Below are 72,089 nucleotides of genomic sequence, written 5' to 3' on the forward strand. Positions count from 1 at the left end.
GAAAAAGTTTTGAAGAGATGTATTGAAGCTAATATGTCCCTGAGAAATGAAAAGTGCTTTATGATGTTAAATGAAGGGATAGTATTGGGCCACTATATTTCTTCTCAAGGCATTAAAGTTGATCCATCAAAAATCCAGATTATTGTCAATTTGCCAATTCCGAAGACTCAAAAAGAGGTAAGAAGTTTTCTTAGGTATGCAAGCTATTACAGAAGGTTTATTGAACATTTTAGTAAAATAGCTTTGCCTCTGTTTAAGCTTCTAGCAAAAGATACACCTTTCAACTAGAATGAGAATTTTCAGCAAGCTTTTGAAACACTCAAGGAAAAATTATAAACCACACCAGTCTTAAAAGGACCTAACTGGACCCTACCATTTCACATCTTTACAGATGCATCTGATACTGCAGTAGGTGCCTCATTAGGCCAAAAAGAAGAGTCCTTCCATTATGCCATCTATTTCATTAGTAAAAATATAACACCTGAAGAATTAAACTACACAGTCACTGAAAAAGAAATGCTTGCAATCATACATGCTGTGAATAAATTCCGACATTATATAACTGGTTATGAGGTTTTGTACATACTTACCATTATACCATTAAGTATTTAATGAATAAACCAGTAACTAATGGCAGAGTTACCAGAGGGTTGTTATTATTATAGGAATTTCATATCACAGTGTTAGATAGACCAGGTAAGGAGAATCAGGTGGCAGATTTTCTTTCTAGACTGCAAAATCCAGGTGAGGTTGTTCCGGTTGAAGATTCTTTTCCAGATGAAAATTTATTTACAATTTCAATAGTGAATCCTTGGTATGCTGACTTGGCCAACTATTTGTCCACAGGAAGAATACCTCCATATTTTACTCCAAAGGAAAAGAAGAGGATGATCAAACAAAGTGCTAGATACTCATGGGTTAATGGATATTTATTTTACACTTGTTATGATATGATTATTAGACGATGTGTAATAAATGATGAAATAATTGATATTTTAAAATCTTGCCATGATGAACCGTGTGGTGGGCATTTTGCAGCTAAAAGAACAACATTCAAGATTCTTAGTCTTGGATACTACTGGCCATCTATTTTTAAGGATTCCAAGAAGTATGTGAAGAGTTGTGATAACTGTCAAAGAATGGGTAGGCCAACAACTACAGATGAAATGCCACTTCAGCCTCAAGTACACTTAGAGCCATTTGAAAAATGGGCTCTAGATTTCATAGGACCCATCAATCCAACTTCTAAAGGTAAAAAGTACATCTTAGTATGTACTGATTACGTGACAAAATGGGCTGAAGCCAAAGCACTAGTCCAGGAAACTGAAAAAATAGTGGTAAACTCCCTTTTTGAAGAAATTTTTGTAAGGAATGGAGTACCAAGGGAGATAGTGACCGATCAAGGTACTCAGTTTACCTCAAAGCTAGTCAAAGACATCACAGAAAAATATAAAATCAAGCACAGGAAAAGTACACCTTACCATCCACAGGCCAATGGCCAGGTGGAATCTACCAATAAAACATTGGAAGGAATTATCAATAATACAGTAGCAATGAACAGAAAGAATTGGGAAGAGAAGCTCAAAGATGCACTCTGGGCTTACAGAATCACGTGGAAAAACACTACAAGATTTACACCATATCAGTTGGTGTATGGCAAAGAGGTAATGCTTCCTATTGAATTTCAAATACACACTTATAAGATGGCTGCAGATTTAGGAATTGATCTCAATGAAGCCCAACAAGAGAGGATTCAACAATTGAACCAGCTAGATGAAATGAGGCAGCAAGCAGAGGAGACAACACTCCTAATGCATAAACAAAGGAAGCAGTGGCATGATGCACACATAAAAAAGAAACAGTTCAAAGAAGGAGACTGGGCTTTACTCTTTGACTCTAAATTCAGAGATCATAAAGCCACATTTACCACACATTGGATGGGCCCATATGAAATAGTTCAATTTTATGAAAATGGATCAGTCAAGCTTACTACCATCGATGGAGAAGGAAACCCCTTTCTTGTCAATGGCCATAGGTTGAAACTTTATCATAAGCCCATCAGCAAGGAGGATTTTCTTCAAACTGTATCTCAGCAAAGGGATGTTGAGATATTGCAGCGTTCAGCTGTGATTTCTCTACCTTAGTTCATTTCATTTCATTTTTACTAAAAAAAAAAAAAACAAAAATTAAAATATATATATATATATATATATATATATATATATATAATAATAATAATAATAATAATAATAATAATAATGGTTTAGATGTGAAAACCAGACTCTGGCACACTCTAACCCAGAATTCTTACTTGAAAACCAATCCTTTGGCTGGTAAGAATTCCTTGTTCTGTTTGTTTACTGTTTGGTTCATCGCTTCAATAATGACTTGAGGACAAGTCACAACTTTAGTGGGGGAGAAGCATCAACATTTTGTTTTCCTTATCTCATCTCCTCATTTGTAAATCTTCAACGAATTTGTTTCAGCATTTCAATATTTCAATAAAGGAGTTGTTTTTGTTTTTGTTCTAATCAGAGGGACCTGTTCAAGCAATATGCAGTGGGACCTGTTCAGAAGACTATGTTACCAGTACCAATATTAGAGGGACCTGTTCAACAAACATCAAAGGGACCTGTTAAAGATTTCATTCAAGATACATCAGGCTACTTCAACAAAGTTTCAACAGAGTTTCAAAGGTTGCTCATCATCAAGGCTACATCAACACCAAGGATCAAGGAAGCTGCACAAACATTCTTCAGATTTCAGAGGGACCTGTTATATCCAATTTCATCTCAAAGGGGACCTGTTATGGACAGTGAAGATCATTCCTACCTGTAATGAAGATCAGTCCTACCTATGCATGCCAAATCAACTTTTGGTCAACCAACAAGTGTAATGTATTGTTGTAATTTTTATTTTTAACATTTAAAATTCTTGAATTATTTTAGTGTTAAATATGATGATTATGATTGCTTGTTATCAATTTTTATTTTTAACATTTAAAATTCTTGAATTATTTTAGTGTTAAATATGATGATTATGATTGCTTGTTATCAATTTCACACACCCCTATACCCATCACCCTTGTAACATTCCTAACTACTCAACTCTGCTATCATTTCCCAACACACTTTAGCCTATTACCATATTCCTCCTATGATTTTTGAATTGGCCATCAAACCTTGTCATCGATCCATCATCTTTCCAATCGGCCAAGCACAAACAAGTAATGGAAAAGTGGTGAATCATTGGAAAGACAAGTGTTCAATGATTTCATTCATTTTTGAATCGGCCAAGTTATAAAACGATTGTTTGACCCAAGTCGACTCATGCAACATCTATCTGTTATCATCACTCTAGCACTCCTTACATGTATATGGCGTTCTCATGATTGTACCTATGAAAACCAGTACAGCTCCTCTGTCTTTATGATGTGAATGCGCTCTGCATTATCATTATAGTAATTTTGGTAAGGTCGGTTGTTAAGTTTCGTTTCATAAAACTCTCTGTTCGTAAAGGCCGTTACCATATTAGTGATTCAAACTCTGTGATTTCAAAGAAGGCCGAGATAGCATGCGCTACAAATGGAGAGCATAGTAAATAGGCTCACCACGAGTTTCTACCTCCGCCCATAATCCGAGGACGTGAATCCGGTTGCTGCCCAAGCAATTGAAGAAGGAGACCCCGAGAACAAAGGGTGCTACCAGGTTGGTTAAGTGGAGCGCAGAATAGAGGTAACAAATCGAGAGACCCTTGTTGAATTGTTGAGCATAAACAAAAAGGGTTAGAACAGGAGTTTCTTTTTCAAAATGACCAATAGAGCAGAGCCTGAGACATTTGATAGTTCCCAATATCATGATGACTGTATTACGATTTTAAGGGAAAAGCAATGGTTATCCTTCCTAGAGAAATTTAATGGGAACAATGAAGAAGTGACTAAGCAGTTTGCATTCACATTTAATGGAGAGAAAGCATTGATAGGCAACTTCTCTTTTAGGATTTCAGAGGATACCATAGCACAAACCTTGGGAATCAGTCCAGAAGGGGAAAAATATTTCAAAACAAAACAATTTAAGGAAAAATCATGGACTCAGTTTATGTCTAGGTCGAGGGTTTCCTCTGTCAACTGGAAAAAGGGTGTCCCTAGAAGCTGGCTGATGCACCCATGGGATGAAATGGTGTACATTATTCAGAAATTTGTTACGTGTGAAGGTCATTACAGCATAGTATATCTATATCACATCAAACTCCTGTTGCACTTAAAAGGGCAATGCACCATCAGTCTACCCTATTTCCTCTTACAGAGTTTGACTAAGATGTCAAAAACTATTTAGAAACAAAAGGGTAATGAAGATAAAAGTTTGTATCATTTTGGGTTGATTAAAATTCTAATTGAATTTGAAGTGCAGAGGAGGGGAAAAACATGGAAAGAATTTTTGGTTGTTAATCAAATAAAAGATGGAGAAGATGAATAGGAACAGCAAGAGCGCTCAGAGTCTATGCTTGATATTGATGAGGAAATCCCTGAGCGCAAGTCAAGAAATGTTCCTCCACACAGCAATAGTGTAAGGACAAGAAGGATGAGGCAAGAACCTGCCCAGAAAATTGAGCAAGACAAAATCTTCACTACATATACAAGAAGATCAAGGAGAATAAAAAAGACCCAAACACAAGATGATCAACCAGAGTCAAATGCAGATGCACCAATGGACATTGAGAGCGGTGCTCATTCACAGCCAGGACTGGAAGCAGAAATGCAAGTCGAGAGTAACAATGGACAAGGGAAAGAGCCAGCCCCTGCAAATAAGAAACAAATAAGGTTAGAAAAACAAATTGAAAAGCTAAAAGAGGAATTGATGGAGGCAAACATGCTAGAGAAGGTCATCAAGAAGGAGAATGAAATGTTGAGAGCTCAGAGCAAGAAGACTCAGCAGAAAAATGAGAAGCTGAAGGAGCAAATCAAAGAACTTAAGATTGAACAAACCGACATTTGCAAATGGGCAACCAAATGGTATACTCAAAAGAAAGCTCTCAAAGAAAAATACAAGAATATGAAACATGAGCTCCACGTCCAGAAGAATGCCCAAGCTCAGAAGAATATAGATGCATTGCTACAAGCGGCAGAGGCACAAGCAGGAACAGAGTATAAAGGGAGCACATCAGGATTAGCATGAGGACATGCTAAATCATTGAGCTTGGGGGAGATGTTGGTACCATTTCATTGCCATCCTTTTCTTCTAGAAATCCATCATTTGTCTATCTTTTTCTCCCATAAACCCCTCATAGTCCATTGAAATTGATTAATCAAAGCATTATAGTTGTTATTTTACATTAAATTTAATTTGTGAATTTTTATGTTAAAAATTAGAAATTTTCAACAAAATTACAGGATGTCATGACTTCCTGTAAATGGTTTATGATGTGACACGTGGCATGGCAGGAAAATCAAAACAAAGGATAGGAACATGATCTTGAATGTACATACATGGTGAAAGATCTATTCAACAGCGAATATAAAGCTCTTGGATACATGGTCAATACTGGTCAAACCCAGCCTTTTTGGTCACAAAAGCAACAAAAAGTGAGAGTTGCCTAAACTGATTTCATTTTTCTTTGGAAATCAGTTAAGATTAGAAAAGACAAAAATCACCTTTCTTGTAAAAGCAGAAACATCTGCATGATAATGTATGTACATCCAATTATAGACTAGAAGGGAAAGTTAGTGAACGAGGATAGGAGACAAGCAGATAAAAGGACTGTGTATTGTATTGTCCAGAACATTGTTGTTCTTGTGTATTGTTTCCAGAACATTGCTCTTGCATGTGATTTGATTTCCAGAACTTAATTACAGGCATCGTTTTACCATTACAGTGCTTATGCGTTAACGTTTTCATCACTTGAAGTTTCCTAAGTGTGCCATTGAAGCGTGGACGGGCCCTACGTGGAGATTGGTATACTTTTATTTTCATTTCCATAGCGTTTTCGAATCTGAATAGTGTTGAATAGCATTTAGTGTTATTTTCTTGCCTGTGAGTTTATTGATTCGATTAGAAGTTCTTGCAAGTATTATTCATGGTGATAGTTTGAGAATTTGAATGCTAGATCATTGAACAATATCTTGTAAAATATTTGATCAACCATTGAATTTCGAAGTATCTCTGTGGACTCTGTTTTCATGCATCTGAGTTTTAATGTGCTTAAAAGAGTTTTTGGTTTTCATGAATGCTTAGTGTGTTAGCTAGAAAGAGCTTTTGTGAATGATATCCTTGTAAGAGGGTTGAAAACTCAGACTAGTAACACACTGTTTCTTTAGAACAGTTAATTAAATTAGATGATCTGAGTGCTAAAGTGTGAGAGGAAACATATTTCAATCTCCTGTAAAGGAGTGTTGTAGCCTGTCACAGTAAACACTTAGTTAGGTAGATGAGATCCTTTTATTTCTATAGACTTTAGACACGTGCCTCTAAGTTTACCTACCTTGGTTGCTATTAAATCTAGTCTAATCTAGCACCCTAGATTGGCCACTACATCCTCTGTGTTGTCAACAACCTTCCTCTTGCATTCATTGCATGTAGGTGTGCTGCCTTCTACTACTGTTGATGGTGCTTTTTTCTCTAATGTTGCTTCCATATCATATTGTTGTCCTTGTCTATGAACAACTTGAGTTTTTCGTAAGTAGGTGAGCTCATAGACACTTGCTTGCCTGCAAACCCCGTTGGGCTCTCAACGGTGTCCTTTGACTCTACTCTCCTGAAGTCCGTTGTACTTGTGCTGTTGAGAGACAGATGAACACCTGTGATGCCTAGAGACATAGCAACACTCATGGTAAGAAATCTGTCAGTCAAAAACCAAAACAAACTTGAGGATTGACTTGCAACATACCTGTGTGATTGATCGTGAAGGTTGCACAATTTCCACCGGGAGGTCAGGAGACTGATTGTCAAAACTATGCAAGGCATAGTTCGGGTTTTCAGGAGGTTGAATGATTGTTGGAACTGTGTAATTCATAGTCCAACCTAGCCTGCTGAGGACTAAAACTGCACAATGCACAATTTCAGTCAGCAGTGACATGCAACCAACAAACTGCATTGCGCATTTTCTAGGGCCAGTAGGACACTGCCTCCAAGAATTTCACAATGCAAGTCTGGAGGTCAGTGTTGGGCCAGACTTGCACAATTTCTAGAGGGAAGGCAGAGCCTTCGCTTTTGGAAATGAATAGTGCTCACTAGTCAGGGCACGGTCTGGGCCAAGGCAGCCTAGGCCGGTCGACGGACGACTGTTACGGGGAAAAGTGTCTATGCAGAACTGCTAATCCCACTAAGGCTGGTAGCTACCTTAGAAACAAACAAAGTAAAACTACTTTCGTTTTCCTTTATGAAAGATAGATGAGAGAAGAATAAAGGAGACCAACCTCTATCTTGCGCTTGGTTCCTTGCTCGATTCCTCTCTCTTTTGATAGTCCTTTGCTACTTGCTTTCTTGTATACCCAGCTTCACAGAGTACCTGCAGAATCAAAGCAGCATAACACTATATGAGAACATGGATCTATTATCATAAACAATCTAGGATCAGATGTAAATTGACCATACAAATGCATAAAACATAAATCACACAAGAGTATGGAGGAAAACTTGAATAGCTTTATTGATAATCAAGAAAGAGCCAAGAGAGTTACAACCAATTGTTCTGACCCAGCATCATCCTCTCAGCAAGTAAGCCCTTCTTCACCTCATGAAAAGCTTAGATCACCCAACACTATGATGTTGCCTCAAGAAACTAACAACAATTCCTTACAAGATGCAAAATTCCAGCCTCCCACCTCTGGATCTCTGGGATGAGAGATCTATATATAGATATTTGCAGAGGTGTGAGTCATCTCTGGGTTTTTTATTAGTGTCTTCTCTCTGATAGTTCTTGATTCCACTTGGAGATCTCATTGATCTCTTACTCATCCTTGGGCGATTCTGAAAGGCAAGTGTCCGAGGAGAAGTTTCTAGAAGATTCCAAGATCATCCACTTAGCAAACTACTTCCGCCATTTGTCTACTCTCGTCCATCGCACCCCATAGAAGGGATTTTTGAAATGCATTGCACTTCCCGTGTGTACAAGGTGAGATGCATTGCACCCTGGCCATGGAGCAAGTGAGATGATCCAGTTTTGACCAGTTCTGAGTAGTTTTTCATGGAGAACTTCTAGGAGATGATGTAATCAGTTGACCTTGTTCCTTTAGGGTATGAAACAACACTTTTAGGGACTTAGGAGCCCTTGGTTTATGGACATGTTTGATTGGGGTTGCAGTGCCCAAAAATGTCTATAACAGTTGCCCCCTAAAGCATGAGGTCGTTAATCTTTTTGATGTCGGGTGAAATGCTTTATCATGAGGATCCGAAGTTCTTTCAAGCTGGAAGGAGACCTGTAATAAGATACAATATAATACATTATCTTCATAATACTTTCATGATCTAGCTGAGGCGGGCATTCCCATGCTCAGCTTTATAAATTCATTTTTCATGTACATGAGACAGACAATTGTCTGAGTGTAGACTGATGATTCTGGTAGAGCCATCATCCCTTAGATTGGATGATTATTTGTGTACATTTGATGTCTTTATTTTCCTGAATATATATCGCAGCCTGGATGGATGAAACTAGATCCAGGGTCTTCAATCTCGTTCGATCTTCACTCAAAGTACAAGTCGATCCATGTGAGAGATGTTTTGGAGTCGAACATGAAAAGACATCACCTGATTACCAGCCAATGATGTAAGCTGTTAACAGGCATGAGAGGAATCACCGATAATGATAATGATCCTCAAGGTACTGTAGTACAATTCACGTGGTGTGAATAAGGGACTTGGCATCGAACACCACGCAAAATCTTTCGTTCGAAGCCCATTGATGTAAACCTATCGCCGGAAGTGAGAAACTTGCCATTGAGGCATGCAAGCTTCAAAGTACTGAAGGGTTGTTCCTAGATCGACTTCTTGGATAATGAGCTGATGTCGACAAGAAGCGATCCGTCATAGGAGGGCCTTAATGAGTCCCACATCAATGACACGGAACGGAGCAAATGATTTTAATGGAGGTGAAAACGATCTGGTGATATAAGGTTCAGGGTGGCGGTCATGAAAGAATGGAGCGGAAATGTATTATAGTGGGTGAGACACAGGTGAATTCTCTGAGCGACTTCTCTTGAACATATCGGTGACACTGACATGATGGATTGATAGCATTAACCCCAAATGTGGATGGTGTGATGGAACCATGGTGATGTGACCAGTGAATGGAACAACCCAACCCGACTTGGACGCAGAGTGAAAGTGTCATGTTCAAGAGCGACTTGCTACCAACAAAGTTTCTTCAAGTTTTCTTCCCAATTTTCCCCAGTCATTTCTGACCAGTACCTCTTTATTTTCGTCAAGATTGAGGAGGATAACATATGCTTGTTCTATAATTTTCCCTTCGGGCAAACCCATCGCTATATTTTAACGAGCCTAGCGATAGTGAAACTTGTTCTTGTCTGTTATGGACAAGTTTGTCGCTATTAGGTTTTAACGAGTTTAATGACAAAGATAACTCGGTCCTTTTCAATTTTAGAGAGTCTGAAAAGGGACGTAAAGGAAACTCTAAAAATCCTTTTTCGTCATCTAATCCCTTAAGTCTGAAAAATTATAAAATAATACAGAAGGAATGAATTTTTGGTACTTTTAACGAGCCGAACAAAACAAGCGCTCGATCTTTTTGTGTAATAATCCCTTAGGTCCAAAAAGATTAAAATCTAAAGGAGGGATAGCACTTTCGGTCACTTTAACGAGCTGGAGAGGCCAATGGCTCGACAATCTTTTCATATTTTACGAGTCAGTTGAAAAGAGCTTAAAGGAGACTCGTCTTTGAGGAACGAGTGATAAATTTGGGTAGCAGCTGATTCCAGGTAAGGTTTGGAATTTTCCAATCACGACAGCGTTACAAGGATGGCTAACAGGATCACTCTTCGTAGCTGTTCCTCAAAAGGGGTAAACAACCAAATGGAGGTGAATGATCGGCCAATACAGGGTGGAGGTGATGATGAGAACACGACCAAGGCTTTAAAGGCTGAAGTAGTACATTCACGATGGTTATTTGCGAGAAATTGGTTCATTTTTTATTGAGCTTAAACACTGGGGGAAACATTTGCTCATTGCTTATGTTTATTTTTTAACGAGCATGAAGTCCGCATTAAAACTGCTCGATATAACGGTCATTTCTTGACTTTACCATTAATAGCTTTGTTCTTTCAAAGATTGTACTGCATGCTCAATTGCTTCATCAAACTAGTTATAAATGAACAATATATGTTTGAAAAATGAGTTAGGACACTAATATTTTACTCGAATTACGTAAAAGTAATTTAAAAGTGCTTTTACCTCTCATTTTACCATTTCATTTGAACTTTGGCTTGTTGGAGCTTTGGAGGTGCTTTCTCCCTTTGATTTTTCACCAATTGATTCCAGGAGATTTTGTGGACGATTTTCGGCGCCGTCTGGACCAGGTAGGAGCTAAACCTGAGCTCTTTCATTTCATCCTTTCCATTTTGCATTCTGAGCCTAATTTCTGGTTTTTCTGAGCCTCTAGGGTTTGAAAAACTCGCCCTGGCTCCATCGCACCCTTTATGCATCGAAAGGTGCATTGTATGTTAGCCTGTCCACTGGCCAATTGACATGCAACGCACCCAGAACACTACTGTAGGTGCGATGAGCGCAAGGAAGGAAATTTATGCACAGTTTTCAATGGAAATTTTTGCTTGTTTCTCACCAAATCAGGATCTAACTCTTCTCTTGTTTGTTTTCAGAGATTTATTGGAGCAAAATGACCATTACATGGTGAGAACATGAGCATGAAGAAGATGACATGCTTGCTTTACATGATCCGGTTACAGTAAATGCATTACGGAACTGTGGCCTGTTGAAGTTTTTCCGCATTTCTAGCATGAGACAACAAATCAACTTGCTGCAGTATTTGCTCGATGCTTGGGATCCTACCAGCCAGGTGTTCCAGATTAGGGGAAAATCCATCCCCTTGACTGTAGTGGACATCTATTTTTTGACCGGCTTATCGAGGCGGGGTGCCCCTATCTCTTTATCAGGTTCGGCTTGTGGAGGTGAATCTGTGAGAGATTATGTTCGCAGGTATTGCAGAGAGGGATCTCAGCTGAGTAAAGACGGCAAGATCATCATCCGAGCTGTCACTGATAGGTCTTTGAGGACCATTCTGTTCACTTTTGGTAGGATGGTTGGTGGTGCGGCTCTTCATGTGGCCAACCGATATATGCAGTACACCTTGGAATGTCTCGAACCGAAGGTGTTCAACTGGTGTGACGCAGTACTCCTTGTGATGAAAGAACAGTTGACCAAGGTGAAAAGCGGGAGATTGAAGAACTTTGGATACGGTTCTATTTTGACTGCCTTCGCCTTGGAAAAGATACCACTGATGCAGCCGCAGTATATTGCACTTGGTTTACCTCCACCGACTGAACCACGTATGCAGAGATGGGTCGACCATATGTCTAGGCATGCTAGTCAGTCTCAGATTTCCTTTTCTGATACCTTCTTCGGGTGGTTCGATCATCAGGAGATGGTTTATTCCGAGTATCCATATGTTGGTATGGACTTCTGGGGTGACCCGGATTTGGTACTGCCGGCTGGCGAACAGTGGGGTGCCATTGGTAAATTCTTGACCATATTTCTGTTTATCGTTTTTCCTTTTATAATGTCCTTGTGCTTTATTCTGTCAAGACTAATCAGAACTCATGTGCTCATGCAGATGTTGGTCCCGTTTGGCCAGTAGTACGCCTGAGAGTGCCAGCTGCCGCTCCAGCAGGAGAGGCTGTGGGAAGGGCTATCCTTCGCGACCTTGATGTGGCCGAGACTCTTTCAGCATTACAGGATCAGGTCGAGGGCCTCACTCTCGGTATTCCAGACGTGAGGACTGAAGAGCTGCCTTTGAGGTTGCAGTGACATACTACTGGCATACCAAGTCGATGGACTAGGCTTTTACGCATGATTGCACAGGCGGTGACTTGTTATCACCAGCATCATTAGACTAGGGTGCCCCCTAGCGTTTTGAGTTTTGGGTCATTTGACCAATTTTGTCTTGGTTACAGAATATTATGTGTAAACCATAAACAGTTATATATATATATATATATATATATATATTTTGATTTTCGGAGTTTTATTTTGGTTAAGTTACATGATCCTGATGCAAATATTGATGAGATGCTTCCTTTTATAAATGGTGCAAATGTCTATCTAACACATAATTTACCAATGAGTCGATTAATGTGTTTAAGCTTCTGGAAATATGCTGATATTGAATAAAATCAAATTGCCTTTCCAAAATCTTGACCCTTAGGAACATGCGATAGATAGCTAGATTTCGGACGGAGTAGATACCAGTGAGCTGTAGTATGACGAGCTATGAGTCTAGCCTGACGACCAGTCGACATATGCCATGTGTGATGGCATCAGAGAGAAGTTCTATCAACGCGCTATATTCAGCGATGTTATTCATTGATCGACCAATACATACCCCTCTAAAACTTACTAACTCACCGCTTGGATCGAAAATGGCCCAGGCCGCAGAAGATAGGTTCCGCGAACTACGACTTGCTTCGTCGGCATATCCAACAAAAGATTCCAATAGGTTCGACATCTGCGACAAATGTAAAAAGCGGACTTACTTGACCAAAACAAATACTTTAGCGAAAACAAAAATGTAACAAAAGCATATAGGTTACCACACTGAATCATGCATAGTAATGCTTAAGGTACAACCCATTACGAGGTTGTGCCAGTGGAATCCCGTCATAATCCATTAACTCGTAGGCTACTTTTGCTAACACTCACTTAACAATATAGGGGCCTATCCATAAAGACTTGAATTTACCTGCTCCCAATTTATCAGATTCTTGGTCATAAAGCAAGACCAAGTCACCTTCTGAGAAGACACGGGGTTTGACATTCTTGTCAAACTACGCCTTGACTCGTTTCTTATGGGCTTCCTTAGCCAAAGTGACATCACGATGGGTTTCATCCAATTGGATTAGTTCCAAGAAACGAGCCTCCTCTTCTGAATTTTCGGGGAGAAGGTCGATTGTGAGTTTGAGGGATGAGATTTCACACTGAACTGGTAAGATTGCTTCTAGGCCATACAGCAGTTGGAAAGGTGTAAACCTGGTCTCATTCCTTACCGATGTGCGGTATGCCCACAAGGCTAAGTACAGGATCAGGTGCCAACTCCTTTTGTGGACTCCAATCATCCTTTGCAACATGCGCTTCAGGACCTTGTTGATTGCTTCAACTTGTCCGTTGGCCTGCGGGTAGTATGGAGTGGAGTTGTGATGGGACAACCCTAATTTGGCAGCTAATTCGACCATCATGTGATTGCGAAAATGCGATCCATGATCTGTGACTATAGCCTGTGGAACGCCGAATCTGGCGACTACATGATTAAAAAAGAAAAGGGCAGTTGTTTCACTAGTGTTATCTAATGTAGGCATCGCCTCGGCCCATTCGGTAAAATAGTCCACTGCCACTATGATATACCCATGCCCCCTGGTCGAGGTGGGGTTACATGTCATGAAATCGATGCCCCATTTGGCAAATGGTCCAACAGCAACTATTGGCTGCGGAGGTGCGGGTGGTCTTCTGGTTTTGCTATCGAAAATTTGACAGGCATGGCAACTTTTGACTGTGGTTATGCAATCTTTGAACATTGTTGGCCACTGCTCGTAAAAAATTTTGCGTCGTAGCGTAACCGGATTGATGCCCCCCACACGCGCCTGAATGGCAATCATTCAGGACTTTTTCGGCCTCCTCATGGGTGAGGCACCTCCGTAGAACTGTATCGACACCACGACGGTAAAGTGTATCATCGACGATCATGTAGTCTTTTGATTGGTATTGAATACGTTTTACGGAGGTGCCTCACCCATGAGGAGGCCGAAAAAGTCCTGAATGATTGCCATTCAGGCGCATGTGGGGGGCATCAATCCGATTACGCTATGGCGCAAAATTTTTTATGAGCAGGATACTTCTGGCCAACAATGTTCAAAGATTGCATAACCGCAGTCAGAATTTGCCATGCCTGTCAAATTTTCGATAGCAAAACCAGAAGACCACCCGCACCTCTGCAGCCAATAGTTGCTGTTGGGCCATTTTCCAAATGGGGCATCGATTTCATGACATGTAACCCCACCTCGACCGGGGGGCATGGGTATATCATAGTCGCAGTGGACTATTTTACCAAATGGGCCGAGGCAATGCCTACATTAGATAACACCGGTGAAATAGCTGCCCTTTTCTTTTAGGGTATGAAACAACACTTTTAGGGACTTAGGAGCCCTTGGTTTATGGACATGTTTGATTGGGGTTGCAGTGCCCAAAAATGTCTATAACAATGACTAAAAACATGAGAAGCTTGGATGCATGGTGAGATGAGTGCAAACAAGAGTGAATGATCATTCATGAAAACAACAAGTGTAGGATTCAAAAAATGGGAAAGCATGCATGTGTGTAAAGAGAGTCGCTACAACGACAACCGTCCGTGCAAAATAGTGTCATGCATACGACAACAGTGAGATGAAAATGAAAACTAAAATATTGCTTCCACAAGCTAACATACATCAAAACGATAGAAAGAGCTCACTGAGATCAAGCAGACAACACTCACACGAAGCGAAACATAAAAAGTGACAAAAACGCAGCACGAGACAAGAAAAGCGGGCTTACCCCAAAACAATTGAGTTGAATGTGCCGACAACTCCTAGATGCAATGTGGGATGTTAGCGCTGCAAGGTCGATGTGAGGAATGAGATCTACAAAGTTTGGTTGATGAGTTTTGATAAAATCAAGGTTGTGATGAGCATGCCACAAATCTAGGAAAAACGACACTTGGCTGGAGGCTTCTGAAATGATCCTTGCATGTAACCTCCAACTACTAAAAAATAGATCCCTGAATCAAGGGATGTCTTTGCTTGCTGCCTTGGGAGAAACAGTCCATGCATGCAAATCAGCTTTGCTTAGTTCTGGAGGGGAATTGGTCAACCTGAAGGAACATGCAACAACTTGCTTGACTAATGGGAAAATTTTCACATTTTTGGGAGGGAGTTGGGCTAGTTGCCCAGAGGGATTGCACAATTTTTGGGTTGAGCAGCTGACTGCTGTGAAGAATTGTGCAATTTTTGGGCTGAGAAATCCTGCTGGGACAGATTGTGCAGTTTTTCCAGTGAAGCTTGATAGGAAGAATTGTGAAATTCTGGAACTTAGCAAGCTACCAGTCACGATTGCGCAAATTCTAGAGAGAAGTTTGGTTCCCCTCCAGAATTGCACAATTTCTTGAGGGAGCTGCTCAGCCTGCAACTGGATCATGTCCTGAGAAACAACCTGTGAGGGGGATGCCACAAGCTATCATGCACAGGCCGGCAATCTGCTAGAAAACCAGTGAAGCTCGTGTACTTGACAGTGCAAGACATGTGGCTGAGGATGGTTGGTAGGGAGGCTACAAAATGAAGCTAAGGAAAAATTTTGGAGGGTGGTTGTAGCCGCTATAGCACAACATATTTTTATTATAACATAACACAAGATATAGTTATATATTTGTGTATATTCAAAATAGGACAAGGGATGGAAAGGTAGATTAACATATTACATAAATAATAGGAAATAATTGTGCCTATAGAGTTCCCAAGTACCAACTTGATTTCCATATCAACTTTAGCAAACAAATACTCCTTTTTGGATAAAAACCCACAACCTTTTTGGATTGAAACCCACAACCCGTCATCAAGGAAAGGAAGAAGGAAGGAGTAATACCTCTACATGTAGTATAATAAATGTATATGAATAACATAACATCATCGCATGGAAACTAAATTTATGCAATATTACCTAAACTGCGATCCAGAGTAAGCTGTAATTGTTGGCAGTTGTCAATGATTTAGCACTATCATTGGATGTTATGACAACATCGTTGTAGAAATTTTCAAAAAAAACTACAACAAGACTCAATGAGATTAATAACAAGGGTAATAGGAGGGGCGTGCCCATGTCCATAATTATGGATTAATAGAAATAAAGGAGTGAATTAATAGAAATAGAGGAGCTTGAATTTGGGATCCAAGTGTATATTAATGTAGGGGAGGGATAAAAGGAATGGAAAAGAAGATGGATGTGTGAAAAGAAAGACTATTACCACCATGAATGAGTGAAATTGCTCAAACATATAGTAGGATGAAATAGATGTGGACAATATATGGTTTGGGAGTGATAGTTTAATGCAAGCATGCCAAAGGAGAGAGTAAGCCAATCCATTCAGATTTGAAGAAGAAGAAGAAAAGGCAGAGAGGTTGCAGTCTATTCATTAATTGTTGTGCAAGATGGCTTCTTACTCATTTCCGATCCTAATGGTAAAACTTACATTGTCAAAAATTTAATAGGGCTTGGAATTGGCCCTGTTATCCATGACCAACTTCTGAAATCAAACCTTGATACCATATCCCAAATCTACCATTTCTTCACTCAATACATGAACCAAGCACAAGGTTGGAACATGAGAGAACCATTGGTTTTATGTGGCTTGGAGGTGTTGGAAAATGAGAAGCTACATAGAGAATATGTGGGAAGTACTAGTCCTATTTTGAAAAATCAAAAGATAATGTAGGTTGTAGTAGCCCATGATTTCTCTTTGAAGGAAATTTTCAGGCCCAATCCCCAATATACCATCAATTTCTTCAATGCTCTCATCAATTTATGCTGCTACAGGGAAGATAAATTATTAGCAGTAAGCCAATCAATAATGGCTTGTGACGACGAGCTTGAAAAGTGTGGAATATCAAGGAGAAGATTAACGAGTATAATAATAAGATTTCAAATACAGATTTATTGCTTCTACAAAATACATAAGGTTCTCAACTGTGTTTTCAAGTAGTCCAATCTCTAGACATGCCTCAAAAAAATCTAGAAGATAAGAGGTCACACAGACCAGAACTGAAAATCAATGTTGAGTTTGCGATGAGGTCATTCCAAAAGTGGAATGATTTTGTTGAAGCTTACTCAAAGGTACATAAAGAAGGTGACAAATAATTTGACCCTAGTGAAAGCTCTGTAAGAGTAGTTTAACTCATGCAAAATAATTGAGAAACATGTCAAGGCACTCGAGGCAAAATTCAAATATGCAGAGAAAGAAAATTGGTCTTTTGAAGAAAAAAGGGTTGAATTTCAAGTAAAAGTTGAGCAATTGGAGAAGTCAAAAAAAATTAGAGGCAAAGAAAGAGGTAAAATGCATAAGAGTAGAAAAGGAGCTAGATGCCTTGAATACACAGAATCCTCCTAAACTGCAGCAACTATAACATGCAGAGAAAATATTGTCAAGAAAAATTTGAGAGGTATAATATATCCAAAAGAGAAGGATTCATATAAGGAGTTAAATTTAATGAGTCCCCCTACCCATCAACGAATTTTTTTTATGAAGGTTTTATTTTTAAATTACCCTTCACATTAATTTTAATATTTACTTTTACCCTAAGTAATATTTTTCATATAAAAACATAATTAATGAAAATTCGTCATTTTTTATTCTAGCAATGCATTCATAAGGAATTGGCTAACTATTAGACTTTTTGTCTTTGCATTTTCTTACTAGAACTAAGTGAGTAAAAATTATCAAAATCTCAATTTTGTGTTATCTGAAATGATTTTTTCAATATATAAATGGATTCAACATCATCAAGAACCCCCAGGCACCCATTTTTTGAAAATTTGTTAGCTCAACATTGGTGTTTCATAAAATTTGGCCATATTTTAACTAGATTTGATTGGAAAAATCACCAGAATATAAGTTAAAAGTCTAATATTTGGCCTATTTCCATTCATAATAATCAAAATAATGTTAGTTCAAGCATTTCATCTAACTTTTGCAAATTATGTACGTAATTTCTCTACATGAAAATAGTGAATGTGTATATTTTTGCAACTAAATTAGATAATAAAATTCAATTTGATAGAAATTGAAATACACATACCATGTTTTCCATTTAAGTCACTTCAATGCCAATCCCATTAAAACAACAATATTTGTGAAATACATTTCAAACAGAAAACATAATGTCCATGAGCTATGTAAATGTTCAAAAATCACATTCAATATCATCAAGTAAATGAAATAAATTTTGGATAGTTTCACCAAAAGAGGTAATTGTCAGAACACAACACCATTATAAACATAAACATAAAAGAAAAACTTTAAATATTTGAGATTCTTCTTTCTTTAGCATCATTCTAGATTTCATATACCCTATCCCATTCCACCATCAACAAATCAAGCCTAGTTAGGGACACTTGCAACAAGGCATCCAATGCAGCTAATGAAAATTTTGTTCTTTGACCATCCTTTATTATGATTTGTCTCGAAAACGCTCTCTCACATGTGACTGTACCTCCAAGAATAGTAAGTATTGTTTGCCATAACTTTGACATGTTAGGAAAATTTGTATGCAACCCTGTAACATAAATAAATCCTCCAATAATCTTTCATGGATGATCCCTTATAGTTAACATGAAGAGTGTCAAAAAATGGATGCAACTCTTTCAAACAAACTTCAAAATCAAATGTTGTTTTGTTTTCTTCACTTTCACAATAAGAATGGTGTAAGTGTTGAATTTTTTTTCAAGCGAGTGCTTTGAATTTCTTTCTTTTCCATGAACATCCTCGAAATAATGGCAAGGGATAAACAACCTTGATAAGTTTAAAAATGTATTATTGGGGAATATTTCGTTCAAACTTTCTACAAGAGTTTGAACATAATCTTTTGCAAGTTGTTTGTAACTCTCTACTGCATCTTCAATACAAGTTTTCCATGATTGTTTTTGTATATCAACATAGTCACCATATGCATGTGGAATTGCTACAAATCGTAATTCATACCTGTGAACAAGCCCCTCCTTGTCACAAATTTCTAGAAAGACAAATTTAGAGGAATCTAAACATTTATATAAATAACGTGTGCCATCTGCAAATGTGTCACTTCTTAAAAACCACCTTTTGAAAGTGTTTATAGTGACATCTATGGTTGCCCATAAAGAGGTGACATCAACATACTCTTCTTGGAATTTAGTTTTCAATTTGTTTAATTCACACTTTATATATACAAGCATATGTTAGCAAAATTGTACTGAAATGATCCCTACCTTATCAAACCATGAGTATTTTCTTTCATTTTCCCACAATGTTAATATGGGAGCATAATTATATCAAGTCTTTCAATGAATTGCCCCCTTGAAAGCCATCTAACTCTGTGACTTTGAAGAGCTTGAAGAGTTTCAAGTTACATAAGTTCTTGTAGAGTAATAAGTTGAGTATTTCTTTTCCTAGAGTTTTTCACCCAAGAATATACCTTATTTGCTAATTTTTCAAAAAAAAAATCAGGTATTCTTTTTGAAGCATTTGATGAGGCTAAAGTTCACCACGAGCAATGTAATGAACACCTACAATATTAAGTACATATTTCTTCAAGAAAGTAATAAAACCATTTTCATTACCAACCATTGAAGAAGCACCATCTGTGGAAACTCCTATCAATATTTCATTTGAAAGACCCCTTGATTCCATTAAATGTTTTATTGCATCATAAGTTGTTTTCCCTCTTCCATCACAAACATTTATGAGCTTTAAAAGATGTAAAATTGGAGGCCCCAATCCTTTTGAGTTTAAAAATGTGGCATAAACCACAAGATGTTTCTCTAAGCTATGATCTGTATTTTCATCTAGTGTAACAACCCTCGTGAAAATTCAATGTAATAAAAGTTAATAAAGGAAAAATAATAACCATGGTTATGGGACACTTATTCCAAGTTGAATGTTGGGAAAAAACATCCTAGTGTGGTTTTTCATTTGGTTTATTATGGCTAAGGAAATTGGCAAAGGAAATGACAAAGGCTTTGGAAATGCATGAGGCATTAATTGGCATTTTCTTTATGAAAATAATGAAAAATAGGAGAAAAGGGAGGTGAAAGGTCATAGGTTGCATGTGAGGAGGAAAATGAAGGAAAATAATGGAAAAATGAAGAAATTAAAGGCCTCATTGATAAAAAGGCTTATGAGGATCAGTTGGTAGCTTTCAGTTTATACTTTTGTCAATTTGGTTTTGGAGCTCTCTCTCTATTCTCTCTCACACACTCTTGGGCACTTAGATTTCTCTTGGAGCACTTCAGCATTGGATCAAGGAACATAAAGAAGGCAAGGGGAAGCAAAGATCAAGCAAGGAAGAGCAGGTTCAAGCAGCTACAAAGGGATTATTTGCAAGTATCAATTTGCATGTGTGATTTTCTTGCTAGATTTACCATGCATGGTTATGCATGTGTGTTTATGGTTCTGTTGTTGTCATGGGAATGGGTTTTGCTAGGTGTGACAGTGTCTTTTGGCCTAGCCTTTCCATTTCTGGATAGCCATGGTGTGATGGGTTTCTCATGCTTTGGTTGAGATGGATTGTTGGATGTTTTCGAAATTGAGTGAGGTGGATCTCTAAAAGGAAGAACACATGGCCTAGTGATCCCTGAACCGGATTGTGGATTGTGGTAAAGTCTTGGCCTAGTAACCCTTGAATCAAACGGTGGGTCGCGATAAAGCTAGATTTTGTGTTGCCTCAGTGGGCCTAGGAATCCTTAGTTGATGAATGGCGAGATATATGGTAAAGCCTAGAGGTGGGCACCATTGATCAAGCCTATGAATCCTTAGTCGATGAATGGAAGGATATATGGTAAAGTCTGGAGGGTGGTTTGTCGATTATGGCCTAGTGATCCTTGAATCAGACTGTGGATTGTGATAAAGCCTAAAGATTAGGAGACAGTAAAATTCCTTACGGTGTAGGTGGAGAAATCCAATGGCATCCACGCATATTTGGTTTTCCTTGGTTATGAGTCCCACATTCATGCTTGGAATATGGCACGAGCGTGATTGGCTGAAAGAAAGATTTGGTTCAGCCAATCTATAGTCAGGTGGTTCGTGGAAATCCTAAACTCAGCTCGCTTTTGCATTCCTTAATAATATTTCCTTATCCTTGGTATTTCATGTGTAAATGTAATGGTTTATATGTGGATTCTATGGATGTTGTATCCTTATTATTTCTGTTATTTATATGTTGGTTATGAGTATGATTTATGACAGTGATGATGTATGGATCTCATCATGTTTTGATTTGTAAATGAATGGACAATGAATATATGACATAATAGATGATAATGCAGATAATGTGATAAGGCATCAATGCTTCTTAGCGATTTTCAAATAAGTATGAGACCCCTATGCTGAGTCGATGCTTAAATCTATGTTATGACCAATAGAATTCATATTTGTAACATGTTTGACGAAATGTTTGTCATGGCTAGTAGGGGTCCAATCAAGTATTTGTTCAAGTATTTACATTTGTATCATTTTTTTACTATTATTTTTCATTTCTGGAAATTTCATGAAGTTCTGGGAAGTGGTCTAAGACCTAGCCCTGAAAAGGTAGCACATAATCTAGTGTTGTTGACTCTGAACTAGCTAAAATAAACCTCATTTGGTGGCATCCCTTGCTGTGAGGGCAAGTAGAGGGCCCTAATCACATGCATGCCCATTTCATGGGAGAAACTAAGGCTATAGGTTAGAAATATGTTGATTTTCCTCAAGGGTTGGTCACATAGGAAGGTTGGTTAGCTCTTGGAGGTTCTATAGCATGTGTAGAAGGTTAGGTTGGTTGTGTTTTTTCGGTTCTACTTCATTAATTGTACATGGGGAGTTGAATCAGATCATATTAGCATCTCGTCACATGATTACCCTAGCAGAATGATTAACTTGCGTAAAAGTGGGAGGAGGGTGTTATAGAGTGGTCTTAGAGCATGGTTCAACCCTTGGGTTGGATGGGAGTGTGTTGGTCATGCATACATGTTGGCTTCATATGTGTTCCTTATTGTTGTGGTATATATGCTTATTGTGTATGCATGGTGCTAGTAATGGTTGCAGATGTGTCGCCATGTGAAAATTGATGGTGTTGTTGCTAGATGTGGTCATCATGATTATATGGCAGTTGTATATGCATTTATTATACATGTTAGTTGTCTATGTGACTGTTATGCATGCATTGTCATCATTATGGTTGTTGTGCATGAGGTCATTGTAGGAACTTTAGGTCATCATGATGTTGTTGGCATGTTATGATGTTTATGTGTTGGTTGAGATAGAGCAGGAGATGCAGATCATCAAAGTGAAGTTGTGGAACTAGACTTTGGGGTGAGAGGAGATCGTCATGCAGGTATGTTAGATAATGGATTGTTACATGCATTAGGGTTATATAAATGTTTTTAATTTTATTGTTTTTGTGGTTACATGCATGGTAGATGCTAGTGAATCAGTGTGGTTATATGCACATGTGTCGAATTGTCATGAATGATAGTAACTTGTTTTTGTATGCATTATGATCATATGCATCATGGTTATGATCATTTCATTTAATAGCTTGATGTGATATGTATCATGCTCATATTGATTGGCCTATGCAGGTGGTTAAGGTTATGACATTCAGGGATGAGTCGACCTATTTTTGATAGTGTGTTGTACTAATCTAGGTTGACTGTGCATATGTGATTGTTATGCATGAATGACAACTGTTTATGAGTTTATGATGTGAGCATGTTATATAGTTATTCAAAAGATACAAACGACAGATCTCTTAAATCCAGAATCATGGCCTTATTTACGTTTGAGCTGAAATGTTGTAAAGTTATATTGTGATAATATAGATTGATTGTGTAGACAAGATAGCCTCCCCTGAGATACATTAAGGTATAAGTTTGCTTATGTCATCTACTTGGTGTTTGAATGTTTGATTATGTCATTTATTTGGTGTTTTGAGTGTTTGGTGTCTATTATGTTGTCTATGTGTTGTCTAAATGTTTGATTACTTGCATGATTTGAGTATGTGTCTATAATATTGCATGAAGGAATGATATTGCTTTGAGATGGTTGCACTAACACATATGTGCTGAGATAGCTGATATGTACTTGAGTGTAAGTATGTGCTATTTGTAGTATTATGATTTTAACTATTAGTTGATTATGGCATGGTTGTTAGTCTTGGAAAAGGTTGATTTCAATAAATAGACATGATGTTTTGACCCTTGGAACATGTGGCTAGCATGTGTAAACAGTTGCGGGAAACATGCTTGGTATTAGCGTCACAAGATAACTGTTGATTTGTCTATATAGCTAACAGTTGGGTGATGTGAAAATACATAGTAAGAATTGATTGTAGCAAGGTAAAGGTAAAAGAAAGGATTTGGGTGAGAATTCCTTTGGCTATGTTTGGAAACCATAATTCCAAACAAATGAGTGATTTGAATACAAGAAGTCTTCTTAACCCTAATATTGTCTGAAATTATGTGGATATGTGTTATATTCATGGGCATGTATTTGATAGGTATAACAGTTGGCTTCCAATTATAGTTGGATTCTTCAAGGAATTATGGTTCCTTGAGAAGTGCATGTGTTCAGTTACAAGGCAACGTGCTTGGCACAACAAGGTAAGGTAACTGGTGTATTGTTATGTTTATTTATGCATTGATAGTTATGTGTTTATGGCAATATGATGCAAGGGATTGCATGGCAAAGAGGCTACCATGAAATATCGAAGAAGGATCAATTAGAGATTTCCCTTAGAAGAATTGGGAAACATGGGATTGAATCATGGTGTTTTTTCTAGTCTTGTGCTTTCGGTGTTTTGTGATTTTCTTGTGCTTGATTTGTAGTTTTGTTAGTACCTTCTGCATGGACATGCCACTTTGTTTGTGGTGTCATATTCCTATTGGTCTTTCATGGTTTACTTCTTGGTTGTTTCTTGTTCTTTCCTTTTATGTTTTGAGGGTCTTTGGAATTGGTTGGGAAAGAGGAAGTTCATGGAGTTTGGGAAGAGATGGATGAAGTATGACGGTTAATGTAAGACCTAGATGAATCTCAGTGCATGTATAATGGTATTTGAAGGTAAGAGTATGACATCTAGTTGGATTGGTTGGGTCCATTGGTGTAAATGGATGGTGGTAGGAAGTCATGAGAAAGGTAATAGGTAAGGTAGAGTAAATGGATTTGAGGTGTTAGATGCCTTGGCTATGTTGGGAACTGTTGTTCTCAATGTTGTGCATGTGTTGCATAGATAAATCGAGTTCTCTTAACCTTGAACTTATACTATTTGGTAATTATGTTGCGATTATGATTATGGTAATGTCTATATGTGTATACATGTATGTATGTATGTCATTGCATGATAGGGTCGTCAAAAATCATGATTGTTTAATTCTAATGCTTATATGTATATATGTATGTATGTATGTATGTCATTGTCTGACAGGATCATGATTGTTTTATACTAATGCTTATATGTATGCATGTATCTATGTCACTATTTGATAGGGTTGTCAAGAATCATTCTTGTGGAGGAATGATTGCTTATGCAAGTGAATGGCATGAAGATGTTTTTGGCTATGAGGAATCAAGTAGGCAAAGTAGCCCTGACAAATAAACAAGGTCAATATCATGTGGATATGAATTGATATTATATGTTTGTACTATGCCTATGTTTCTGTTATGGATAGGTAGTGCTAAGGGATACATTAGCAGAATGGAAGCAGTATGACCTACAACATGCTAGGACAAGCATGAATGGTGGAAATACATTGGAAGCAAGGTTTCTTGGTAAAGACAATGTGGTTTTGAATGTGCAGTGCTATTGTTGTGTATATGTTGTGCATATTTTACATTCAGTGATTGTACCTATGATGTTGTGTGCATGTTGTATTTATGGCGTTGTGTTATTGTATATGCAGTGCTGGGTATAGATTATGCTATGTACATATGGTGTTGTTTGCATGATTGTACATGTGGTGTTGTGTACATGTTGTACATGTGATGATGTGTGAAGGTGGTGCTATGTACATGTCATGCATGTGGCGCTTTGTATATGTGGTGTCATGTACATGTCATGCATGTGGTATTGTGTACATGTGGTATTGTGTACACATTGTACATGTGGTGCGGTGTACATGTGGTGTTGTGTACACGTTGTGTAGGTGGTGTTGTGTACATGTGATGGTGTGCACACATTGTGCAGGTGGTGTCGTGTACAGGTGGTACTATGTACATGTTGTACATATGATACTAGTGTACATGTGACATGATACATGTTGTGTTGCGGGCATGCGGTACTATGTATGTGCATTGTGTAGTTATGGTATCATGACATGTGTATTCATTGTATTGTACTTTGTGTAGTAAATGTATTGTGTTGTGTTGTACACCAGGTATAGGTACATGTATTGTGTGTAGTTGTACATCGGGTATAGATGTATGTGTTGTGTTGTACAACGGGTGTAGGTGTATGTATTGTGTGGCACCGTACACTTTGTGTAGGTGTATGTGTTGTGTTGTGTGTCAGGTGTGGGTGTATGTATTGTGTGGTGTTGTACGTCATGTGTGGATGTAGGTGTTGTGATGCACATTGCGTGTATGTGTACGTGATTGAAGAGAAGCAAAGGAACTAGGTGCTTGTCGAGTGTGGCAACCAATCCATTGTGTGTACATAAATAATAAAGGCATAAGTAAGGATTGATTAGAGGATAAGTATCAGTATTTTATTTTAGTTTTATTATACATATGATCTATGATTATGTTTTATGATGATTATATGTGATCTATGATTTTGGTTTACGATGGTTACATGTGATTTATGATTCTAATTTATGATGGTTGCACTTTGAGCTAATCATATGTGATATGCTTATACGTGATGATTTGGTCAAAGAGCTAGTTTGACTTGTTGTGACAGGAAGTAAACAAAAATGCAGATGTACCTTGTTGACGAACTACCAATCATTAGAGAACTTTTGAGGTCTAAAATGGGTCTCCTAAGAAAATGTACAACCAAAATAAACTCTATAAGAACCAATAGGATTCAAGATGATGATGTCAACCATGGGGGATGATTCACCATTTTTGGGTTGAAAAAGTAAAAAGATTAAAAAAATAATAAAATAATAAAACTACTTTTTCAACTTATTTCCCTAAGGTTTTACTCAAATTTCGAGCGGGAGTACTCGTTGGATGCAAATTTAATTCCTCATCCAAGGAGTACCAATGTTGAATACTTTTGATGGACCCTGCAACACGAAAAATGAGAAATACATGAAAAAACATGATTGCAATAACTTTTTTCATGTATTTCTAAATTTTTGTGTACTAGGGTCCATCGAAAGTATGCAACATGGGTACTCCTTGGATGTTGAATAAAATTATGCATCCAATGAGTGTTCTCACTCGAAATTTGAGTAAACCCGTAGGGAGATAAGTTGAAAATATGAGTTGGAAAAGTAGCTTTTTCTTTTTTCCCTCTTAAATTTGATGATGTAATCTAATATTATTTTATTATTTTATAATTTCCTTAAGAGGCCCATTTTAGACCTCAAAATTCCCCTAATGGAGGTATGATTTGAATTTATTTCAATTCATTTTGAATCTAATGGAAATTATGTTCTTGGTACAGGAAAGGGTGGAAATGCTCGATTTGGGTGGTTTTATTGACTGCAAGAATTTGCAGCAACAACAAAAAGGAATTGGAACATGCATCAATATGTTGGTAAAGAACTTCAGGAGTAGGGCCATTGTGGTACAATAGAACCCAATAGTGTCCACTGATTTCCATGAGCATTCTATGATCAGTATGATGGTTTTGAGGTAGGAATTGCCTTGGCTTTTGGACTTCTAATGCGAGGAAACCTTGCCAAGGGAGGGGTCGCCCATGGGACTATGTAGCAGAGAAGGGGACACCCATAGAACTTGGAAGGTGTGTGAATGCATGGAATGGGGTGACCAAATTTCCCAATGGACAATGTAGCAGAGAGGGGAAGGTCGGGGATGGGTTTTTTTTGTCATTAGCATTGGAAAATGGAATTAGATGCACATTAGGAGTGTGCGCTATAACAATGAGCCAATAACTATTCACTGAGGGGATATGTAGGGATTGTAGCATTGGACATTTTATGTTGATTTGACTTTGGCAGTGAATTTTCGACTTCTTGAGAAGGATGTGAATCCTAGTATTACTTTTAGGTTGGAGGTGTGAGCCTCTAGATTCCGTTATTGCTTATACGGGCATCTCATCCTTTTATTTATTGGTTGAGCAAATGTGCATATGTGTATATGTGTATATTATTGTAAATACTATATCGAGATGGATTTATAAATCTCCATAGACATTATGATTATTTGTTGGTTGAATAAAATGTGTATGAGTATGTATATGTGGTTGTTATTGTAAATACAATAACGAGTTGTGTTATAAAGCTCCAGTAAATGGTATGTTTGTCATGTTTTCAGCAGTGATCATTGTAAATACCGCAACAAGCTATGTTATAAAGCTCCATGGGTGGTATGTTTTCTTGTCAGTGGTCTTGCTGGTTATAAGTGTCATTGAACACAAGGCATGTGTTCCCCCAAGGGGGAGGGTTTTATAACAGCCTTGGTGAAAATTCCATGTAATAAAAGTTAATAAAGGCAAAATAATAACCACGATTATGGGACACTTATTCCAAGATGAATGTTGGGAAAATACATCCTAGTGTGGATGCTCATTTGGTTTATTATGGCTAAGGAAATTGGCAAAGGCAATGACAAAGGCTTTAGAAAGGCATGAGGCATTAATTGGCATTTTATTTATGAAAATAATGGAAAATAGGAGAAAAGGGAGGTGAAAGGTCATAGGTTTCTTGTGAGGAGGAAAATGAAGGAAAATAATAGAAAATTGAATAAATTAGAGGCCTCATTTTTTTTCTAAGTAAGAGTAATCTATTAAAAGAAAATAAAAAGGTATTTACAAAGGTGTTCTAGCCGTGAAGGAACACAACCTATCTCAGCTTGCTGCCATTTAACTAGATCTGAGACTGCCCCAACAGAGGGGAAACCAGTCTGATAGAGAAGGAGATGCAAAAAAGAAGACAACACTGGAAATTAACCACAGTTTTCTGAAGAGAGCCAGTAAACCCACATTGTAACCCCAGCTAATCTACCCAAGAACAGCCGACCACCCATAAACCCAGCAATACATCTTCATTGAGTCGCCTACGTGGACAAAAAGAGGAATAAAAAACCAGGAGTTAAATGAAGTGCCACCTGGCATTCATGATGCGGTTAATGAATTCCTCCGTGGAAGGTTCCTCCACTATCAGGCAACCCCAATCTTCTGGGTTGTCTGGCTCAGTTTGGCCCATGGCCTGCTGCTCGCTATCTTTGCTGCTTGCGTCCAGCTGCGGGTTCGACACGTCCATCCTACGCCCTTCCATAACTTGCATGTCATTCTGCGGTTCCAAATCCTCATGCAGGCTGCCAAAGACGGCCTTCCCATGCCATTTGGTCTGACCACCATGACCTCCATGCACTTCTTCCTTGTCTCTGTTTCAACTCGGTCCAACCCTGTGTATCTCGTCCATGGAGAAGGTCATCGGGATACTCTGCTCTGCTTCCTCAGAAAAAGAGATGGAAAGAGTGGCGATGATGATCGGTTTATTGAGGGAGCTTCTGAACTGGAATTGCGTGGTATGGGGGGTGTGATGTGAGGGCAGAGGGAAGGGAGCAGAGTGAAGGCCTACTCGACCACGGCCACTTCTTGTGTTAGGATAGTGGGGGTTTTCCGCTGAAGAAGACGGAGAGTCCGAGGTACTATGCCACCTGGCCTGAGGCTGAGAGCTACCACCCCGCGAGCCGCCCCGTCTGCTGAGCATACGTTGGCGAACCATGGTGGAATGAAGAGCAGGGAGAGTGCAAGGGTAAGTGGAGGGGGGATTGATAGGGAATTGGGAGAAGATAGAGGCAGCGTCGCAGAGTTGGCCAAGCATAACCAGACAACATACCAAAATGCAACTTTACCAGACCAGCAGAGCATTGGAGGCTTCCAAACGATTGCAGAGCTGAGCCTGTATTTAGCCTCATCCTCCCTTCCTCGGATTGCACCCACCATAACTCCAACATTGAAGAGAGCTGAGGCCCAGCTCAGGTCAGAGCATGCGGAAGCGATGGAGAAATCGGTGTACAGGCTGTGCATATCAAAGCCACATGATGTGAGACCAAATGAAATCCAATGCCTCTATTTAAACTTCGTCCAGCAATGAACCAAGTGGTACAGGGCCGACAGGTGTCGTCCAACCTCGCCGCACCCCTGTCCCATCGCATTAACCAGCAGTATAAGCACCCGCATCCAGGGGAGCTGCGTCCTTTTGGACCAGAATGTTGCATTCCTGTTCTTGTTCATGATTCTGAATTATGTCTAGAGCTCCAGTGAGAAGAGAATGCCTATTTTCCACTCCCAGGTTAGCCAATAGATCCGCGACCTTGTTGCTTTCCCGTTTAACATGGTTGAATATGATTGCTCTGTTGGTGTTGAGTGTTTTTTCTATGGCGTCCAGCCGAGCTTCAAGTCTCCAGCTACTGGAGATTTTATTCGCATGAGCTCCATTGAGCAGCTGTTTGGCCAGATTGATGAGGATGAGGGAGTCTCCTTCAATCTCGAGAGGCTGGAAACCATGGTGTTGGGATAGGAGTAATCCTTGCCAGAGCCCCTCCAGCTCAGCTGAGTTATTCGTGTCCCATCCAATGTTGCTGAGGTAGATCAGGAGAGGGGCGCCCTTATGATCTCTGAAAATGCCGCCAAATCCTGCTTTGCCAGGGTTACCCTTAGAAGCTCCATCAAAGTTGAGTTTGAATCTATGCCTTGGAGGGGGGAACCAGGAGTGCTTACTGATATTCAAGCTTTCTGAAGTTTTGCAAGCAGGAATTCCTTGAGGGAGTTGAATGTTCCAATTTTCCCATATGGCTATCTCATTTTCCTGCGTGGGAAAGTCATCCAAGAGCCAAGATTTGAGTGCCAATTTCTCTTTCAGGTTATGACAGGAGTTGCCCAAGATGATTTCTGAAGGAGTGCTTTGGTCTTTGAAAATACGCTTGTTCCTTTCTTTCCATATAGTCTAGAGGAGGAGGCCAGGAATGATTCTCCATAGATGGTTGAGAAGTGCGCTTTTATGAGGGCTTTGGTGCCAGAGACATATGGAGTTGATGATGTCCTCGGACTCTCGACACTTTCTTTGGTAGCGGAAACTGGTCTTCTCCCACAAAAGGTTGGCCAGAGAGCAGGAGTCTAGGAGATGTTGTAACGTTTCCTCTTGAGACTGACAGTTGGGGCAAATGGAGGGCCCATGAATGTTCCTCTTCCTTAAATTGTCCCAAGTTAGGATTTTGCGATGCCCAGTGAGCCACAGAAATAAGGAAACTTTGGGCCAAATGCCTGGAGTCCAGATTCTTCCCCAGATAGGATCCTGAGGCGTAGAATCTTGGCATTTGATTTTGTAGGCCTCTTTCATGGTAAAGGATCCTCTTGGGGTGTATCCCCATCTCAAGATGTCTTTGCCTTCGGAGTATCTGATTCGGCGTTTTTGGAGCTCTCTTTCCAAGATTTCTTTAGTCTGGTTGTCAACATTTCTGATGAGCCTGTTGGATTGCTTCCATTGTCTGTATCCTTGTTCTATCTCCTGAGTCCACTGTTGCTTGACCGTTTCCTTTTGTTGCTCCTCCCAATCTTGGCTGGGTGGTAGGTTGAGAATGCGATCAAGCCTTGGAAGCTGATTCCAGGCATCTGTCCAGAATCGAGCTGTGCTGCCGCTTCTAATCTCCCAAAAGCTGTGTTGTTGGATCAGCAAGAAATGTTGACTGGCCGCATTCCAAATTAGCGAGCCTTTCTCAGAAGGAGTGAATCTGATAAGCTCCTCCGCTGGTCTGTGGTTGGCATATTTGGCTGTCCAGATGGAAACCCAAGGCTTATTGGGCTCAGAAAGCCATTGCCACCATATTCTTGCACCCATGATTTCATTACTGTGATTAGGATCTCGCAGACCTATGCCCCCTTTTTCCTTTGGCTTGCAAGCTGTAGTCCATTTGACGAGGGCCCATTTGCGATTTGTTCCATGTGCCCCCCACAGAAAGTTGCGTTGAAGATCTCTGATTTTTTTAAGAACCCATTTAGGCATTGCCAGGATTGAGAAGAGATAGAGGGGCATTGCCTGAAGCACAACTTTGATAAGTACTAATCTACTAGCTATGTTCAGAGTTCTATGAGTCCATAAAGAGAGACGAGATTCGAGATAGCAGAGTCTATAAGAGGAGCACCCAAGTAATTGGAAGGCAAGGATGCTATGGAAAAATCTAGAATGCGTGCAATAGCTTGTTGAGTGATAGGAGGCATGTGAAAAAAGAAGATTTGCGATTTGGCTTTGTTTATGCTTGTGCCAGAGGCGTCTGAGAAATCCTTCAGAAGGGCTTTGAAAATGGTGGCTTCCTAGACAGATGGGTACCCGAAGAGCATGTTGTCATCAATGAATTGTTGGTGGGTGGTAGCAGGGGAATTGTGAATTGAAATTCCTTTGAGATGTTGGGAGAGAAGGGCGTGCTTGATATGTCTACCTAGCCCTTCATCCATTAAAACAAAAAGGAAAGGGGATAGAGGGTCCCCTTGCCTGATGCCTCTGGAGGGGCTGAATGGTTGAGAGGGAATGCCATTAATGAGGATTGAAAAGAAGGTAGAGGAGATTAAACTCTGAATCCAGTGAACCCACATTGGTGAAAAACCAAAGGCACATAACATTTTTTGAATGTAAGTCCAACTTAATTTGTCAAAAGCTTTGGAAAGGTCAATCTTGAGAATCATACCTGCCTGTTTGGAAATCTTGAGGGAATGGATGATTTCATGAGTGAGGATGATGCCATCCAAAATTTGACGTCCTTCAACGTAACCGGATTGTTCAGGCGATATGAGCAGGGGCAGCAGCGGCTTCAACCTGTTGGCAATGACTTTGGATATAACCTTGTAGATGACGTTGCAAAGAGCGATTGGGTGAAATTTGTCCGGAGTGATAGTACTTTCTTCTTTGGGAATGAGGGCGATAAAAGTAGAATTGAGCAATGGCAATAGCCAATGAAGAGAGCGTGATTCCTCCACCACTTGCCACACTTCCTCTTTTATAAGTTCCCAGAAAGAGTGGAAGAAGTTTGTGGAAACGCCATCCAGTCCCGGAGCTTTGCCCTCCTTAAGCTGCTTCATGGCCAAATCCACCTCCTCGGGCGCTACAGGTCGTAGAAGGAGTTGGTTGTGTTCTTCTGTGATAACTTTTGGCACATTTTGAGTGATCTTTTCTATAGCATGCCGTCTATCAATCTGGGGTTCTTGTAGGACCTCCTGGAAGTGATTGATGAATTCCTGTTCAATCTCTGCATGGTTTTCCACTCTTTCCCCCCCTTGCTTTTGTATAAAAGAGATAGTGTTGTGCATTCTTCTTTGAATAGTAGTTCTATGGAAGAATTTAGTGTTTCTTTCACCTTCTTTCAGCCATCTAATCCTGGATTTTTGTTTCCAGAGAATTTCTTCCTGCTTTCTTCTCTCCTCCAATTGATTATGTATGTGCCTTTCCCGTTCCAGAGTCCCGTCCTTGTATCCCTCTGTGATTATCTGTTGCTGGAGATCTTTCATTTCCTTGTTGAGGTCTTGTTGGGCCTGAAAGATGTTGCCAAAAGTCTCTTTGTTCCAGCTTTTGATTTGGGCTTTTAGGAATTTGAGCTTCTGTTGAAACTGGAACATTTTTGATCCCTCTGGCGCAGAGAAGTTGTTCCAGGTGAATTTGATGAAGTTGTTGAAAGCGGGATGGGATAACCAAAATGCTTCAAATCTAAATGGACGTCTGGTTGAGTCGCCTGGCCGTTGCCATTGGAGAGAGATAGGCCAGTGGTCGGATCCAGAGTATGGAAGGATGGATGCTATTAGGTCGCCTCCGAGATGCACTGCATTATCCGAGATGAGGAATCTATCAAGTTTTGAATCAATTTGATGCCGCCCAGCCCTGTGATTGCTCCAGGTGTGCATTCCATTGGAGGTTTGCATGTCTATTAGTAGATTGTTGTGGATAAAATATTTGAAGTGGTCCGTTTCCTGTTCCAGCTTGGCCCGACCCCTCGTCTTTTCCTCTAGCTTGGTGATCATATTGAAGTCTCCTCCAATGATCCAAAGAGGATGGTCTTTATTGTGGTTGAGTGCTTCTATGGTATCTAAAAGAGCAATTTTGTTGGCTTCTTCCTACAGAAAGTAAACATTGGTAAGATGACCATGAGTGTTAGTGCCAATAATGTGAAACGTAGCCTGAATAATGTTATGGGATGCATGGAAATTTGAAAGTGTTATTGCTTGCGTATTCCAGGAAATTGCCAAACCTCCAGAGGCACCTGACGCATCCACAGCAACCGAGTGACAGCCTGGCCAAGCTTTTGAAAGGATGTTTCCCAGGGTGTTACTGTTGCATTTTGTTTCCTGCAGAAAGAATATATGTGGTTGTTCCTGCTTTATCATACTTTTAATCATTCTGAGTTTCCCAGGGCTATTGAGCCCTCTTAGATTCCATGAAGTGAGCTTCATGATTCACTATTAGTAGTGGGCTTGTAGTACTTTGTCAATTTAGCATATCTGCCTGAGTCAACCAGGATTTTCCCTATGGCTATAGTTCGCTGGAGGTCTGTCTTTCTTCCACGTTTTTTGGTGTCTTTTGGAAGGAGGTAGCCATCCCATTGACTTCCCGGTTGTATTCCCAACTACTGTTGTTGATAGGCTCTGGATATGATGACTTCCAGAGTACTCAGTTGATGCTCTTGGATTTTGTCATACTCCTTCTTTTTGCAAGCTTGTTCCAGTTCAAAAATGTCTAGACCACTCAGATCTATGCTTTCCGGTTCTTCATCTATGTGTTGCGCTTGACTGCTTTCCTCTGAAATGAGCGCTAAGTGCAAGGATTGGTTTTGGGGATTGTCCATATCCATCTCTTTGGATTTCCCTTTAGGGTTTTTTGGGTCTACTTTGAGAGTCCCACTTAAGATTTTTGGAGGCAGGGGTTTGGGGGAGGAGGCCGAAGGGGGTATCAGGGGAGATGAGATGATTGGCTGAGGGATTGACACAGAGATCTGGGTTGGGTCTTCTGGAGTTTTTGCCAGAACCTCGAAGTTGTTGCTCGTGGAGGGGATGAAAGAAACATCCTCATGGGGTTTTTTCCCAGAGGAGGGTTTTTTATGCGATCTCTTGCGACTTGCAACCTTGGTGAAACCCTCATGGTCCGCCTTGCCTGAGAGTTCAGAGGCTTGTGGATGAGAATTTAGAGGGAAGTCCCTGAACAGATGTCCGAGGGCATGGCATTTACGGCAGCCAAAGGGAACATGTTCAAAATCTAAGGGTTGAATCCATTCATAGTCATCGTGGAAGAGGCTTACCGATTCCGGAAGGGCTTTGTCCAAGCGCATGAAGACACAGATGCGGGCGTATGAGGTATATCTACACAACTTCGTTTCTTCAACAATTTTGACAAACTCTCCCAGCCCCTTTCCTATCTCTCTGAGTGATTCTTCATCCCAATATTCCACGGGAAGCGAGTATAGCCTAATCCATACTGGCGCCCAGCTGAGATCCTCCTTGTCAGGGTTGAATCTCTCTCTCCAAGCTCTTAAATACAGGCCAGCCGAGTTGAAGAAATAAGGACCTTCATCCATAACCCTATTTCGGTCTTCGATGCAGAAGAAAATCACCGTGAAAAACCCTTTTGGTCCTAGCTGCAAGGTGACTTGTCCCTTGGGTTTCCATTTGGCTACAATCCATCCATGCAAGGCTTTTTCCGTCGGCCAGAATCCAATAAATTTTCCAATGAGCGCATGGTCCTTCATGTATTGGATCCGACCATTGATTCGGTGGCTGGGAAGTTCTATTTTGGGTCTTTCAGTAGCTACAGTTCTACACATCAATGATGTACACTTTGGCGTTTCCTATTGCTTGGAATTTCCTTCTTATTCTTCATTGTTTCTGTCAAGCTGCACAGTGAAGTCTTTTGTCGTTTCCTGCATCGGAGGGTATCGTTCTTCTCTATCATGTTGAGCAGTGCCCTGAGGTTCAGTCGTATTCATTGCTTGAGGACCATTATCAGAAGTGGGGGGGGGGGGCAATGGAACACCCCATGGGGGAATGACATTGTAGCACAGCGAGTAACAACAGGTTGCAGTCAAGATATGAAGTGCGAAACGGAGAGAGGAGCTAGGAAAATGATGACAGGATGCGCCGTTGCAGAGGTGCTTCAGAACCCTAGGTTGTAGAGCAAGCTTTTTAAATTGTTAACATTACTAAATTAGAGGCCTCATTAATAAACATGCTTTTGAGGATTAGTTTGTAAAGTTTTGGCTCCGACTTTTGTTAATTTAATTTTGGAGCTCTCACTCTATTCTCTCTCTCACACACTCTTGGAAACTTAGATATTTCTTGGAGCACTTCAACATTGGATCAAGGAACATAAGAAAAGGTTCAAGCACCTACAACAAGATTATTTGCAGGGATCAATTTGCATGTATGATTTCCTTGATATATTTAGCATGCATGGTTATGCATGTGTGATCTTAGTTCTCTTATTGTCACGGGCATGGATTTTTTCAGGTGTGACAATGTTTTTCAGCCTAGCCTTTACATTTTTGGATAGCCATGGTGTGATGGGGTTCTCATGTTTTGGTTGAGCTAGATTGCTGGATAGATTTAAAGCTGAGTGAGGTGGATCTCTAAAAGGAATAAAACATGGCGTAATGATCCCTTAACCGAACTGTGGATTGCAATAAATCCTTGGCCTAGTAACCACTGAACCAAACTATGGGTTGCAGTAAAGCCATATTTTGCATTTCCTTGGTGGACCTAGGAATCCTCAACCAACGAATGGAGAGATATAAGGTAATCCTAGAGGTGGGTGCCCTTGATCAGGCCTAAGAATCCTTGGAAGGTGAATTTTAGAATATATGGTAAACCTTAGAGGGTGGTGTCTCTATTATGGCTTAGTGATCCATGAATTCAACTGTGGATTGGATTAAATCCTAGAGACTAGGAGACAGTACAATTCCTTATGGTGTAGGTGGAGAAATCTAGTGCCATTCATGCTTATATTGTTTTCTTTGGTTATGAGTCCCACAGTCATGCTTGGAATATGGCACGGGGGTGATTGGTTGAAATAAATATTTGGTTTAGGCAATCTATGGTTGGGAAGTTCATGGAAGTCCAAAAACTGGTTGGCTTTTGGATTCATTAATAAGAGTTCCTTCTCCTTGGTATTTCATGTGTAAATGTGCTAGTTTATATTTGGATTCTATGGTTGTTGTATCCTTATTATTTTAGTTGTTTATATGTTGGTTATGAGTATGATTTATGTAAGTGATGATGTATGGCTCTCATCATGTATTGATTTGTAAATGAATGAATAATGAATATATGACCTAATAGATGATAATGCAACTAATGTGATAAGGCATAAATGCTTCTTAGTGATTTTCAGATAAGTATGAGACCCCTATGCTCATATCTGTGTTATGACCTCTAGAATGCATATTTGTGACATGTTTGACGAAATGCCTAGCATGGCTAGTAGGGGTCCAGTAAAGTATTTTCATTTGTATAATTCTTTCAATGTTACTTTTAATTTTTGGAAGTTTCATGAAGTTCTAGGTAGTGGCCTGAGACATGGCCCTGAAAAAGTGGCACAAAATCCAGGGTCGCTGGCTGTGAACTAGATGAAAAAGACCTCAGTTTGTGGGATGCCCTTGCTGTGAGAATGACTGAAGGGCCCCAGTCACATGCATGCCCATGTCATGGGAGCGACTGAGGCTCTAGGTCAATAAGATGTTGATTTTTCTCAGGGGTTGGTCACCTGGGAAGATTGGTTGGCTCCTCGAGGTTCTATAGCATGTATAGAAGGTCATATTATTTTTGTTTTGTTGGTTCCACTTCCTTAATTGTACATGGGGAGTTGAATCAAATCATAGTAGCCTATCATCACATGTTTACCCCAGCGGACAAGTTAACTTGGTTAAATGTGTTAGGAGGGTGTTACATTTAGCATCAATGAAAAGAAAGGGTTATCTAGATTTTTTTAATTTTTTAGCTCTTCAAGATATTGGGATATAGAAAAAAGGAATTCTTTTGCAACCATGCGATTTGTATATGATGTATAGTCGTTATTCCTTGGCATATTTTGTGTTTGTAAGGGCATTGCAAACAAGCAAAGAGATTCATATTTTGAGAGTGGTAGATACTCTTGCACCATCCAATACACTAATTTTATAGTAGTTATGGATATTTTTGTGTTCCTATTGTCAATGCATGCAATGTGTTCTGTAATAGCCTTCACTTTCTTCTCATTTCCACATATCCACTTTTCCCATGAAAGTTTATGGATGCTTGAACTAGCATGAACAACTATAGAATCATGTTGTAAGGTAGAGAAACCAGTGCCAATTCCCCATGGCCCTATTTCCTTATGTGTTTCACAATATATTCATTTCATACCTATTTTTCCTGCATGCTTTGCCTCTCTCAACCACTTATACTTAGTTTTCCATTGCTCATGAAACTCTCTTCTTACTTCATTTTTTTTTTTTTTTTTCATTTTTTTTTTTCTTTTTTTCTTTTTTTTTTCTTTTTTTTCTTTCGGGTGCTAGGTCCCCCCCTTGAAATTCTTCATCACATTCTTCATTATGCCTAAATATATCTAAATATTCATTCAAATAAAAATTACAATCCTCTTTATCAGGCGATGAAACTTGAGATGTAGTAGACAATCCAAAGAACTTTTTGATAGAAAGTTGATTCTCCTTTTTCAAGACATTTTTTTTAAACACAATACCTATATAATACAAATAAATTAATGAGATATATATGAATTTAAATTCATCAATAAAAAACATATAAAAAATTTAATCTTGCACTCTTGATATTAATGAGGGAAAAAAAATGTGAAAGTCAAGTCAATGCATCCAGAAGAAACAAACATCAGTGAATGAATTGATCGAAAAGGATGCTTCAATTCATTCATAGAGTCAAAAATAAGAATATTGCACTCCAACATAATCATTAATCTAATCATTATTGTACCAGAATCACATTAATCAAAAAATCCAACACAAATAATTACATTCATTGATGGTAATAGAAACCATCAAACACTTTCTTGTTCCAATACTTCACCCTTTGTTATTCAGATTACATAATTCACTAGAGCAAATGGCTTCAACAAGAGTAAGAATAAATGTGAAATAAAGAAACCTAAACCAAGCACTCTACTCGTGTCTTAGATATAACATTAGTGAACCTAGCTCCAATTGATGTGAATGGATTTCATGTGAAGATACCCAAAATACAATTTATGTGGGTTTAGAATAAACTAGAATCATTGGAGTTTGTTTCCATAATTTAAATATATCTACAAATACCCTAAATGAAACACATGGAAATATTCATTTCCTTGGATTGATTTTGGACAGGAATCACATGTTAAATTAATAATCATTGCTATTTCTATACTCACTTAGCAAGAAATTTAAAATAGGTTTTATATTTTTACCTACGCATTTTTAAAATTACAAAACATATTCCTCTCATCAATGTTATTATCAAACTGTAATGACACAAGAAAGAAGATATTGAAAGGAACTAAACTACAGACTAGCTTAGGAATATTTCTCCATCACAATGATGTTCACTCTGCCATTTGCATTACTCTCTATATGCTAGTAGAGAATATGAAAACAGAAATAAACAAATGAACAAAGTACCATTAGCGAGGAAAAATCCATAAATAATTTAATGAATTACATAATTGAAATTGTTGTATTAATAAGTCAAATCAAAAGAGCATCACAAATAATCACAAGAAAGGTGGTATTCGGAAGGAGCCAGAAACACACCAACGAATTTTGTGGATTTCATAGCAACAACATACAAACTTGACACGAATAGGTGCTCATAATTTGCAAATACCCATCACACTTCTAAAAGATCAACACCCACAATTGATCCATTCATTGATCATAGTCAAGAAAAGAACATCCCTTCTTCATGCTTACAATGTGCTAAAAATAATTGAACCCATTAACACCATTTTTCATGCTTACAGGTTGCCATAAATAATTGAACCCACTGAAACCATTTTTCATTCTTCAAGGTTTTGTCTCGCACTTCAGTTTCTTCAACAAAGGTGATTCAGTTCATCATGTTGTCCAGTAAGTCCTTTTTTAGATCAAAGTTTTTACTAAACAGATGCACCATTTAACCTCTCAGAATTCCATTATCATAGTTTTTTCACACCATTTTTGGGATATGATACCAAATGTAAATTCACCTCAAAGAGAAAGACCATTGAGAACAATCACAATAGGTAAAATCTTAAACCTTTGGTGAACATACAATGACCTGAGTAGGTGATGCACATTAACTGCGTAATATTTCCAGATCCTCCAAGATTCATGATTCATGTACTTAATCAAATACATGTGTCACTCCCCATAATATATACATAGACATCGAACGTCTCTAGAGATCAAGACTCATGTAAAGTGTGCAAACAAGAATCACATTAAAACTAGAATGAATCATCTTATATGAATCCTCGGTATCGAGTAGATATGCTTCTCGATGGACAATATCTTACCCTCCACCTCTTTGTGCTTGTTGATATAAATATTGAGGGTCTCAGTGTAGACTTTAATTCTGAGAATGGTCATGGGCTAAAATTCCAAATATAACATTCATGAGTCTAGTGTTGATTGTTTTCCTTGTTTTATAAAATCACATGTTGGTTTTGGTAATAGTGAAAATAGATGTATTGTTTTACAGAATGGGACAATTTAGCTTAAATACATTTACTTATTTATGAAGTAATTCCACTGATCATAATTTGAAAACATGTCCTCTTATGTGGAACAAAATAATGGTGGTCGGTTGAATACATATGTAGCTAGATTGCGAGCCTCTTGTATATATATATATATATCCGCTTCGCGAAAGCCGCACATCGCATAGCCGGAAGTCAGAGGGCCCATACTACGTATCTACCTGCCTAACCCTTACAGATATATATATATATATATATATATATATATATATATATATATAAGGTTAGGCAAGTAGGTAGTACGGGGCCTCTGACTTCTTTATATATATATATATATATATATATATATATATATATATATATATATATAATTTGAAACTTGTGATTTTCATATATACCCATCATTATGACATTTTTCTAAATTATTGGCAAGTTAACAATGGCGTTCTTATTTTGGAATGAACTATATTTCATAGCTAACAAAAGTAAAAATGTGTAAACGAGCATCAATTTTAAATTCTGATTAGAATCTCTAACTTAGTCTCCCTCCATCTAGCTTGCATTTTTACTTTGTTTACCCGATATTAGTTTGATTAGGATCTCCAACTCAGTCCCTCCATCCAGCTCGCATTTTGATTTTGCTTACTCGATATTAGATTTGATGTCTTCATATTTCAAGTTTCTGTGAGATACATGGGTAGTTGGAAGTGGCCTTCCATAGAGGACAAAGTTCTGTGGGGATCTGTCCCCTAAAATAACGCCTTCGGCGTAATAATAAATTTATGTAAATCAAATTGGATGTAAATCAAATTTTGCATTTTTATATACTAAACATTTGCATTAGATCATATGTAACTCTAGTTTGGGAGTTATTTAAAGCGCCAAGCGCAGTTATAGTTAGTGACTGGTAAGAAAATTCTAAGATTTTATAAAAGTAATTGGATATCATACAAATGGATGTTAAAGTATTTGATAGACAATAGAGATGGGATGGCAAGTTGTGGTATGCTATGAATTAGATCAAAGATTGGATATGTTGTAGATACAATTTTATGGTGTCTGGGGAAACTACAATTAGGTTTAAGGGCTCACTCTCAACGTCGAATCCATTAGAGTGAGATTTTATTGAGGTCACTAAGATAGATTTTATGAGTTTGGGTTCTTGTATATTTCAATGGAAATTTCAATGCACAAATTGAAGAAATCTACAAATTTTCTAGAGATCTTGATGTTAAAACCAATAGAGTGCAACTTGTACATCTTTTAATGAGTACTCGATATCAAACCCTACAAAATTCCCTTGGAAACCCTGAAATTATCTCAAATATTTACAAAGAGGTTGCAAGTCTCCTCAGAGTTTGAAAGTTGAAGGTCTTCAATCTGTGTTTTCTTCTCATCGATACTTCTCCTCTGAGTAATGTTTTTCATTGTGTTGTGTTGTTCTTGGAAAGAAAATCGATGTGTCAAACCTTAGATACTTTAAATGAATTTTTGTGTTTTAGCACTTCACCAAACCCTTTCCTCATCTAAATGTGAATTTAGAATTGGATTTCAAATATCGGAAAGTTATAAGGGATTTTAGCTTTTTATTTTTTTCAAATCTTGTTATCTTTTGAACATGGTAATTAAACAAAATCCACAACATCATTAAACAAGAATGGTGATGTTAAGTGTTAAAAGGTAACTATTTTCTTGAACTCATTCTTTCTCAGAGCATTGCAAAATTTACTTTATAATCCGTAGTTCAAAAATTCACAGTTTGAAAGAGCTTAAAATTTACTTTATAATTCGTAGTTCACAAAAATCAATGTTTGAAAGAGCTCAAAATTTACTTTATAATTCGTGGTTTGAAAGAGCTTAATATTTTTCCTTGATCTATTTTTTGTTTGGTTGTCATTATAAATCATTGGTAATCAATGACCCGCAAGCCAACACCAAATCAAATTGAATGATTCAGTTTTTAGTTGTCATTATAAGTCATAGGTTCAAACTATCCCCACAAAGAAACACCTAATCCATATTTTATGATTCAATTCATGGCTTGAGACATGTCCACACACTCACAAGAGGCATTTCTCTTTTCAAAGTGCCTACTTCCAATCAAATAATAATGAGTCAATATCTCATGAGCAATTTGACCTAGTATAGGGAAATAACTAATCTTACCTCCCATCCTCTCAATAGAAATTTATATCTTCAAGGTGCCTACCCTCTAACAAAACAATATCTCGCGACGAAATTGATCTTGGATAGAAAAATATATCATATTACATCTCATCCATTTAAGTTATTACCCTTAAAAGTATATGTCATTCTTGTTTAATCATTTTTTAATATTAAAATAAACTTATAAATGAAAAAATTAGTTAATATTTTGGAATAATTGTAATATTTTTAATATACACCTTTACAAATATATTGTAAATCTTAAATTTATATAACACTAAATAAAGCAATAACCCTATCCCTAAATATGGTAAGCTTCATCACACTCTAGAAAAAAACTTTTCCATAAAAATGAAAAGCTCTGAATCCTAAAAGGACAATCCATATTAAATTTCTATAACAAAGTTTGTGTGTACACAGTTTTATAGATTTTATTTAAAAATCAAAAGGAAACTGCATGTCAAATTCTCAATCAACACAACTTATAGATTTGACTTAGTCACCCAAATATACAACAATGGAAAAAAAAAAAACAATTTGTTCCTGAAACATTTTAAACTAAACTCAATAAATTAACAAGCATGTCAAAGCCATTATTTCCTCACGAAAAGCATCAACCAGAAGGAAAAATATGCTTCAAGGAACAAATCAAGAAATTATATAAAAATATATTCCAAGCAATGATTCGAAAACCTCCCTCTTCAGGAGAAAATTTTGGATATGTAGCATGTTGAGGTAAGGATAGTTGAAAATAAATATTTTGGAGAAAAAACACTCGTTGCAACATATTCCGATGAAAAAGTGATGCTCATATACTTTGGAGATATTATTTCCAACTTTGGCTTCAAACCATGGCCATGAACAGTGAAAGACACCATTCTTCTGCAATAGCGCAATGCAAGGAGACGAAGAAGATGATAATAATAACATAGTATATGAAAAGTTCAAAAGCCTGGGACTAAAAAAGAGAGAGAACCTAAAAATAAAAAGGAAAAGAAGGTAGCCCATAGAGAAAACGCCTAACTACCCCGAGCTTGGTGACCTGCAAGGCATATGACGTGTGTTTATATAGAAATTATTTTATCATTTAATAATAATGGAGGGAGCCTCATCCTTATCTTCACCTCTTCTCGATCTCTCATAATGTTGGCTTCTTCCAAAATCTTTGCACTCATGGTTCCCAATGAACTTGCAAAGGAGGGCCCTGGTTTCTATTTTCCCCCGGTTTCTACTTGAACGCTTCATGGGCTAACATAATATTATCGTAGGTTCATGGGTTAGAGAGGTTTTTGAAGGGTTTTGAAATATTGTGAAACCATCACCACATTACAGGGCAAGGGAGTTAGTAAGAGTGGAAAAATGAATGTGACACTACATTTGTCGAACTAAAGAGATTTCAAACCAGTGCACTGACCCTTTGAGTGCTTGACATGGAGAAGGACTTCACAATTTGTACAGATGCTTCTAATCAAGGATAAGTAGATGTGTTAATGCAATAAGGTGGATTAATAACTTATTCATCAAGGAAGTGGAAGAAACATGAAAATCTATACACAACCCATGACTTAGAATTAGCAGTTGTGATGTTATCTTTGAAACTGTGGATACATTACCTCCTTGGGAGAAGTTTTGAGTTAAAAACTTATAATGAGATCCTAAAGCATCTATTCACTTAGAGTGATTTGAATGCTAGGTAGAGGCAATGGAGCGAATTCATGAGTGAGTATGATTTTGGGATTTTGTACATCAAGGGAAAGGAGAATGTGGTGTTCAATGCACTAAGAAAGAGGCCACATACCTTCTCCCTAGTACCTTGAGGGTTAATTTGAGGATGCATGTGTTGGGAAGACTTTTTGAAGATAGTTGGCATATGAAGGTTACATCAACACTCCATACTAGGAAGCATGTATAACCAAAGTTTGAGGGTTATGTCCTTGAAACATATGGGCTATTAAGATTTTAAGGGAGAATGTATGTGCCTAAGGAATGGGGTATATGAAGAACCATCCACAAAGAGTCATAGAGCACTCTACCGTGCAAATCCTGGCGTGAAGAAGATGCATGCGAACATGAAGAAACTCTTCTTTTGGGAAAGAATGAAGCATGCTGTAGTCTAGTTTGTCACCAAGTGTCTTGAATGTAAATGAGTGAAGGTTGATCATTGCTACCCAACAGGACTCTTAAACCTGCATCACACCCCTATGTCTAAATGGGAGGTCATTTCTATGGATTTCAATGTGGGTTTGTCACTCACTTCACAAAGGAAGAATGCCATATTGATTGAATTGATAAATTGACCAAAAGTTCCCATTTCATCTTAGTGAGAGACACTTACGATGTTACTGATGTGGCATGAGTGTTTATAAGTGTAGTTATCTGGCTACATGGGTTACCCAAAAAGATCATTTCTAATAGAGACTCTCACTTTATGTCTAGATTTTGGACAAGTTTGCAATCAACTATGGGACTCGGCTGAACCTAAGCACTGTGTATCATTTAGAAACTGATGGTTATATTGGAAGAGTAAATCAAGTTATGGAAGACATGCTTGGAATGACATTCTAGATAACCAAACTCAATGGGAAATTTGCCTACCATTGGTAGAGTTTTCCTATAATAATAGTTATCACAGTTTGATAAGAATTCCTCCTTATCTAGCTCTATATAGGAGGCCATGCAGGACACCATTGATTTGGGAAAAGTTGGAGGATAAAGTGATAGTAGGGATGAAATTGGCCCAGGAAATGGAGGAACGGGTAATGAAGATTCGATAGCATATGATAGATAGAAGAGTTATGTTGATGCACATAGGACTTATTGAAGTTATGAAGTGGGAGACCAAGCTTTTATTCATATCCAACCCAACAAAAGGACCATTCAGTTTGAGAAAGGGATAAAGTTGTCACTTAGATTTATAGGACCTTTTAGAATCAAAGAGAAAATTGGACTAGTTATCGATCGTCTCGTACTACCACCCCAATTGCATAAAACTCATGATATTTTTCATGTATATGTTCTACAACAATATGTTTTTTATGTATCTCACAAAATCTATCGAAGGGAATTGTAGGTCTCGAACGTGCGAATCGTAATGGTTGAACCATTACGCATATTGGATCATAGGGTTTGATGTCTCATGTGTCACGTAATTGACCAAGTTAAGGTCCAATGAGAAAGTATAGCCCGTGATCTGCTACTTGGGAGGATGCAAAGACTATACTCCATGAATTCCCCTCACTTTTGACCATTTGTGATGCCCACTTTGACCTAAATAGTTACTTATGTTGAGGTCCTATTTGTATTTTCATGTTGAAGTCTATGTGATATTTATGCATGGCAGTTGGAGAATTAATAAAATTAATTATATAAAAAACTTGATGGATTATGTTTTTTTTATTAAATTAACTAATGTATGACTTATTTGATGTATGATTTACTCCTAGCATGCTAATATTATTTGAAAAATCTATGGGTATGTGGATACTAGACCTAATAACTTGATGATTATGATCACACACACACATATATATATAGTTACGCATATGATTGAACGAGAGCTAACCTATAGATTCGAAGGGACTATGTGATACCCTGTTAAAAATAGCAACAAGAAATCCTAATTTAATTTTTCCTTGAATTAAATTAGGAATTAAATCGAAATTCTATTCTCATAGCAATTTGTAATAGTCAACTAAGTTAATTTGACTCAGTGGGCTTAGGAAATTCGAGTTGGAAGTCTATCTAGAGTCATGTAGAGTGATCCCTAAATTTTAGGGCCCATGTTGAGTGCTTTTGAGTTGTAATTAATTAACTCAGTCTAACTGAGTTATAGTCAGTTAAACTAGTTCTAACCGTTGGAGGAACTAGTAGGAAGTCTAGTAGTGGGGACGGGCACCAATGAATCCTCACTGCCACACAAGTTAACTAAAGACCCACATAAGTTAACTAAAGACTCACTCATAAATAACTCATGCATGTCATTTCAGAGGAAGACCCAGTTGAGATTAGAGTTCAGGGACATTGTACTATCAATTGTATAATTTTCCGAGTTTTACAAATGATGCATGCAATCAATTGAGCACCTATGGATGTATTGGGCAGTCAGGGGTGGAGAATTTCCTAATTAAATATGGTCTAATTATATCAGGAATTTCCCAAAGAAGTAAGGGCTTGGCAGACAGTAGAATTAGCCAAGTGTTGGCTTGAGCTGGTTTGTGAAGAAGAGAGATAGATTGTACTTGTGCAAAGATTGTTCAGCTTGAACAAGCATTGTATTTTCTTCTCAGATATTCTAGTTAATGCAATATATATATCGAGGTTTTGAGGAGTTTCTTTCCCCAGAAAAAATATTGTGTTATGTGCTATTGAAATTATTCATTTTATGCTTACTGTTTTCATTGATCAATTTTGGTTTCCGCTAAGGAATAGAGTAGATTCTTGTCTTGTGTTTTAGCATATCACATAATTTGTTGAATCTATAGTAAAAATCTACATGGTATCGGAGTTGAAGACAATATAGAAGAGGATAATTTAAGTTTGTTGTGCAGGTGAAATTGAATTTGCAAGTTCATACTTCAGAGTCAACAATATGTCATTCTACAGTTTGAGACTTGAGTATGCCCTGGAGGGAAACTCGAATTACATAGCTTGGAAGGACAAGATGGAGGTAGTGCTAGAAGACAATGGCCTCAAGGAATTCATATATCATGATATTCCGAAGCCTCCAACATCTGATGCTAAAGATCTGGTTGAATGGAGAAAGTGTGTGGAAAAAGAGAGAAGGATTATCCTAGAAGGAGTTTGAGATCACATTGTCTCGAATATCCATGGTAATGACACTCATTTGCAATATGGAAGGCATTGACAGACTTGTTTCAAAATAGAAGTGACCATAGGAAGTTGGCACTGAAGGGAAAATTCAGAAAGATCAAGATAGAGAAGGGTTATTCAATTCCGAAGTTCTTGACCAAGTTCACCCAATGTCGAGATGAGCTTGGAAGTGTTAGAATTATTGTTTCCGAAGACGATCTAGGGAGCCTAACACTTCTAGGACTTCTTAAGAGCTGGAAAAGTTACAAAGACTCTGTTAATGGGAGGGAGAAGCTACCAGAGTGGCAGCAGTTATGGTCTGACTTGGTACAAGAAAAGATTCGACAGAACACTAGAGATGGATCTTCATCAAAGCATGATGAGGAGGAGAATTGTGCCTTAGCTAGTAAGGCAAAGAAAGGGAAAGGAAATTCATCCCATTCCAAATCATATTATTGTCAAGGTGGAAAGAAGAAGGACATGTCAAAATTCAAATGCTTTCACTGTCATGAGCTGGGAAAATTTCCATAAAGTTTCAACTCAAGAAGGTCAGTAAGAAGCCCTAAGGAGGAGCAGTAGGTGAGGATTTTCCTTCACAATTCGAATTGGAATTTACCCTCATCACTTGTATGGTGTCATCGATGATGGGTAGTGTGTGGTACCTGGACAGTGGAGCTTCTTTCCAAATGACCGGTAACAAAGATCTCTTCAGTAATTTGGAGGAGAAGGATCTCCAGATGCATATCAAGATGGGTGATTATGGGAGGTATAGGGCTACAGGGATCGGTACAGTTACCTTTTAGAGGGATTCAGTTTATCCCCTCACTTTACAAGATGTTATGTATGTTACTAGTTTTAAGAAGATCTTGGTATCGGTTTCCATGTTGGAGGATAGAGGCTATGATTTGATATTTAGTAAGGGAAAGACGTTCCTTCATCACATAGCCACAGGTCATGTGAAGAGGATAGGGATTTGAGTGAAGAACCTCTACAAGTTGGACATAGAATATTGTGATTCCTTGAGCATGAAAGCAGAGAAGGTGCAGAGTTGAGGCATCGATGAGTTGTGGCACAGGAGGTTGGGTCACTTGCACCATGGCACTTTGATGATCATGCAACAAATTTCTACCGATTTTCCCAAGGGTACACTAGATCAGGTAGACAAATGCAAAGGGTGTACATTGGGAAAGTACACCAAAGCTTCCTTTCATGACAAAGACAATTGAGCACAGGCGATTTTTGATTGAGTTCACTCAGATGTGTGTGGACCATTCTTGAAAACATCCATGGCCAATCACATGTATTATGTTATATTTGTTGATGATTTTTCTCGTAAGTGTTGGATCTTCTTCATGCAGAAGAAAAATCAGACTTTTGAAAAGTTTTGTGAATTTAAAGCACTGGTCGAGAAAGATACTGGCAGGAAAGTTAAAGCTCTCACGAGTGATAATGGTCGAGAGTATGTGTCAAATGAGTTCAAAAACTTATGTTCATGAGAAGGCATTTGACGGGAGTTGATAACACCTCATAACCCAGAGCAAAATGGGGTGGTTGAAAGGAAGAACAAGAGTATTTTGGAAGAGGCACGGGTGATGTTTCATGATAAGGGACTACAATTACACTTTTGGGTTGAAGCATGCAACACAATTGTTTATTTGCAGAACAGAAACCGTCATCGAATTCTCAAGATGAGTACATCGAAAGAGGCTTTTTCAGGGAAGAAACCAGATGTGGCACACTTCAGGATTTTTGGTACATCAGTCTACTGCCATGTAATCAAATATGCATGGAAAAATCTTGAGCCAACAATTGATTTGGGCATATTTATGGGGTACATTGATACACCTCATAACTATAGGATGTATCTGCCAACCAACAGGATGAAAGTGGTTTGCAGAGATGTAAAATTTGATGAAGAGAAGGCCATGAGATGTTCCCTTGAGAGGGAGCTTCAACTACATGTGATTGAGGAGATTTTAGCTCATAAGGAGGAACCTTAAGATGATGTGGAGCAACCACATGCAGAGGAGCAGGAAGTGGAGACACCCACTCTTGCAGTTTCTTCTAGAGATGGGAAAAATCACACCAGAGAGGCTGACATGTTATTGCATGATGCTAGAGAGAATGTGGGAGCACCCACATCATAGCACAGGCAGAGGAGGTCACCAGAGAGGTACACTGGCTACATGGCTCTGATGCATGGATGTGTAGAGATTGAGCCATCCTCTTTTGAGGAAGCAGTGAAACAACCAGTTTGGGTTGATGCCATGGTTGAGGAGTATGACTCCATTGTTAGGAACAATGTTTGGGATGTGGTCCGAAGACTGGTAGACAAGTCAGTGGTGAGTTCCAGATGGATTTACATGGTAAACATAATTATCGATCAAACAAGAACTATTACCTCAAAACAGGTATTATAGCCCAAAAACCCCAAAAAGCATGAAAAAACAACCCAAAAATGAAAATTGTGTATACAAGAACGATATTTGTTTTTAGGGTAAATTTTCAACATTTTTTTAAAATGGAAGTAAAAACCATTTTTTTTTTTACAAAATTGATGAGAAAAACACCCTAAAAAAAATAAGTATTGATGCAGGAACAAAAAAAAAATCGGGTTACAAATTTGACACTTTTTAGAATTGGAATTAAAGATAAAATATCAGGACTTTGAAAAACTATAAAATTCCAACAATTCTCAGACATGATGTTAAAGATAAAATATCATGTCTCAAATCCTGATAATTCCAACAATTTCCATCTATGTTGTTAAAGATAAAATATCTTGACTCTAAAAACCCTGAAATTGTAATTGTTTTCAACCATAGCATTAAAGATAAAATATCATGACTTAGAAAAACATTTAAATCTTGACAATTTTTCAACCATGCAATTAAAACCAAAGATTATGGCTACAAAAAAAATCTTAAGTTTTCAAAATATTTCAAGTATGTCATTATGGAAAAATTTTATGATTAAAAAAACTTTAAAAATGAACACAATGAACACCAGAATGAAAGAGTTTTTATACCAAGAGCAATTTATTTTTTAAATGCTAAATATATAGAGATTTTAAATCTTGGCCTAAGACAACTTGATATATTGCAACAAAAATTTAAAAATCAACCATCAAATTGACACGTAGTGTAGATTAACTTGACCCATTGTAATGAAAACTTAAAAAACAATCATGAAATTGACACATTGTGGGGGCACTCGATTTGTTATAACGAAAATTTTAAAATCAACTATCAAATTAAACATAATGGGATCAGGTTGTTAGATGAGCATCGACATAGACCATGCAAAAAAAAACACCACCACCACCACCAACAACAACAACAATCAAATAATAAATAAATATATAAATAAATAAAAATGAAAAATACAAAAGAAAACAACAATTCAAATATTGAAAAAAAATATAAATAATTAAAACAACACAAAAAATAATACAAAAGAAACCAAAAATTCAAATATTGATTAAAAAACAATAAGAAAAAACGAAAAGTAATAGAAAACAAAACAAAAATTCAAATATTGAAAAAAAAAAACAATAAAAAAACACAAAAAATAATACAAAACAAAACAAAAATTCAAATATTGAAAAAAAACAATAAAAAACACAAAAAAATAATACAAAAGAAAACAAAAATTCAAATATTGAAAAAAAAAAGTAATAAAAAAAACACAAGAAATCATACAAAAGAAAACAGAAATTCAAAAAAAAAAGAACAATTAAAAACAATACAAAAAAATTTAAAAAATAATAACAAGTAGTAAAACATTATATATATATATATATATATATATATATAAAAAAACATGATAAAAAAAATCAAATATAAGAAAAAAGGACAAAAAAAAAAAAAAATCTGTAAAATGTAGAAACTATATAATTAAAAAAAATATTAACAAAAAAAACACAAAAACAATTAAAACAAAACGGTAAAAAAAAAAACAAATTAAAACAAAAAATTAAAAATTAAAAAAAAAACGAATAAAAAAATAACAATTAATATAACAATTAAAATTTAAAATTTAAAAAAAATGAAAAAAACCCGCCCAAGGGTGGCAGGCTGATTCTCAGAATCACTCTACCACCCTTGGGCGAGGTGGGCCACGGGGGTGGGCATGGGCGTGGAGGAGGCTACCCCTGTGGCTTGCCCCACCCAGGGCGAAAATCGGCCTGCCACCCTTGGGGGGGTGGGCCGCGGGGGTGGGTAGGGATGCACTTGCACGTTGTGCCTCCTTGCCCACCGCCACGACCCACCCCACCCAGGGCGTGAATCGCCCTGCCACCCCTAGGCAGGGTGGGCTTCGGGGGTGGGCAGGGATGCGTTACATGCAGCCGCCTTCCCCCACCCCTGCGTCTAACCCGCCCAGGGTGCAGGGTGAGTTTTTTTGTTTTTTTCAATATTTTTTTTAATTTACTTTTTTTTTTTTTTTTTTTTTTTTTTTTTTTTTTTTTTTTTTATTTCATTTTCGTCTTTTTTTTTCAACTTAAAAAATAATAATAATAATAAATAAATAAATAATAATAATTATTATTATTATAAATGTTTTTTTTTTTGTTAATTTTCAATTTTTTTCTTAAATTATATGTTTTTTTATTTTTTATTATTATTATTTATTTTTTGATGTTTTTATTTTTATTTTTAATGTTAATTTTGTTTTTTTACATTTTTATGTGTTTTTTATTATTTTTTTTTAGTGTTTTTTGGTCATGTTTTTTATTTTATTTTTATGTTTTATTACCAACATGAAAATCACCAACATTTAAAAAAAATATATCCACCTTTAATACATTAGAAAATTTAAAGTATAAAAAATAAGCCCTCTAAACAAAAAATGTTGATGTTGCATTAGTAATTTTCAAAATCAAGATAAAAATCGCAAACGTTTTCAAAAAAATGTTCATACTTGATGCATAAAAAAATTTAATGTGTCACAAATAAGTCCTCTAAAAAAATGTGGTGATGTTGCTTCAATACCATTCAAAATCAACATGAAAATCACTAACATTTAAAAAAAATGTTCATACTTGAGACATAAGAAAATTTAAAGTGCCAAGAATATGCTCCAAAAAAAATTATGTATTCTCAATCACCACTTTTCAAAATCTGGTGACTTTTTTCTACCTCAAAAAAATGGGGTTAGGTAATTTTCTCGTTTGATCGGTAACTATGTTGGTAAAGCAAGGAACATATGGTAGTGTGGAGAAACACAAGGGCAGGTTTGTGGCCAAAGATTTTTCTCAGGTAGAGGGGATTGATTGTGATGAGACATTTAATCCTGTTTCAAGGTATTCATCAATCAGGTCCATTCTAGCACTGTCAACATAGATGGGATGGAAGATACATCAAATGGATGTAAAGATAAAATTCCTCAACGACGTGATTTAGGAAGAGGTGTATACTAAGTGGCCTTAAGGATTTGAGACCTTCAACAGAAAGTCGCATGTGTGTCGACTCAAGTGAGTGTTGTATGGACTAAAAGAAGCACCTCGTGCTTGGTACACTAGGATCGATAGTTATTTCACGGGTTGGGTTTCACCAAAAGTGAAGCAGATGCAAACCTTTACCATATTGTGGTTGAAGGTAAATTCTTGATTATTGTTTTATATGTCGACAATTTGATTATGACAGGTGATGATAAGTTGATCAAGTCTTGCAAAGAGGATCTTGTAAGAGAGTTTGAAATGAAGGACTTGGGGCTCATGCACTACTTTCTGGGTATGGAAGTATGGCAAGGTGATGAGGAACTTTTTGTCTCTTAGGGAAAGTATGCCAACGAGATACTCAAAAGGTTCCACATGGAGAGAAGTAAACCCATGGAGACTCCTCTAGCAAGTAACTGGAGGAAGGAGGATGCTACTTCCGGTGAAGTAGTGGAGGCTACTATTTATAGGCATCTTGTGGGTTCACTCATGTATTTGGTGAACATACGACCAAACATGTGTTATGAAATTAACCAACTTATTCAAGCAATGGTTAATTAGACCAAGCTATATTGGAAGGCAACCAAACATGTGTTGAGATACCTCAGAGGCACTACCTCAGAGGGAGTGAAGCTTCAAGGCTTCACTGATGTAGACTGGGCAGGGAATCCATCTGACATGAAGATCACATCAAGTGGGATCTTTACTATCAGGTCAGTAGTTGTTTCTTAGTACAACAGGAAATAAAGATCATTTGCACTCAATTCAGCAGAAGCAGAGTATCTGGATGAGGAAGATTCTTGTTGGTTTGTTTGTTCAGCAGATGGATCCAACTGTGATTTACTGTGATAGTTAGAGTTGTATCAAACTCTTTGAGAATCCAGTTTTTCATGATCAATCCAAGCATATGGATATCCAATATCATCATCTTCATGATTATGTGCAGAGGGGAAGAATTTTTTTGGAGTACCATCCCACAAAGGAGCAGGATGCAGATATTTTGACAAAGGCTTTGTCAAGATGCAAATTCGATTTTCACAGAGGCATGCTTGGGGTAGCATATAATCCCTTTCTTGTTGAGAGGGAGTGTTAAAAATAGCAACAAGAAATCCTAATTTAATTTGTCCTTGAATTAAATTATAAATTGAAATTCTATTCTCATAGCAGCTTGTAATAGAAAACTAAGTTAATTTGACTTAGTTGGCTTAGGAAATTCGAGTTGGAAGTCTATCTAGAGTCATGTAGAGTGATCCCTAAATTTGAGGGGCCCAGGTTAAGTTCTTTTAAGTTGTAATTAATTAACTCAGTCTAACTGAGTTACAATCAATTAAACTAGTTCTAGTAGTGGGGACAAGCACCAGTGCATCCTCATTGCCACACCAGTCAACTGAATATTCACTCATAAATAACTCATGCATGTCAGTTCAGAGGAAGACCTAGTTGATATTAGAGTTCAGGGATAGTGTACTATCAGTTGTATAATTTTCTGAGTTGTACAGATGGTGCATGCAATCAATTGAGGGCCTATGGATGGATTTCACAGTCATGGGTGGAGAATTTCCCAATTAAATATGGGCAAATTCTCACAATAATTGCGGAAGGAAGTAGGTGCTTGGAAGGCAGCAAAATTGGCTAAGTGTTGGCTTGAGCTGGTTTTTGAAGCAGAGAGATAGAATGTACTTGTGCAGAGATTGTTCAATTTGAATAATCATTGTATTTTCTTCTCAAATATTCTGGTTAATGCAATATAGACAGTCGGGGTTTTGAAAAATTTCTTTCCCCATAAAAATATTGTTTTATGTGTGATTGAAATTCTTCCTTTTCTTCTTATTGTTTTCATTGATCAATTTTGGTTTCCGCTGAAGAGTAGAGTATATTCTTGTCTTGTGTTTTAACATATCACATAACATGTTAAATCTACAATACAAATCTATGTAGCCAAGGTCCATGCTAGTGACTGTGGGGTGTGCGAGACATCCAACGAGGAATGGAATGATGTACACTGTTTTATTATATTTTGCATCTACTTGATATAAACTATTATGAAATGGGATAAGGTGTAGATTGTAGGTGACATGACCACTCAACTAGAAAATTTGATGACATGCATCCAACTAGCATTGTAGTGTGGTCGATGTCAGGGTGTTGACCCTAGCCCTTTGTTGAGAGTGGAGGAATTTCCCACTAAGTAACCTCCAAGAATGGAATCATGGGAGGCTAGTGATGGACATGCTCCCCTAGATGTGTGATGACGATCTCTAGTTGCTTACTAGGGAAGTTAGGTCGATATAGCCTATGCTTCTTCCATCTTGGTTCTATTAGTGGTTAGATCGGCATAGCTAATGTCATAGTATATTGTAGCAGAGGATGGATAAGATGGGAGTGGAAGTATGTCATGGAGGATAAGAGGTTATAGGTTATTTAGGGACTCTAGATGGGAAGTGGTATCCTCGATTGACTTACTTAATTTGGCTACTACATCTTTCTCTCTATTTTGTCATGCCTCAGTTCCATACTACTTCTTAACTACTTGTATCCTCTTAACTCTAACTTTGAGATGAAGTTCTCTGAAGGAGTGGTGTGTGTAATTCCCCTACCTAATCTAATTATCTTACATTGTATTAATAACCTACTAGTTGAATGATTGTTCTTTGCACTTGACTCTGATAAGTATTATTAGTATACATATGAGGTATGCATATGCTAGTTTCATACCCACACCTCACACAAATATGCTAGTACTCGTAACTTATTGTGTTATACAATTAATAATAGTTAATCTTGATTAGCAAATTCTACTCAATAGTTATGCATGATTAGTGGTTAATTTATTATTATCCTTAAGCCAAATTAATAATTAATTATTTGTCAATAATTTTTTAGTATTAATTCAACATTTAATCTATCGGGATTATCACAAATTCATTTTTGGTTTGATTAACCCATAAAAATAAGTATTATTATTATGTTACTATTGTTATTTTATTATATTAGAATTGCTATTTTAATTAGTTATATTCCCCATAACCTGACAAGGTTTACTGACCTCGAGGAAATTCAGAGATGGAAGGATCGAATAATGGCTCGAGGAGTAAGCACGGGGGGCAGGGACACTTGACATTCAATTCAAAGGAGTGAGGGACATTTATGGAATTTATGATAGGTAGTTGACATTGATGGGGGAAGGGAGACATAAGTGCGGGAAGAGGAGAATTGTGAGGGAATTCATTTTTCTTTTGTTCTTTTTTGGGTTTGAAGTGGGAAGGGAAGATAAGGAGAGAATTGGGAGGAGGAGGAAACCAAGTGAGGAGAGTGAGAAGTGAAAACTGAGATTTCTTTGTAGTTTGAAGGGAGTTGGATCTATTTCGGACACATTATGATTGCGGTTGGACTTGGGCTTGGAGTTTGTAGGTTTCTTGGGCTAATAAGTCAGATAAACATTCCTAGTTAGCAGGGTGGGATATTCAGGCGGGCGGTCCCATCAAGAGCACCAAAACTGATCCATTATATTAGGTATTCTTGTTGTTGTTGTTCAATTTATGTACATTTCTATAAATCATTTTCTTTACATGTTTTAGTGTTTTTAATATGTTGTAACAAATATATATACATTGAGTTGTAATATATCTTTATTTTATGATGTGAATTTATGTGAAATTTCAATTTATGGTTTGAGGACCTCAGGATGGGTCCTCACATATGACCTAATTTCCCCATTTCTACCACCATCATAAAGTAGGAAGTACGCGCTTGAGAAAGAAGTCATCAAGTATAAGACCCTAGTTTTGCTTTGTAATGCATTAGTATTCATCACACAAAAAATTCTTCTTAAGTTCAAACCCTTGGAGCTAAGGTCAATAAATGTCATTAATCAAGGGCTTAGTGATCATATACCCCTTATGTCATGCCTTCAGGTCAAAAACAAGGGGTCTCATATGGAGACATACTTTCATATAAATGAAGAAGAGACCACCAAAGACAATGGGAATTAAAGAGAGGCAAATCTAGAGGTAACACTCCTTTGATGTAAAAATGTCTCAAGAGCCTCATAAGATTTCCAATTGCTCTAACAAATCTGCCAAAAATATTAACATAAGAATGAGTAAGAAACAATGCTTAAAAATAAATTCCTTACAAAGACCACTTTCTAAGTGGTGGTAGGGCTTGGCTAACCCAATATCCAAAGAGGAGTTTCCAAGGCTCCTAACCTAGGCGATTTGATTCATATATTTGGCACACAACTCCCTTGTATGTAGGATGGATTTGATGATACTCAAGCCAACAAATCCTTAAGAAAAGTAATTGAGCTCACAATTGAATTTGTGAAATCTTATGATGTAGTTAGGCTTGGCCCATAGAAAATTCATGAGGGTATTTTCTAGGGATAGGTTACCTTCAAAGGCACCCAATGGTATGAATAGGAAATATGTGGTGTGACTAATACTTTGCTATAGATTTGAACTTATAAGCTTGAGTTAAGGATTCAATGATCCATTTATCAATGTTATTTTCCACCCTCAAGAAAACAACCTCCCAAGAGTTTGAATTCGACCTTTGAAAGGTGAAACCCAAAAAGTTGAATATTTCATCCAATTGAATCTAAGTCCAAATCTAAGATTCTAGCCAACAACGAAAATCTTAGCGACTAAAATTCACTCATGGGATTTTCTTTTTAGAGTCAATGGACATTATTTTAAAATAATTTACCCAAATTTCATATAATAGAAGTATTTTATAGTTAAAAATCACCAAAATTGTTTACAAACTATATAATTTTTTTAGAAATTAGAACATTTTTACAAAAACATGGCCAAACATTTTGTGATTGGAATTTTAAGAATTTAGTAAGATTTTAATATAAGAATGAATCCTTAAAATTTTAGTGAAAAATAGGTTATTGGTTCTATTTGTAACACTATTTCTTGGCCCACTAATGTTCCACCTCAAAATCACACAAAAAGTATCCAAACAATTTATAATATTAACCCCAAAAATATGAGCCTTAAAAATCACTCAGAAAGATTCATCACTAAACTATCCATTAATCATCACCAAATCGTTCATTACCCATTTGTATCGCATAAAATTTGGTAAATGATATCCCTAGAATTAAACCCAAATCAACTTTGAAGCATAACATGTACCCAAGGGCTTATTTAAGGGACAACCTTGCTTTACCCAACCATTAACCTCACTTCTATTAATGGATACTATTGTTGACATATTTCCCAAAAAAAAGGTTTCAAAAACTATAAGGATAGAAGGACCAAATCAATGGTTTAAAGCATTGCCATATTAGAAGGCCATTTTTCTTGATATTAAACCATCTCAAAGTCAATTGAAAGGCATCGATGTTGTAAGAAAATGTAATATTCTTTGGTTATCAACATTATATTTTTCTATGAAGGTTGTGAAGGGTGTAATGTGTAGGTGACTATGAAATTTGTACATTCTTACACTCCTACAAATTCATTAATGAATAAAATAATGTATGTAAATCAAATTTTGTGTTTTTGTATACAGAACATTTGCATTAGATCATACATAGCTCTGGTTTGGGAGTAAATTAAAGCTCCAATAGTTAGCAACTTGTCAGAAAATTCTAGGATTTGATTCTCTTCTACCAAGAAAGGTAACTGAGTATGTTACAAATGGATGACTATTTTCACAAAGGAAAAAACAACTACATTTTTATTAAGAAACAAACATTGCATTAGCATAGATTACTTATATATACTTGGGATCGGAGAACCCCGTGATCACCATTAAGATACAACAGTATGAAATAGTTGAGCAGCCCGATAAAATCAAAACATAGGATCGTGAAAGAAAGCTGACAGACAAATCCACATACTACATAATACAGTCATACAAGAAAAGGAAAATAAAATAGCAATCTTAGATTCCCCCAATTAGAGGGAAAAAAACTCAACATGGCCCATAGAATCATTAATGAACAAATTATAATGAACGACAAAGATCATCTAGGCTTGGATAGGAGGTATACCACTGAATTCTACTCATGGTAAATATGTGAGAAGGAAATTCTCCTGAAGGACATCTTTAGATCATGAATAAGCAACATCTAATGGTGAATCTAAGGAGGAAAAAAGGAGGAAATGCCCTTGGCCCAATTGAGAACACTTTGGGAGTCCCCATAGATGCCAACTTCCTCAATGTCCAACCAAGAAGCACATCAGAGAGCACCCCGCAATGTCAGCAATTCCGCTCTGCAATTAGAACCAACCCCACTGAACCAAGAGAAATGGTAGGAGAATCCTCAATCAAGGACATTGAGCACTCCACAGCCACACTAACCTTCCCATGAAGCTCCATCAAAAAAGAAAACAAGGGAAGAAATTCCAATTTCATGCCTAAAAGAGGTTCTTAAATTGGTTTGGGGTACTAGGGGCCTATTTCTGAAAAGTAGGCCTAAATTCTAATGCAGGTAATATGCACATACGAAACTTAATCTTGGAAAATACATGCATTTATTTTCCTCCAAATGCCCCAGAGGATATACAATGGAAGTGAACCATACTCCTACTACTGCTCAAACCATATAGATAGACAGTCACTAATAGAGGATCTAACCACCGATAAACTCAATTTAAAGTGAAGGGAGACCTCCTATTGGTCCTCAGAAAAAAAAAAAAAAAAAAGATTAGGAAGAGGTGTAAGACATCCTCCTCAGGCTTCCCACACGTCGAGTAAATGTCGGGACCCTGGAATCCTTTTTTGGAGAGGTTCTCCCATGTTAAAATTTTGTTCATATACACCAGCCAACCAAAATACTTGAGTTTAAGGGGAGCCTCCCAGATCCACATCTTAGACAACCATAGTGGTTGGGACGATGAACCCTGCTTCAGAGAGATGTAAGACTATACCTATTTTACCAATATTCTTCCATTAATATCCTTGCCACCCCATACAATACGATCCAATATGTCAGTCAAAACAACCCCTTCTTGACATAGATTGAACCTATAATGTTCCCATTACACTTCCAGTCAAGATGGAAGGTGAAGGTCCAAAGAAATAGGCCATGAGGGAGAGGAAAGGGAAGAGTATGTGTCAGGGGAAATATCTACTAGATAATATCTTCCTAATTCATGGAAAAACTGTAATGCATTTACTGAGAGGAGATGTCCCTTCGTCATATCTTTTATAGCATCAAGGCTAGCAACCCTGTCTCCCCTACCAACTTCCCACCTCAAGTTAGCACATAATCAAATTTTAGCCTTCATCAAAATTTTCCAAATGAAGGAAGTTTACTTTTTTTTAGGAGCACCAGAGCAGACCGAACTTCCAAATTAGAGTTGTAAATATATTTATCTTTAATATTCTAATTCCATATGTCATCACCTGCAAGATCCCTCTAGATATTTTTTGTGAGAAGGGAAAGATTGAAGATTTGTGAATCACAGATGCCCCATCCCCCATCATCCATGTCCCTAATAAGATATTTTAGGTTGGCCAGATGAAATTTTTTCCCTTTTCCAACACTGCTCCATAGGAAATTAGCAATAATGGAATCAATTTTGTGGATGATAGCCTTTGATAGGTGGAATATGAGCATCTAGTAAAATGAGATGCCCTATAAGATTGCTTTAATCATCACAAGTCAACCTCCTAATGAAATCCATTTATGTTCCCACATATCCAATTTGTGCTTCAACTTATCAATAAGCCAATACCAATCATGGATGCAGTAGATGTTTGGTTTTAGATTGAAACCCAAATACTTGAATCCATACATGAGAGATAGGGATTTGACACTGAAAAGATTGGAAATCACCTTAGTAGTCCTCACATCCACCTTGTCATATATCAGTTCATATTGGTCACAATTCATGAAAAGACTAGAGGCTTTACCAAAAATACACAAAATGTGATGAAAAGCACATCATTCCTGAATTTGGGCATGTCCAAGACAAAGAAGATTATCCACGAACATGAGATGGGTGGATCTTATGCTTCTTGACAGTTTGAAGCCCTCGATCAAACCATTTGTGGCTACTTCATTGATTCCCCTGCTCAGCTTGTCTACAACCAAGATGAATAAAAGAGGAGAGAGCACACGTCCTTGGTGCAAGCCTTAAGATATCTTAAAGAAAGATCTCGGTTTTCCATTAATCAAAATAGCCAAGTTTGCAGATGATACGCAAGACATAATCCATGCAGAATGCCTTCTCTCTAGGCCTATCTTGTGAAGAACTAATCGCAGCAGATTCCAGTCAATCATATCATATGCTTTTATCAAATCTATTTTCATGAGGCACGCATCCATATTCTGGGATTTGATTGAGTGGATGCATTCTTGTGTAATGACCAATTCATCATGTATCTTTCTATTTGGAAGGAATCCAAATTGCTCAAGAGAATTGTGAGGAGAAATAATCTTTTTGAATTTGTTAGATAATAATTTGGAAATAATTTTATAGAATAAATTAGACAATGATATAGGTCTAAAGTCTTTGAAAGGAGAAGTGTTATATATTTAGGGATCAAAGAGATGGAAGTACAATTGAATGCACCTAATATATTCCCTGTCCTTCGTGATTCTTTCGCCATTTGTATTAGAACATATTTCATAATTTCAAAAAAGTGAATGAAAATTTCAATTTGCCATCCATCAGGGCCAGGACTTGGACTTTTGTCTTTCCCCATGGATTTCATAACCATAAATAATTCCTCTGATGTGATTGGAGCATCCAATAGATCAGTGGCCTCAGAATCCACCATACAGGGGAAGCAATTTGCAATCTACATTTGTGCTTCCACATTATCCCACTGTGAGGTAGAGTATAGGATTTTAAAATAGCGCTCAACCTCCCTCTAGATGTCTTATTGCGGTGTGAGCATATTATTCTGATCGTCTCTAATGCTCCAGATAGAATTTGATTGTTTTCTTTTCGAGGCCACCCTATGAAAACAACAAGTGTTTCGATCACTACCAACAACCCAAGTAATTCTGCTTTTCATACTCCAATGATCTTCTTGTAGTTTTAATAATCTATCTCTTTTTGCAGATAGTTCAATGATCACTCTTTTTGTATACTCTTCAAAACAATTGGGGTTTGTAATATCAATCATTTCTACAATTGCGTGATCATTGAGGGCCAACTTCCTGTTATGTTCTGATTTCCTCTTCATAATCCATTGTCTGACCACAAATTTTAGTCTTTTCAGCTTAAAAGTTAATTTCTCCATGTAATGTTCTTGGTAATACTCTAAAGGTTAGGACCAATATGAGCCACATATGATTGAATTTAAAATGGGATGCCCTTCGTCTCAGATTCCCCATTCCACTCCAGGACTATGGCTTCATGGTTAGAGATGTTTATAAAGAAAGACCCTAATTTTAACTCTTTCCAACCTTCATATATTGATAGATTGACAAGAAGGTGGTAAAGTCTCTTTGTTATTCCATCTACACTAGTTCGTTTGTTCCTCCAGGTAGGGTGAATAGGATTAGGCTGAATATCCTTGAGGATATTATGTGCAAAGAGGTATTTGAAAAAATCTGCAAGCAGATCAGGATTTCTTTTTTCACCCCAAATCCCCCCCCCCCCCCCCTTCCTATGTAAGATTTATGTCCCTAGCCAAAATGAGGTTATGCATCTCCAGGAGACCACATCAATCCAGATTCTCCTGATAATGCCTTTGATTGGTGTACGGAGCATATGTATTGATAATACGAATCCTGGAACTTGTATCCTAGAGCATCCAATCAAAATGATCCCAACCCTAGAATTGTATGATTTGAATTGGAAAATAGTGGGGTTCCACATGGCCGCCAAGCCCCTAGATTTCCTAGATGGACTTGTAGAGCAGACCAACCATGAAGGGCATATTTTCTAGAGCATATCCCTAGCTAATACATTTTCTGACATGGTTTCCTTTAAGATCACAATTGACATCTTATTTGTGAATATAATATTGTGCAGGGACCTTCTTTTTGAGGCAGATACCAAGCCTCAGATGTTGATTGATATAATCTTCGTCATGTGGGAATGTAAGCTGGGCAATCGCCTCTAAGGTCCTGCATATCAAAAGAGTCATTCATGAGCATAACACCATTGGAGGAAACAGGGTCAAACGAAGGATAAATAGCCTCCTCTACAACTTTAGAAAAGCACAAACTAAGATCATGTTCCACACTAGTATATGACGAAATTTTCTTATATTTAATACCCTTCTTCTTGTGTGATGAAACATTCTTCCTCCAATCAAGATTATTAATTATGTTTTGATCCAAAAGTAAGGGCTTGCTGATAGATGATAAAGCATTTGATAGACAATAGAGATGGTATGGGAAGTTGTGGTATGCTACGAATTAATTGGATGATGTCTGGGGAACTACAATTAAGTTAAAGGATCACTCACAACGTTAAGTCCTTTAGAGTGAGATTTTATTGAGGTCACTAAGATAGATTTCAGAGATAGGGTTCTTGTAGATTTCATTGCAAAATTCAATACACAAATTAAAGGAAATCTAAGGAAATCTACAAAGTTTTTTTTAGAGATCCTGATGTTAAAACCTATAGAGTGCAACTTGTACCACTTATAAGTAGTTCTCGACATCAAACCCTACGGAATGCCCTTGGAAACCTTGAAAATATCTCAAATATTTACTAAGATGTTGCAGGGCTCCTCATAGTTTGAAGTTCGAAGGTCTTCAATGTGTGTTTTCTACATATGGATACTCTTCCTATGAGTAATGTTTTTAGCTATGTTGTTTTGTTTTTGGAAATAAAATTGAATTATCAAGTCTCAAAGACTTTAAGGGGATTTTTGTGTTTCAACACTTCCCTGAACCCTTTCCTCACTTAAACATGAAAATTTAGAATTAGATTTCACATATAGGAAAGTTATTAGGGATTTTAGTGTTTTTATTCTTCTTCAAATCTGGTTATCTTTTAATCATGGAAATTTGACCACATGAAAATTTGGATGGCTATTCTTATCTCAATCTTAGATTTTGGGAATACTTCAAAAATGTGATTGATAAAAGGAAAATTAATTATTTTACCTACCCTCCCTTCCCTAAATTTAAAAAATATTTCAAATCTACAATCTAATTAAGTTCACATATTCCTAAACTACAATTTTCTTAAACTCATTCTTCCTTCGGAGCATTGAACATTAAGCTCATTCTTCCTCCTTGAACATTTTACTTCTATATTTCGTAGTACTCCAATTTTCTTACAAACTCATTCTTCCTCCAGGGATTGAAAATTAAACTCATTCTTCCTCCCGACACTAAACATTTTACTTCTATAGTTTGTAGTTCATAAAAATTACGGTTTAAGATTATGACAAATTTCTTAAACTCATTCTCCCTCTCGGCATTGAGCATTTTACTTCTATAGCTCCTAGTTCACATAGATCTGGGTTTAAGAGCTTAATATTTTTCTTTTATAAAAAATTAACTAGTCAAAATTACTTATACCAAATCTGTGTTTAATTTAATTGTCACTATCAATTATTGGTCTGCCTAATCTAAAATTTATGATTAGATTTTTAGTTGTCATTATAAATCATAATAGGTATGTAGTGACTCACAAAGGGGCATATAATCCAAGAGTTATGATTCAATTTAGGGCGGATACATGACCACACGCTCACACAGGCATTTCTCTCTTTAAGTGCTTACATTCCAATCAAACAATAATGAGTCAATATCAATTTATGAATTTGATTTTGAATAGGGAAAGTGCTAATCTTACCTCCCACCAATTCAAACGAAGATTAGTTAATATTTAATATTTTTGGAGTCATTGCAAAATTTTTAATAATGTCGGGATATCAATTTTTTTAAAATTTCAATAAGGTTAATGATGAACACCATCTACTACCTGATAATTTCAATAAGTTAATGATGAACACCATCTACTACCTGATAAGATGTTCACAGTTTAATAGGTAAAATATATACAACTCCGTGAACTGTATTCCTACTTTAAATACTAAATTTGTACAATAATAAATAAACCAACAATCCTAACCATATTTAATATGGTAGCCGTTCTCCTGCTTTAAAAATAAAATATCCATAATAATAAATATCCATAAAATATCCATTGTAAAGTTTAGGATATTGGGTGTTTTTAGGATATTGGGTGTTTTAGGTTTTTGATAGTGTTGAATTTATTTATATTATAAAAAATAATTTAAATAATCAAAGTGTTTTAAGGTTTTTTAGTGTGCTGAATTTATATATAATCAAAAAACAATTTAAATAACATAAATCAAGATTTATAACAGTATATTTCGGTAAAAATCACATAAGAGATATTTTCGTCTGTGTTTTGAACCAGCCAATGTGTTTCATTTTCAAAACAAATCAAGATTTTAACTCAATTTTTTTTCCAGATTATCCAAAAAAAAATAGCATGGCAACTCGTTTTCAAATCCTCGCCGTTGGAATTAAAAATTGTTTATATGAAACTTCCCGGCCAAGGGAATAAAAAGGTCAATAATAGCCCAGAGAACATACTGAGGCTGTGATCAGAACATGGAAGGCCATCATCACCTCATACAGGGTTTCATGTGTTCCTTCGACTTTGTTCAGCAGGAACTATTGTTAGGTCTTTATTTTCTTTATTTCTCCTCATTTCTTCTTCCTTAGCTTTTTGGCGGTTGCTATTTGGGAGGAAGTCTTTAGAACGTTGAAGATCAACGAAGTCTCACTTAGCTTTTTGGCGGTTGCTATTTGGGAGGAAGTCTTTAGAACGTTGAAGATCAACGCCCCGGTCGAACATTCCTCCATTCTTTCATGTCTCACTTCTGGGTAAATTTGCCAGAGTTCTTATAGAGCTTTACCCCTATACATCATTTGGGGAGCTGCAATGCAATGAACCTGACATTAAATCCTCCTGTCTCCTAATTGTTTCATATTTCCTAGAGATGGGTCCCTGGACCCCGGGGCAGATTCTTGGTCAGTTTCCTATCAAGATTTGGAGAACAAATTCCCTATTAGATTTTTTGATGGGCTTTTTCCGGGGATTCTTAGATTTTTTGATGGACCTCTTCCGGGAATTTTTGTGGATGTGGGATTCATATCAGTATCAACCCAACATAAGCCTATAGTTTTTGCTAGTATGGATGGGCTGGTTCCAACTGTGGAGTAGAATTGATTGCCTTTTGGGGTTTTTCAGTGTGTCTTTTGGCTTGCCATTGACTGGATTCTTATTGTCCGAAAGGCATCGATCCAGGGGCAATGATCTTGAGACCAACGGGTCCCTCATCCCCAGGTTTGAAGACATTTCCTTCCAGCATGTTTACGGAGAGCAAAATCAAATTGCAGAAAGTTCACAAAACTGTTAGTGGAGAAGGTTATTTTGAAGTATAAGCCCAGGTCACACTTGTTTACCTGAATTTTGGCTATTTTCTGCCCTCTTTGATCATTTGGTATTATCGTTTCTGGACTGTCTCTAGGGATGGATGTGATTGCCCTCTCTTTGGCTGTTGCATCTTGTGGCTCTGTTCCAGAGCTTTTTTAATCATGGCATATTAATTTTGTTTGTTGTGGTTATGAAGTATTGATGTAAGTTAATTTAAATGACTTTATTTTTAATAAATAAGTGTTTTCCCTTTTTCCTCAAGGATAAAATCTAGAATGTTGCTAATATACCTTGAATTTTTCGGAAGAAAATTCTTATTTTCAGAAATTTCAGTAGAGATTTGGATTTTGACCCATACTGTAAGTCATGGATGATTCTGAAAACGCGAAGAAGAAATGCTTTTTCTTTTTTTTTAAATTTTGATTATAATTTATTTGGATATGGAAAAATGGTAATTTTAGTTTAATATATTATTAAAATAGTTTATATATATTTAAAAATACAATTTAAATAATATAAAATTATAATTTTATAATAAAAAATAAATAAACAAATATTTTGAGTTAATTACCTACCATTAATTCCCATTAAAATATTTTTTTCAAAAAATGAAAAATAACTTCTTAAAAAAGTGACATGCGACAATTTCAATCAAAATGATTGAAATATAAAACAATTACACTAAGTCCAGAGGAAATGTGACTACAGAGTTGCAATGAAGATGAAGATGATGTAGTGAAAAACATGGGAGGGCAGATATAGAAGATGTTGTAGTGAAAATAAGAAACATGGGAGATAAAAGCATGCATCAATTTTGGCGAACTGCAAGGGACCAGATCCATAGTTTTAGGTTGACAAACGCTGAAGAAGACGTGCACCAAATAGACGTTTTAATATCAACGATATTTGTATTTCCAATGAAAGCACTATGAAAGTAATATCATAAAAGATTAAATGGTGACCGGGAGATGGGTTGATGCAGGTGTATAATGATTTTTATTATTATTTATTTTTATATGTTTCAGTTTAATTTGTTTAGAGTTTGGTAAAAAATTATTCAAATTATAAACTCTCTACCATATTTATATTTCTTTTGTTTTTCAAAGTGTCCAATCAAAAAAATTTATTGGATTTTGATAAAAAAATTATGTTTGATAGAAATATTTTCCAAAAAAATTACATTAGAATTTTGTCTATGCCTTTAGAACCAACTAGTGTGGTTCATCGTCAGGACAAGTTAAATAATCAGATTAAGGCTTCATGTCAAATAGGGATCGCAGAAATTCAAGTTTCTGCTACTTTTTTACTCCGACTTGGGAAACCACAAGTTTTCTTTATATGTACCTTATCAGGTTTTTTTTTTTTTTGCTTATATTGCCTCAATATATATACACTGCTTTTTCTTCTGAAAAAAAATGGATCGCAGAAATTCAAACGGCTAGGATTAACAGGGAAACAACTATATTCGACCAGGATGGATAATCCTCTAAGCAACGGCTAGATTTGACTAGACAAATAATATTATGTGTATTTGAATATTAATATTATATATTTTATTTTTTTAATCCAAATGAAAAGTAGAGTAACCTATATTATTCAATAATATTAAATATTCATATTATTTAAAAAAATAAATTAAAATCATTGTTTAATATATATATATATATATAAATTAAAATCATGGTTTAAAAAATATAATAAATAAATTAAATATAAATAAATAAAAATATATATATATATATTATTATTAAAAAAACGTATATAAAATAAAATAAAAATAAAATAACTAAATAAATAATTATTATTATTATTAGATTTCTAGGCTTTTTTTCAATCTCAATGGTTTCCCTAAATGTTCGGTGATGAAATTGTGCAACCCTAGTAATGACCTGGGCTTCTTCTATACAAACATGACGTTTAGCTTTGTCAGCGTGCTCCACTAGCCCGGAGGACCTGGTTCTCCCATGCTTTAGGTCTGTTGCATGCTCATTAATCCTTTGATTAATACAACGTACAATCTCACCAATGTAGGGGTTCCCACAAGAACAATAAATAATATAGACACCTTTCATGTCGGTAGGGTTGATAGCATCCTTCACCGAACGTAGGGAATTATGGATGGTGTTAAGGGGTCAAAAGGTCGAGGGAGCATTATGCTTTCTAAGAATCCTAGCAATCTTATCAGTGGTCCCCTGGAAGATGGACACCTGTGACTTGATCTCTAGGTTTTTTTTTTTAACCAAGGAATTCTTTTTGGCTTTATGGAAAGCTTTCAGACCAAGGTGTCTACTATAACCATTTTCTACAAAGACATTAAGTAGATGGGATTTCTCTTTATCAAAGCACCTCTCATCAGAAATTCTCAAAGCACCAGTATTATTGAATAATATAGGTTACTATACTCCCCATTTGGATTATTAAAAATAAATAAATAAATAAATAATATTAATATTAAAATACACATAATATTATTTGTCTAGTCAAATCTAGCTGTTTGTCTAGTCAAATCTAGCTGTTTTTTAGAGGATTATAACCGTCTGCCCAACCTGGTCTAATATAGCCGTTTTCCGGTCAATCCTGGCCATTTCAAGTTTTGCTATCCCTACTTAACATGAAGCCTTGATCTGATTATCCAACTTGTCATGAGGATGAACCACACTAGTTGATTCCAAACGCGTAGACAAAATTCTTTTAATGTAATTTTTTCTGAAAATATTTCTATCAAACAAATTATGGATTACAGAAGCTTAAATTTGAAAAAATTTATGTTTAAAAAATTTGAACCGAAAACCCCAAAACATTTACACAACGCAATCCTTAACATTGATGGCCAGATTACCTTGATCAAACAACATCCTGAAAAGGACTTACAGAGGTGGGGTTATCCTGAAAAGGGCTCACTGAGCTTCTACAGACTGATGTATCACGCCATTATCCGCGGGCGTGGGCGTGGGCTTGGGTGTTGGTATCGGGTTCTTACCCCAATAACCAGACGACGATCTATGAAGGCGGCAACGAAAGGAGCCCTCGTAAGTGGTGGGAGAGCAGAGGCGTGATTTCTGCTCCGATTTTGGAGAAGAAACGCTCGTCGCAACATCTTCTCATGACAAAGTGATGCTCATATACTTTGGCGATCTTGTTCCCGCCTCTGACTTCAAACCTTGGCCATGAACAGTCAAAGACGCCATTCCCCTGCAGCAAAGCAAAGCAACGCAAGGAGACGAAGAAGATGATAATAATAAGGGAGTATATGCAAAGTTCAGAAACCCAGGACTGAGAAAAAGAGAGAACCTGACAAAAAAAAGGAAAAGGAAACTAGTAGGCAATAGAGAAAAGGCCTCACTGGCCCGGAGCTTGGTGAACCACAAGGCATCCGGCGAGTGTGTTTATATAGAAATTCTTCTGTCGTTTAACAATAATGGAGGGGGAGCTCGCCCTTATCTTCACATCTTCTGGCTCGCTCGCTCTGCTGGACTCCTCCAAAAGCTTCGCGCTCATGGTCCCCGACGAACGCTGAAAGGAGGGCCCCGGTTTTTACACGAACGCACGTATAATATCGTATCGTCTCACCGTCCGCCAGTTTGGATTCGAGGCCACTCAAAGTTTGGATTTGAAGTTTTTGTTTTATCTCATGAGGAAGCATGCTTCCAAGTTTAATCAATTGGTATTCCTGGTAAGATGTGTTTTTTCCATTAAGAAGTGCCCCAATTACCTTTAAAGATAAAGGCAATCTTGCATATGCTTCTACGAATTTCCTCACAAAATGTTCAAATTATAGGGGTGAATGTGGTTAGTTGAAAGAATGCAAATAGAAGAGTAAAAGAGAATGTTGTTTAGTAAGGCCAACGAGGTTATATATTGATGACTCTTTCAACTAATGAACTTACGAGAACACCTTTGTTCCCCGATGTAATAAAAGCATATACTCCCTTCGATGCATGGGCATGTGTATGATCTATTGCTTTGAATTTTATCAATGCAGCTTTGGACTTGTCTTCATTGTCTTTACTTTCTTTTCCCTTTTTCTTAGCATGAATTCTAGAGGCTTTATCTATAGACTTCCCCATTGCATTGTTCGAGTATGCCATGCCTTAGGTCATGAAAACATGGAACCTTTCATGCAAGAACCTCTACTTTGCACGATGACATCGATCTCATCGCAGATTCAAGGTGAATGCCTTCTTTATATTGTGAGACCTTGCCATAATGAGAAGCTAACAGTGAAAGGTTGACCAAAGTAGAAGACAAATGGCCAATTGTGAGTGGCCTTTGGTAGATGATGAAGGCCAATGGGGATATGTCCCCTAAAAGAATGGCTTCAATGTAGATATAATTATTATTTTTAATAAAATAAAACAAAATAAATAATAATTAAATCATAATAAATTATTATTTTTTATAAGGATGGAAAATTCTACCATATTAATGATTATATGCTTGGGTATTTTTTAACAATCTTAAACCCTCTTATTGATTATCCTAATTCAACATGAAATTTTGAATAAAATTCTTCCACGCAATACAATAAATGAAATAATCATACAATGACTAACACATCCTGTCTCGTGAAAATGAATTATGCTTCGTGACGCAAAGTAGTGACATAACTATTAAGCCATGTCATCACATCAAAAATTTTCACTAAGTAATGCCCATCCATTGAATTTGGTAGTTTGTACCCACATACGTGTCCATTATCCATCTGTCAGACACATCAACTCATGTAATTTGTACCCACAAATGTGTCCTCCTGTTAGACACATCACCTCATGTAATTTGTACTTGCAGACGTGTCCACTACCCACCTGTCATACACGTCAACTCATGTAGCTACAAAATCCACATGGTGCAACTGCTAGATTCCTCCACTTCAAGGGTATGCTAGTATTATTTTATTTTTGGAACACTTTGTTTGAATGTTTGGAGACATAAGTGGTGCATTGAATTACATTATTTTAAGTTATTGGAGGCAAGGTATGTTCTTTGAACAAGTATCATGAAAGGATTAATGTGGAGAGAGTGAAATACAGATTGAGAATTTAGACATGGTTAGAGTGAGAGTGATGTTTAGTGGTTACACTTAAATATAGAACAAGTTTCTTACTCGAGACACAACTAGAATCTGGACATGATCATATGTGGTAGAGATGGTGGGAAAAGTTGACGGTTTCTCGATTTCTGATAGGTACCACTAATTTCCATTTTCAAATCGACTACTATGTGGAAGTGGAAGACGGAGCTAGATGTTGGTGTGCAAGTAAGAGTTATATTTAAAAACTTAAGACTTATAATCAATTTTCACTCATTTTCCTTTATTACAAAAGGGAAGAATACCATTCATCCTTCATCAAACCCCTTATATCATCGAATCGAAGAATAGTAGTCAGTTAGTTACAACAGTTATATGTAGTCATGAAATACATTTCAACATTATTGCTTGTAGTATTAGTTGTGTGTAGTATTATTGTTCTACTCCCTGATGATGGAGATGGAAGGTGTTATCTTGGAGTCTAATCATATTAATCATACATTCATCTAGTCATGAGTCATCACCCATTGCATCTTAATAACTAAATTCACGTTATTTTATTTTATTACCTATCTAGGTTGTGCCTAACATAATAAGAGTAGGTAAGTCGCTCTATATGGTTGTCTATATCCAAATGAACAAAACAAAACTCCATATTGCGAATATGAGACTGCATTTGATCCACCCACGAGAAGAATTTGGAAGAGGTGGTGTTTGTTTTGGATTATCAATTTTTTTGTGCTAATTAATTTTTAAGGATACACAATTGCTGAGGAATAAAATTTTAACTGCAAACACAAAGAAGAGAATCATTATCCACCTTAGAAAAATATACAAAACTTTAGGGAAAAGGACATAGATATATACTAACTCGCTCAAAATTGTTGGTGCTTGATAAGTTGGATTAATCATGTGAATCAATTTTCAATTATAGGCACAGAGAACAACGATATCACCATCAACTTATAGGCATTGATATTATAGATTTTTCATGCGATAATGTATGCACTAGAAAACAGTGACAAAATGAATGTCATAAAACAAAATATATAGAAGAAACAATGGTGGAAGGGCAAGGAATCTTGAATTCATCAAGTACACAACAGAGTTGAGTCAAGAGTGCGCATACTAATTATCTAGGTAGCCCCACAAGGAACCTCTATGTTTCTGCATAATAATTGTAGATCATATAGTTATTTCACACCCATTGGATATTTTTCTCTTTATTGGAGCCGAAATCCTAGTCTCCAACGAAGTTTGCAGAAGAAATCGCAGCACTTAATCTATACTCCAGTATGCATCGATGAGGCCACCTTTAGTTGCCTAATCATCTACATTCCAAAGGCTGGAATACATTCTCATTGCTTGTCTCTTAGGATAATGATAATTGTTATCCCTTTATTCAACTCTTTTTCTTTTTTTAAGCACGCGAACAAGAATCCCATCTAGATAAAATATGAATAACAAACATGTATCTGAGT

This window comes from Pinus tabuliformis, chromosome 2_2 (genome assembly GCF_031772625.1).
Source record: "Pinus tabuliformis cultivar Carrire ecotype Pingquan chromosome 2_2, CPIR1, whole genome shotgun sequence".
NCBI classification, from domain to species: Eukaryota; Viridiplantae; Streptophyta; class Pinopsida; order Pinales; family Pinaceae; genus Pinus; species Pinus tabuliformis.